Source organism: Zea mays, chromosome 1, assembly GCF_902167145.1.
Source record: "Zea mays cultivar B73 chromosome 1, Zm-B73-REFERENCE-NAM-5.0, whole genome shotgun sequence".
In the NCBI taxonomy this organism is placed as follows: Eukaryota; Viridiplantae; Streptophyta; class Magnoliopsida; order Poales; family Poaceae; genus Zea; species Zea mays.
The window spans coordinates 271424203-271495201 of NC_050096.1; the positions used below are offsets into that span (position 1 = coordinate 271424203).

General features: G+C 45.2%; 4 protein-coding genes across 6 annotated transcripts in view; all 4 read right to left on the reverse strand.

Moving 5' to 3' along the window:
- Nucleotides 1-22140: 22140 nt before the first annotated feature.
- On the reverse strand, nt 22141-25546 carry LOC103643865 (beta-glucosidase 7). The gene is made up of 11 exons (XM_008667041.4): nt 25120-25546; nt 24951-25009; nt 24747-24822; nt 24562-24633; nt 24381-24468; nt 23853-24096; nt 23345-23460; nt 23037-23254; nt 22926-22957; nt 22716-22818; nt 22141-22623 (listed from the first exon to the last, which is right to left on the reverse strand). The coding sequence occupies exons 1-11, from the start codon at nt 25349-25351 to the stop codon at nt 22343-22345; spliced, it is 1521 nt and encodes a 506-aa protein (XP_008665263.1). The 5' UTR covers nt 25352-25546; the 3' UTR covers nt 22141-22342.
- A 1257-nt stretch (nt 25547-26803) lies between these two features.
- Nucleotides 26804-35703, reverse strand: LOC100284659 (uncharacterized). Its single transcript, NM_001157554.2, has 11 exons — nt 35315-35703; nt 34901-34959; nt 30361-30436; nt 30186-30257; nt 30010-30097; nt 28966-29209; nt 28272-28387; nt 27965-28182; nt 27833-27864; nt 27612-27714; nt 26804-27503 (listed from the first exon to the last, which is right to left on the reverse strand). Exons 1-11 carry the CDS (start codon nt 35580-35582, stop codon nt 27085-27087), a joined length of 1695 nt encoding a protein of 564 aa, NP_001151026.1. The 5' UTR covers nt 35583-35703; the 3' UTR covers nt 26804-27084.
- A 667-nt stretch (nt 35704-36370) lies between these two features.
- On the reverse strand, nt 36371-42021 carry LOC100501217 (putative LRR receptor-like serine/threonine-protein kinase). Of its 3 annotated transcripts, none has more exons than XM_008648665.4 (12): nt 41713-42021; nt 40758-40874; nt 40511-40643; nt 40103-40174; nt 39730-39873; nt 39580-39651; nt 39425-39490; nt 39265-39335; nt 38998-39138; nt 38280-38621; nt 37151-37545; nt 36371-36985 (listed from the first exon to the last, which is right to left on the reverse strand). In XM_008648665.4, the coding sequence occupies exons 2-12, from the start codon at nt 40822-40824 to the stop codon at nt 36671-36673; spliced, it is 1818 nt and encodes a 605-aa protein (XP_008646887.1). In that variant the 5' UTR covers nt 40825-40874; nt 41713-42021; the 3' UTR covers nt 36371-36670. The 3 variants fall into 3 exon arrangements, with proteins under 3 accessions (XP_008646887.1, XP_035815809.1, NP_001182927.1); XM_035959916.1 differs by lacking the exon at nt 41713-42021 and adding an exon at nt 41479-41697; NM_001195998.1 differs by having other exon boundaries at nt 36545-36985; nt 41732-41886.
- A 13717-nt stretch (nt 42022-55738) lies between these two features.
- Nucleotides 55739-70999, reverse strand: part of LOC109942229 (uncharacterized) — a 21253-nt gene continuing 5992 nt past the window's right edge. Inside the window, 1 exon segment of the mRNA XM_035962065.1 lies at nt 55739-55858. Within this exon segment, the coding sequence (XP_035817958.1) occupies nt 55739-55858 (120 nt within the window).

Consider the following 70999-nt stretch of genomic DNA (forward strand, 5'->3'; position numbering starts at 1 on the left):
GTAAGTGCTTTAAGAATTTGAATTTCTTACTTAGCACTCTATTCATTTAAGAACATGAGATAATACTCTTTATGTCTAGGTCATGGAAATAATACGATAATTAATTTGAAATATGCCACAAGATACATACAATCAATTTAAAGCATGTAGATTGTCACAATATAAAAATATGAACTTGCAATCTACCATATAATTAGATCCTTTCCAAAGCAAGGTAAAATCTTTTAAGTTCATTCTCAAGTGCTTCATTTTTCCTATGTGGCTACAAAAGACACAAAGGAATATACCAATTAAAAGCAATGTGCACTTAAGAATTAATTGTTACCATCCTTTGGATATCACTTGGTTGTAGGCCTTTTGCTTGATTCCCACAAAGGTTAATCCTTATTCCCTACAACACAAGTTCTTGCTAGAGATGAATATGAAGTTAGTGATATAACAACTCAATTCATCTTTGGGTCAATCTTAAAGGATATACAATGTAAGATTGATAGCTTGAGATAAGAATTGAGTTAAACCGCTCAAGCACCCCAAAGCTTCATATCATCTGTGGGTACCTGCAAAACTTTTTAAGTACATTTTGGTACCCATTTTTGGATGGGTCCACCAAGGTTAGCTAGCAAGTACTTAGGCACCCAAATGGCCTTTGTGCTAGTTTTAGGTGAACTAATTACCTTTCTAGCACAAATGTCATTTTTGGGTCTCCTAAGCGAATATGAATGAATTGACATGGTAGGCTTAGGATACTTACTCATGGGACAATCCTTGCATAGGTGTCCCTTTCTTCGGTAAGTGTAGCAAATCTGATTTTTAATTTTGCAAGACTCCTTCTTGCCTTGCTTCTTGTTTGCTACATGGTTAGTGAGCCTCTTTCTTTCTAAAGTTAAGCCACTATCTTTTATGTAGGGACATGACTTAATCTCATGTCCATTCTCATGACATTGATAACACTTTCTAGTGCATCTTCTCTTATTTGGAAGAGTGGCTTGTTTGTTACCTTGTGTGGAGCATGTGGAGACGTGGTTGAGGCACTTGTCATGAGCTTTGGATTTCTTATCTTGATGTTTGCTCATGACTTTCTTGGAAAGCTTGGTATTCTTTTGAAGGGGTTTTGTGCATGCTACGGTTGTCCCCTTCTCAAGCTTTTTCACCATATTATCACGGTTATCTTGAGAAGGTTGAGCATGACACTTTCCCTTCAAAAGAGTTAAGCTCCTTCTTTGCCTTCCAACTTCTTCCTTGAGCTCTTTATTTTCTTGTGTGATAGAAATATCACTAGTTCCTGAAATTTCTAGCTCAATGGAAGATTGGCTTTCTTGAGAGCAACATTTGTTAGCACATGATAATATAGTTTCTACTTGAGTACATGTGCATATGTGAGGTTGGTATGATTTCAAATTAGGTAACACAACCTCATGAGCCATTTCTAACATGATATGTGAATTCATAAATTTATTATGAGAGCACACAAGCATATCATGTTTTTCTTGCAAAGCTAGATTTTCAATATTTAGCCTTTCTATCGTGTTCTTGAACATAGCATTTTTATTTTCTAATTGAGCAATATATGATGAATGATTAACAACTTTAATTTGCTCAATTGAAATGTCTTCATACCTTTGGACCAAATCATCATGAGAGCACTTTAGCTTCTCATGCTCTTTGGTCAACTTCTCTAAGTCTTCGATTTTTCTGATGAGGAAGTCTTCTTGCTTATGAAGCATTTCTTTTTGTTCTTCCACTCTTTTCATGAGTTTGAGCAAGCTCATCCGATGTTTCTTGCTTAGCTGAGCGAAGAATTGTTGAAGATCATCCTCATCTTCACTATCACTTTCTTGCTCCTCCTCATCCTCACTTTCGCTTTCACTGTCACTCTCATTAGCAATAAAGCACATATGAGAAGTGGATTTGAAAGACGAACCTTGTGAAGAGGTGGATTCGTCGTTTGGTCTCCATCGATCATTTTCTTCTTCAATTTTGTTCTTCGCCTCATCTTCCTTCATTTTGAGGAACATCCTTTCGGCGATTCTCATGGCAAGGTCTATTGCCCTAGGATCAACATCTGCACCAAAAGATGAAGTCGAGGCAACCTCAACTTTTTCAAGCTTAGAAGCACTTTTGTTTCTTAGTCCCCTCGACATGATCTTTCCTCACGCGGTTAAGCGTTAGAACGAGGATTAGGCTCTGATACCAATTGAAAGTTGCCTAGAGGGGGGTGAATAGGCAAGTTAAAACTTTTTCAACAAAAACTAGAAGCAAACTGGGTAAAACTGAATTGATCTCGAAATTCACCCAGTTAACTTTGGAAATGAGATGTTCTAAATGATCCACAGGGTTCAAAGTAGTAGATCTGAGAAGGGCACTTCTCAAAATCCACACACCAAAAAGATATAAACAATTTTTTCGCGGGATGGTGAGAGAACGAAGAACATGAATAAGCACAATGAACAAGAACACAAGAGACACAAGATTTATCCCGAGGTTCGGTCACACCACCAAGGTGCCCTACTTCCTCGTTGAGGCGCCCACAAAGAGTCGGGTCTCTTTCAACCCTAATCCTCCCTTTGCCGACCACAAAGGTCAAGCTCACACACTAATCTTTGCTCAAACGAGCGGGTAATACAAACTTTCTTGTGGTCTTCCACAAGATTTGGAGACTCACAAGAGACACCTAGTCGTCTAGGAGCTAGAAGCTCCAAGAGTAATGAATCCACAAAGAACTCAATGTAGTACCAAAGCTCGAATCAAGAAGAAGAGCAAGAGAGATTTAGAGATGAAGCACAAAACCGCAACTCTCAAGCTCACTCAAAGATTTCTCTCCAAAGATTTGAAATGGGAGAGGCAAGAGATGTGTGAGAGAGAGAGGGAGGTGTTTCTTGGGTTAAAAATGGAGTTCAAATCATGCTCACTGCTGTGGGGTGAGAGGTAGGAGGGAGTATATATAGGTGGAGTTCAAAACTAGCCGTTTGGGCAGATTTTTCTGCCTGAGACCGGTTGAACCGCCCCCTAGGGCGGTTGAACCGCCCCTGGCAGGCCTGGCAGCCTGTCTGCCAGTCTGACTGGCAGACTGACGCGCAGACTGACCGCAGACTGGTCAAAGTTGACCAACACCGGTTGAACCGCCCAGGGGGGGCGGTTGAACCGCCCCTGACACTTCTGGCGACCTGTTTGCCAGTGTGACTGGCAGACTGTTGGTCAGAGGTCAGAGGGGTCAGAGACGAGCTGAACTACCCCTCAGGACCAGTTCAACCGGTCTTGACCAGTGAGTTTAGGAGAGAAAACCCCAGCTCAACTGCCCGGAGGCAAGTTCAGCTGGTGTATGGTCAAAGAGGTTCACAGCTGAAGTTGAGTTCAACTGAAGTTGAGAAAGCTCAACTTAGCTGAAGTTCAGCTCAACTGAAAAGCTCAGCTGCAGCTGAAAAAGCTCAACTCAGCTGAAGTTCAGCTCAGCTGCAGCTGAAAAAGCTCAACTCAGCTGAAGTCAAGTTCAGCTGAGAAGCTCAGCTGCAGTTGAAGAAGTTCAGCTGCTTTTCAACAAGAACACTCTAGGTTTCTCAAACCTAACCATGGTCAACCAAAGAATGTTAAAGAGATTTTTGCTTTTCAAAAATAGCTTTTGAATAGAGAGGTTTGAGCTTTGGCAAACACCATCCTTCTTTTTGGATCCCCCTTTATAGTACGACGATTCCTATACTCAAGTTAAATAAAATATAATGAAGTAAACTCCTTGAGAAATTGGTGTCTCATGTGTGATTTCTCCATGGCATTGCTTCATAAGGATCACAAACATCTTTGTCTCACCTTTTGAAGCAAACTCAAATCAAACCCTGTGACTTGTACCATATCACCATATGTGAGTTCAAATCATGGCTTCAAGTCACCGTACTGATGCATCAACATGTTGTAACTCTTCATAGCTGATTAGTCCATCGACTTAGTGCAAGTACTCTCTTCTTCACCTTAGCCATGGTACCTCGGTCTACAAGCCGTCGCTTGGCCTTCACCTTCGCTTAGTTCCTCGAAGCCCTTTCCTTGCTATCTTCACCCTATCAAGCCATTCTTGAGTCACATCATATTGACCATCCATTGAGAGAATCATTTCTTTAATATTGTGAACCTTGCTTGAATGTCTTCTAGATATAACCGTTAAGATCAATCAAGCTCTAGTTTGATTCTCATAGAAGCATATATGGACTGATAGTAATATGGTCAAGCCAATTCACGATTCCTCATATCTTATTCACTTTGGTTTGACCAAACCTCTTAATCACTTCATCCTCTATTCTGATCATATGTATGTAGTGATTTCTCAGGACTTGTCCATATATTCAAACCAATATAGAGACCATATTATATCCATTCGCATTGTCTCACTGGTTATTTGACCTTGTGTTGAACCTTGTTCACTGATCATTATACACTATTCAAGTATGTTCATCATACTGAATTTCCTGTTCAACACTTAGCAAACTTGTTAGACCTTTAAATGTGTTGTTATCCAAATCACCAAAACTCACAAAAGGGATAAATGCACTTTCACTTAATCGCTAAGACTAGCATGGGCTGGCTGTGGCATCGCCGTCTAGCACATGTGGGGATGAAGAACCTTCACAAGCTTCTAAAGGGAGAACATGTGTTAGGTCTAACAAATGTAACTTTCGAAAAAGATAGACCTTGTGCAGCTTGTCAAGCAGGAAAACAAGTGGGAAGTGCTCATCACATCAAGAATGTGATGACTACATCAAGACCTCTGGAGCTATTGCATATGGACCTCTTCGAACCCGTCGCCTACCTTAGCATCGGGGGAAGTAAGTATGGTCTTGTTGTTGTTGTTGATTTTTCCCGCTTCACTTGGGTATTCTTTTTGCAGGATAAATTGGAAACCCAAGAGACCCTCAAGCGCTTTTGAAAGTTGCCTAGAGGGGGGGTGAATAGGCAAGTTAAAACTTTTTCAACAAAAACTAGAAGCAAACTGGGTAAAACTGAATTGATCTTGAAATTCACCCAGTTAACTTTGGAAATGAGATGTCTAAATGATCCACAGGGTTCAAAGTAGTAGATCTGAGAAGGGCACTTCTCAAAATCCACACACCAAAAAGATATAAACAATCTTTCACGAAATGGTGAGAGAAGGAAGAACACAAACAAACACAATGAGCAAGAACACAAGAGACACAAGATTTATCCCGAGGTTCGGTCACACCACCAAGGTGCCCTACTTCCTCGTTGAGGCGCCCACAAAGAGTCGGGTCTCTTTCAACCCAAATCCTCCCTTTGCCGACCACAAAGGTCAAGCCCACACAATAATCTTTGCTCAAGCGAGCGGGTAATACAAACTTTCTTGTGGTCTTCCACAAGATTTGGAGACTCACAAGAGACACCTAGTCGTCTAGGAGCTAGAAGCTCCAAGAGTAATGAATCCACAAAGAACTCGATGTAGTACCAAAGCTCGAATCAAGAAGAGCAAGAAGGATTTAGAGATGAAGCACCAAAATCGCAGCTCTTCAATCTCACTCAAAGATTTCTCTCCAAAGATTTGAAATGGGAGAGGCAAGAGGTGTGTGAGAGAGAGTGGGAGGTGTTTCTCAGGTTAGAAATGGAGTCCAAGTCGTGCTCTTATGTGGGGAAGAGTGTGGGAGGTGTATATAAAGGTGCCCCCAAAAGCTAGTGGCCGTTGGGGAAATCTGACTGAAATTCGGTTGAACTGGATTCCACCAGTCGGTTTTCGGTTCACTGGCGGACTCAGTCCGAGACTAGACCGGACTCAAATTCGGTTCAACCGGTTTCAAATTCGGTTGAACCGGATTCAAAATTTGGTTGAACCGTTTTCCAAAAATCTGCACATGACTTTTTCTGACAGGACTGACTGGCAGAGACAGAGGGGAACAGTGCAGAAACCGATTGAACCGGTTTTAGGTCCGGTTGAACCGGTTTTTTAACTGTTGCACAGATTTTGAGAAAACCGAAGTGAAACCAGGGTAAAATGGAAGTTTTAGATCAAGGATTTTGAGCTTTAGTACCACACCAACCTTCTTTTTGGACCCCCCTTGATAGTACGATGATTCCTATACTCAAGTTAAATAAAATATAGTTAAGTAAACTCCTTGAGAAATTGGTGTCTCATGTGTGATTTCTCCATGGCGTTGCTTCATAAGGGTCACAAACATCTTTGTCTCACCTTTTGAAGTAACCACAAATCGAGCCTGTGACTTGTGCCATTTCACCATATATGAGTTCAAATCATGGCTTCAAGTCACCTTACTGATGCATCAACATGTTGTAACTCTTCATAGCTAATTAGTTCATCGACTTAGTGCAAGTACTCTCTTCTTCACCTTAGCCATGGTACCTCGGTCTACAAGCCGTCGCTTGGCCTTCACCTTCGCTTAGTTCCTCGAAGCCCTTTCCTTGCTATCTTCACCCTATCAAGCCATTCTTGAGTCACATCCTATTGAGCATCCATTGAGAGAATCATTTCTTCAATATTGTGAACCTTGCTTGAATGTTATCTAGATATAACTGCTAAGATCAATCAAGCTCTAGTTTGATTCTCATATATTCATATATGGACTAATAGTAATATGGTCAAGCCAATTCACGATTCCTCATATCTTATTCACTTTGGCTTGACCAATCCTCTTAATCACTTCAACCTCTATTATGATCATATTTATGCATAGTGATTTCTCAGGTCTTGTCCATATATTCAAACCAATATAGAGACCATATTATATCCATTTGCATTGTCTCACTGGTTATTTGACCTTGTGTTGAACCTTGTTCACTGATCATTATACACTATTCAAGTATGTTCATCATACTGAATTTCCTGTTCAACACTTAGCAAACTTGTTAGACCTTTAAATGTGTTGTTATCCAAATCACCAAAACTCACAAAAGGGATGAATGCACTTTTAGCTTTCTAAGGCGAGCTCAAAACGAGTTTGAGCTCAAGGTGAAAAAGATAAGCGACAATGGGTCCGAGTTCAAGAACCTGCAAGTGGAGGAGTTTCTTGAGGAGGAAGGAATCAAGCACGAGTTCTCCGCTCCCTACACACCACAGCAAAATGGTGTTGTAGAGAGGAAGAACAGGACACTTATAACATGGCGAGGACGAAGCTTAGAGAATTCAAGACGCCCGAGCGGTTTTGGTCGGAAGCTGTGAACACGGCTTGCCACGCCATAAACCGGGTCTACCTTCATCACCTCCTCAAGAAGACATCATACGAGCTACTAACCGGTAACAAACCCAACGTTTCGTATTTTCGAGTTTTTGGGAGTAAATGCTACATTCTGGTAAAGAAAGGTAGAAATTCAAAATTTGCTCCCAAAGTTGTAGAAGGGTTTTTGTTAGGTTATGACTCAAATACAAAGGCGTATAGAGTCTTCAACAAATCATCGGGTTTGGTTGAAGTCTCTAGCGACGTTGTATTTGATGAGACTAATGGCTCTCCAAGAGAGCAAGTTGATCTTGATGATGTAGATGAGGATGATGTTCCAACGGACGCAATTCGTACCATGGCAATTGGAGACGTGCGACCATAGGAACACAAGGAGCAAGATCAACCTTCTTCCTCAACGATGGTGCACCCCCAACTCAAGATGACGAACAGGTCCCTCAAGAAGAGGCGTGTGATCCCAGGGAGCAAAGGATGTCGAAGATGAGGAGGAAGAAGTACCACATGCCCCTACAACTCAAGTTCGAGCGATGATTCAAAGGAATCATCCCGTCGACCAGATTTTGGGTGACATTAGCAAGGTAGTAACCACTCGCTCTAGATTAGCTGATTTCTGTGAGCATTACTCTTTTGTCTCTTCTATTGAGCCTTTCAGGGTAGAAGAGGCCTTGCTAGATCCGGACTGGGTGTTGGCCATGTAGGAAGAGCTCAACAACTTCAAGTGTAATGAAGTTTGGACACTGGTGCCACATCCCAAGCAAAACGTTGTGGGAACCAAGTGGGTGTTCCGCAACAAACAGGACGAGCACGGGGTGGTGACAAGGAACAAGGCTCGACTTGTGGCAAAAGGTTATGCCCAAGTCGCAGGTTTGGACTTTGAGGAGACTTTCGCTCCTGTGGCTAGGCTAGAGTCGATTCGTATTTTGTTAGCCTATGTCGCTCACCATTCTTTCAGGTTGTTCCAAATGGACGTGAATCGCGCTTTCCTCGACGGGCCAATCAAGGAGGAGGTGTACGTGGAGCAACCCCCTGGCTTTGAGGATGAACGGTACCCAGACCACGTGTGTAAGCTCTCTAAGGCGCTCTATGGACTTAAGCAAGCCCCAAGAGCATGGTATGAATGCCTTAGAGACTTTTTAATTGCTAATGCTTTCAAGGCTGGGAAAGCCGATCCAACTCTTTTCACTAAGACTTATGACGGTGATCTATTTGTGTGCCAAATTTATGTCGATGACATAATATTTGGTTCTACTAACCAAAAGTCTTGTGAAGAGTTTAGCAAGGTGATGACTCAAAAAATCGAGATGTCGATGATGGGCGAGTTGAACTACTTCCTTGGGTTCCAAGTGAAGCAACTCAAGGATGACACCTTCATCTCTCAAACGAAGTATACACAAGATTTGCTCAAGCGGTTTGGGATGAAGGACGCCAAGCCCGCAAAGACGCCAATGGGAACCGATGGACATGTCGACCTCAACAAAGGAGGTAAGTCCGTTGATCAAAAGGCATACCGGTCTATGATAGGGTCTTTACTTTATTTATGTGCTAGTAGACCGGATATTATGCTTAGCGTATGCATGTGTGCTAGATTTCAATCCGACCCAAGGGAGTGTCACCTTGTGGCTGTTAAGCGAATTCTTAGATATTTAGTTGCTACGCCTTGCTTCAGAATCTGGTATCCAAAGGGGTCTACCTTTGACTTAATTGGATATTCAGACTCCGATTATGCTGGATGTAAGGTCGATAGGAAGAGTACATCAGGGACTTGCCAATTCCTAGGAAGGTCCCTGGTGTCGTGGAGTTCTAAGAAACAAACTTCCGTTGCCCTATCCACCGTTGAGGCCGAGTACGTTGCTGAAAGGGAAATGTGCCCTTGGGCCATTTCTAAGTATTTTGGTGATTGAGTGCCAACGCAAGTGCTTTTGTGTTGATCTATGCAATATGGTGAACAAAGTGCAAATCAAGTCAAAAGGTATGTTTCTAGACTTAGTACATTGTTTTATGGACTAATGTATTGCATCTAAGTGCTGGAAACAGGAAAAATTGAATTGGAAATGAGATGACTTTGTTCAGCCAAAGTCTGCTCAGTCTGGGTGCACCGGACTGTCCGGTGGTGCACCGGACAGTGTCCGGTGCGCCAGGCTGGCTCTGGCGAACAGGCTGCTCTCGGGACTTCGACGGCGGTGTACGACTAAAATTCACCGGTCCGTCCGGTGGTGCACCAGACTGTCCGGTGAGTCGTTCACAAGCGAACTCGTCGCTCTCGGGAGATGATTAACGGCGTACGGCTAAAATTCACCGGTCTGTCCGGTGGTGCACCGGACTGTCCGGTGAGTCAACGGTCAGCCGGGGCAACGGTCGGCCGAGGATTCCGCGCGTGACGCGTGGCCGAGCCAACGGTCACATTGGTGCACCGGACTGTCCGGTGTGCACCGGACAGTGTCCGGTGCGCCAACGACTCTCAGACTCCAACGGTCGGCTTCGCCAAATAAGGAAGGATATCTGCACCGGACAGTGTCCGGTGGTGAACCGGACTGTCCGGTGCGCCAGTCGACAGAAGGCAAGATCTGCCTTCCAGAATTGCTCTCAACGGCTCCTAGCTGCCTTGGGGCTATAAAAGGGACCCCTAGGCGCATGGAGGAGTATACCAAGCATTCCTTGAGCAATCTTGATCACTCACACTTCATTCTTGCGCACTTGTTCGACATTCTAGTGATTTGAGCTCTGTTCTAGTGTGCTAGTCTTTCGAGCTTAAGTCTGGGTCTTGTGTGTGCGTATTTGCTGTGATCTTAGTGTCTTGTGTGAGTTGCTAATCCCTCCCTTGCTCCGTGCTTCTTTGTGAACTTCAAGTGTAAGGGCGAGAGGCTCCAAGTTGTGGAGATTTCTCGCGAACGGGATTAAGAAAAGCAAGCAAAACACTGTGGTATTCAAGTGGGTCTTTGGACCGCTTGAGAGGGGTTGATTGCAACCCTCGTCCGTTGGGACGCCACAACGTGGAGTAGGCAAGCGTTGGTCTTGGCCGAACCACGGGATAACCACTTTGCCATCTCTGTGATTGATCTCTTGTGGTTATTGTGTTTTTTGAGACTCCTCTCTAGCCACTTGGCAATTATTGTACTAACACTTAACCAAGTTTTTGTGGCTTAAGTTTCAAGTTCTACAGGATCACCTATTCACCCCCCCTCTAGGTGCTCTCAATTGGTATCGGAGCCGTTCTCTTCACAAAGGGACTAATCGCCCGAAGAGATGGATCCTAAGGGGAAGGGAATCGTGATCAACGATAAAGAGAAGGAGTCCTTCGTCAACGAGCTGAAGGATGACAAGCCTATCGACTCGGGCTCGGGCCATAGACGCAAAGATGGGAAGAAGAAGAAGACAAGACGCATCAAGGAGATCGTCTATTACGACGACAGCGATGAGTCTACTTCTTCCCAAAAGGACAATGACGACAACGACTACGACAAACGAAAGACAGTTAACTCAAACCCTTCTTTCGATTATTCGCGTATTCCTCAAAGTTCAAATTCACATTTGCTCTCCATTCCTCTCGGCAAGCCTCCACACTTTGATGGGGAGGACTACGGATTTTGGAGTCACAAAATGCGTAGTCACCTATTCTCTCTCCATCCAAGCATATGGGAGATTGTCGAAAATGGAATGAAATTTGATAGCTCGGATAGTCCCATTTTTATTAATGAACAGATCCATAGAAATGCACAAGCTACTACTGTGTTGTTAGCCTCCTTGTGCAGGGACGAGTACTATAAAGTGAGCGGCTTGGACAATGTCAAGCAGATCTGGGACACCCTCAAGATCTCTCATGAGGGGAACGACGTCACCTTGCTCACCAAGATGGAGTTGGTGGAGGGCGAGCTTGGACGATTCGCAATGATAAGGGGCGAGGAGCCAACCCAAACATACAACCGGCTCAAGACCCTTATCAACAAAATAAGGAGCTATGGAAGCACGCGATGGACGGACCACGACGTCGTCCGACTAATGCTAAGGTCCTTTACCGTTCTTGATCCACATTTGGTGAACAATATTCGTGAGAATCCCAGGTACACCAAAATGTCGCCCGAAGAAGTCCTTGGAAAATTTGTCAGCGGGCAAATGATGATCAAGGAGGCGAGGTACGTGGACGACGCACTGAATGGTCCAATCAATGAGCCTCAACCCGTTGCTCTCAAGGCAACGAGAAGCAAGGAAGCGTTACCTAGCAAGGTGGCGCAAGTTGAGGCTACAGGGCTAAATGATGAAGAGATGGCCCTCATCATCAAGCGCTTCAAGACGGCGCTTAAAGGTCGCAAGGGACAACCAAGCAAGACCAAGTCAAAGGGGAAGCGCTCATGCTTCAAATGTGGTAAGCTTGGTCATTTTATTGCTAACTGTCCCGATAATGATAATGATCAGGAAAAAGAAAACAAGAGGGAAAAGAAGAAGAATTACAAGAAGGCCAAGGGCGAGGCACATATCGGAAAGGAGTGGGATTCGGATTGCTCCTCCTCCGACTCCGACAATGAAGGACTCGCCGCCACTGCCTTCAACAAGTCATCCCTCTTCCCCAACGAGCATCACACATGCCTCATGGCGAAGGAGAAGAAGGTATGTACTCGGGATACCACTTATGCTTCTTCAAGTGATGATTCTAGTGATGACGATGAGATAGACTATTCTAGTTTATTTAAAGGTTTGGATAGAATTAAAATTGGCAAAATTAATGAGTTAATTGATGCCTTGAATGAAAAGGATAGACTTTTAGAAAAGCAAGAGGATTTGTTGTATGAAGAACATGACAAATTTGTAGAGGCACAAAAAGGTCATGCTTTAGAAGTTAAAAGAAATGAAATGCTTTCTTATGAACTATCTACTTGTCATGAAACCATTGCTACTTTAAAAGGTGTTAATGATGATTTGAATGCTAAACTAGAAGTAGCTAGCAAATCTAACTCTTGTGTAGAACATGTTTGCACTAGGTGTAAAGATCTTAATGTTGATACTTGTAGTAAACACCTAGAGTGCATTTCTAAACTAAATGATGAAGTAGCTAGTCTTAATGCTCAACTTAAGACTAGCAAGAGTGAATTTAACAAATTAAAATTTGCAAGGGATGCCTACACGATTGGTAGACACCCCTCAATTAAGGATGGTCTTGGCTTCAAGAGAGAAGCCAAGAACTTAACAAGCCATAAGGCTCCCATCTCTGCCAAGAAGAAAGGGAAGGCCCCTATGGCTAATAGTGTGCAAAAGAACCATGCTTTTATGTACCATGACAGGAGACAATCTAGAAATGCTTATAGGAGTTATAATGCATATGATGCTTTCGATTCTCATGTCATGTTTGCCTCTAGTTCTTCCTATGTGCATGATAGAAATGTTGGTAGGAGAAATGTTGTTCATAATATGCCTAGGAGAAATGTTGTTAATGTTCCTAGGAAAGTTAATGAACCTTCTACAATATATCATGCTTGCAATGCTTCTTTTGCCATTTATAGAAAGAATAAGAAAGTGATTGCTAGGAAGTTAGGGGCCAAATGTAAGGGAGATAAAACTTGCATTTGGGTCCCTAAGACAATTGTGACTAACCTTGTAGGACCCAACAAGAGTTGGGTACCTAAGACCCAAGCCTAAATTTGCCTTGCAGGTTTATGCATCCGGGGGTTCAAGCTGGATTATCGACAGCGGATGCACAAACCACATGACGGGGGAAAAGAGGATGTTCTCTTCCTACGTCAAGAACAAGGATCCCCAATATTCAATAATATTCGGTGATGGGAACCAAGGCAAGGTAAAAGGGTTAGGTAAAATTGCTATTTCATCTGAGCACTCTTTCTAATGTGTTTTTAGTTGAGTCGCTTGGATATAATTTGTTATCTGTTAGTCAATTATGCAAAATGGGATATAATTGCCTTTTCACAAATGTAGATGTGTCTGTCTTTAGAAGATGTGATGGTTCACTAGCTTTTAAGGGTGTACTAAACGACAAACTTTATGTGGTTGATTTTGCAAAAGAAGAAGCCGGTCTAGATGCATGCTTAATTGCTAAGACTTGCATGGGTTGGCTGTGGCATCACCGCTTAGCACATGTGGGGATGAAGAACCTCCACAAGCTTCTAAAGGGAGAACACGTGATAGGTCTAACTAATGTACATTTCGAAAAAGATAGACCTTGTGCAGCTTGTCAAGCAGGGAAACAGGTGGGAGGCTCTCATCACACCAAAAATGTGATGACCACATCAAGGCCCTTGGAGATGCTTCATATGGACCTCTTCGGACCCGTCGCCTATCTAAGTATAGGAGGAAGTAAGTATGGTCTTGTTATAGTTGATGATTTTTCCCTCTTCACTTGGGTATTCTTTTTGCAGGATAAATCTGAAACCCAAGGGACCCTCAAGCGCTTCCTCAGGAGAGCTCAAAATGAGTTTGAGCTCAAGGTGAAGAAGGTAAGGAGCGACAACGGGTCCGAATTCAAGAATCTTCAAGTGGAGGAGTTCCTTGAGGAGGAGGGGATCAAGCACGAGTTCTCCGCTCCCTACACACCTCAGCAAAATGGTGTGGTAGAGAGGAAGAACAGGACGCTCATCGATATGGCGAGGACTATGCTTGGAGAGTTCAAGACCCCCGAGCGTTTTTGGTCGGAAGCCGTGAACACGGCTTGCCACGCCATCAATAGGGTGTATCTTCACCGCCTCCTCAAGAAGACTTCATATAAGCTGCTAACTGGTAACAAACCCAATGTGTCTTATTTTCGTGTATTTGGGAGCAAGTGTTATATTCTTGTGAAGAAAGGTAGAACCTCTAAATTTGCTCCCAAAGCTGTAGAAGGGTTTTTATTAGGTTATGATTCAAATACAAAGGCGTATAGGGTCTTCAACAAATCATCGGGTTTGGTTGAAGTCTCTAGCGACGTTGTATTTGATGAGACTAATGGCTCTCCAAGAGAGCAAGTTGTTGATCTTGATGATGTAGATGAAGAAGACGTTCCAACGGCCGCAATGCGCACCATGGCGATTGGAGATGTGAGGCCACTGGAACAAAAGGAGCAAGATCAACCTTCTTCCTCAACTATGGTGCATCCCCCAACCCAAGATGACGAACAGGTACCTCAAGTGGAGGCGCATGAGCAAGGGGGAGCACAGGATGTTCAAGTTGAAGAGGAAGAAGCACCTCAAGCACCTCCAACCCAAGTTCGAGCGACGATTCAAAGGGATCATTCCGTCGACCAAATTTTGGGTGATATTAGCAAGGGAGTAACTACTCGTTCAAGATTAGTTAATTTTTGTGAACATTACTCCTTTGTCTCTTCTATTGAGCCTTTCAGGGTAGAAGAGGCCTTGCTAGATCCGGACTGGGTATTGGCCATGCAGGAGGAACTCAACAACTTCAAACGCAATGAAGTTTGGACACTGGTGCCTCGTCCCAAGCAAAATGTTGTGGGAACCAAATGGGTGTTCCGCAACAAACAGGACGAGCACGGGGTGGTGACGAGGAACAAGGCTCGACTTGTGGCAAAAGGTTATGCCCAAGTCGCAGGTTTGGACTTTGAGGAGACTTTTGCTCCTGTGGCTAGGCTAGAATCAATTCGTATATTTCTAGCATATGCCGCTCACCATTCTTTCAGGTTGTACCAAATGGATGTGAAGAGCGCTTTCCTCAACGGGCCGATCAAGGAGGAGGTGTACGTGGAGCAACCCCCTGGCTTCGAGGATGAACGGTACCCCGACCACGTGTGTAAGCTCTCTAAGGCGCTCTATGGACTTAAGCAAGCCCCAAGAGCATGGTATGAATGCCTTAGAGACTTTTTAATTGCTAATGCTTTCAAGGTTGGGAAAGCCGATCCAACACTTTTCACTAAGACTTGCGATGGTGATCTTTTTGTGTGCCAAATTTATGTCGATGACATAATATTTGGTTCTACTAACCAAAAGTCTTGTGAAGAGTTTAGCAGGGTGATGACGCAGAAATTCGAGATGTCGATGATGGGCGAGTTGAACTACTTCCTTGGGTTCCAAGTGAAGCAACTCAAGGACGGCACTTTCATCTCCCAAACGAAGTACACGCAAGACTTGCTAAAGCGGTTTGGGATGAAGGACGCCAAGCCCGCAAAGACTCTGATGGGAACCGACGGACACACCGACCTCAACAAAGGAGGTAAGTCCGTTGATCAAAAGGCATACCGGTCTATGATAGGGTCTTTACTTTATTTGTGTGCTAGTAGACCAGATATTATGATTAGCGTATGCATGTGTGCTAGATTTCAATCTGATCCTAAGGAGTGTCACTTAGTGGCTGTGAAGCGAATTCTTAGATATTTAGTCGCTACGCCTTGCTTCGGGATCTGGTATCCAAAGGGATCTAACTTTGACTTGATTGGATATTCAGATTCCGACTATGCTGGATGTAAGGTCGATAGGAAGAGTACATCGGGGACGTGCCAATTCTTAGGAAGGTCCCTGGTGTCGTGGAACTCTAAGAAACAAACTTCCGTTGCCCTATCCACCGCTGAGGCCGAGTATGTTGCCGCAGGACAGTGTTGCGCGCAACTACTTTGGATGAGGCAAACCCTCCGGGACTTTGGCTACAATCTGAGCAAAGTCCCACTCCTATGTGACAATGAGAGTGCTATCCGTATAGCGGAAAATCCTGTTGAGCACAGCCGCACAAAGCACATTGACATCCGGCATCACTTTTTGAGAGACCACCAACAAAAGGGAGATATCGAAGTGTTTCATGTTAGCACCGAGAACCAGCTAGCCAATATCTTCACTAAGCCTTTAGATGAAAAGACCTTTTGCAGGCTGCGTAGTGAGCTAAATGTCCTAGATTCGCGGAACTTGGATTGATTTAGAGCATACATGTATTTATGCCTTTGATCATGTTCCTTATGCATTTTGTTGCTTACTGTGGTGCTCAAGTTGTATAATCACTCCCCGGACCTCACAAGTCCTTTTGCAAGTGATGCACATATTTAGGGGGAGTTGTGCTACAACTTGACCCTTTGAGACTAACCGTGTGCTTGAGTTTGCTTGTTTAGTCTCAAAGGAGGTTTGAAAGGGAAAAGGTGGACTTGGACCATAAAAGACTTCCACTGCACTCCGATGAGAGGGTAACTTATTCCAAGTTCATATCATTGCCTTTGTATTCTTATTTGAAGATTTTGGTGAGGCAATGGGGTTAAAGGGCCAAGATTGATCCCATTTTGGTGCTTGATGCCAAAGGGGGAGAAAATAAAGGCCAAAGCAATAGATGGATCAGCTACCACTTGAGAAATTTTGAAAATAGTAGATTAGAGCTTTTGGTTTGTCAAAACACTTTTATTGTCTCGTTTGTCAAAAGTTGGCCTCTTGTGGGGAGAAGTGTTGATTGTGGGAAAAAGGGGGAGTTTTTAAAATCCTTGATCAATTTCCTTTGGAATACCTCTCTTTATGTCTCTACAAGTGGATTTGACTTAGAGATAGGAATTTGAGTTTAATTTGCAAAAACAAACCAAGTGGTGGCAAAGAGTGATCCATATATGCCAAAATTGATTCAAAACAACTTTTGGTTTTCATTTGCATTGATATTGCACTTGTTCTAGTTGCTTTATGTTGTGTTGGCATAAATCACCAAAAAGGGGGAGATTGAAAGGGAAATGTGCCCTTGGGCCATTTCTAAGTATTTTGGTGATTGAGTGCCAACGCAAGTGCTTTTGTGTTGATCTATGCAATATGGTGAACAAAGTGCAAATCAAGTCAAAAGGTATGTTTCTAGACTCAGTACATTGTTTTATGGACTAATGTATTGCATCTAAGTGCTGGAAACAGGAAAAATTGAATTGGAAATGAGATGGCTTTGTTCAGCCAAAGTCTGCTCAGTCTGGGTGCACCGGACTGTCCGGTGGTGCACCGGACAGTGTCCGGTGCGCCAGGCTGGCTCTGGCGAACAGGCTGCTCTCGGGACTTCGACGGCGGTGTACGGCTAAAATTCACCGGTCCGTCCGGTGGTGCACCAGACTGTCCGGTGAGCCGTTCACAGGCGAACTCGTCGCTCTCGGGAGATGATTAACGGCGTACGGCTAAAATTCACTGGTCTGTCCGGTGGTGTACCGGACTGTCCGGTGAGTCAACGGTCAGCCGGGGCAACGGTCGGCCGAGGATTCCGCGCGTGACGCGTGGCCGAGCCAACGGTCACATTGGTGCACCGGACTGTTCGGTGTGCACCGGACAGTGTCCGGTGCGCCAACGGCTCTCAGACTCCAACGGTCGGCTTCGCCAAATAAGGAAGGATATCTGCACCGGACAGTGTCCGGTGGTGCACCGGACTGTCCGGTGGTGCACCGGACTGTCCGGTGCGCCACTCGACAGAAGGCAAGATCTGCCTTCCAGAATTGCTCTCAACGGCTCCTAGCTGCCTTGGGCTATAAAAGGGACCCCTAGGCGCATGGAGGAGTATACCAAGCATTCCTTGAGCAATCTTGATCACTCACACTTCATTCTTGCGCACTTGTTCGACATTCTAGTGATTTGAGCTCCGTTCTAGTGTGCTAGTCTTTCGAGCTTAAGTCTGGGTCTTGTGTGTGCGTATTTGCTGTGATCTTAGTGTCTTGTGTGAGTTGCTAATCCCTCCCTTGCTCCGTGCTTCTTTGTGAACTTCAAGTGTAAGGGCGAGAGGCTCCAAGTTGTGGAGATTCCTCGCGAACGGGATTAAGAAAAGCAAGCAAAACACTGTGGTATTCAAGTGGGTCTTTGGACCGCTTGAGAGGGGTTGATTGCAACCCTCGTCCGTTGGGACGCCACAACGTGGAGTAGGCAAGCGTTGGTCTTGGCCGAACCACGGGATAACCACCGTGCCATCTCTATGATTGATCTCTTGTGGTTATTGTGTTTTGTTGAGACTCCTCTCTAGCCACTTGGCAATTATTGTACTAACACTTAACCAAGTTTTTGTGGCTTAAGTTTCAAGTTCTACAGAATCACCTATTCACCCCCCTCTAGGTTCTCTCAGTTGCCGCAGGACAGTGTTGCGCGCAACTACTTTGGATGAGGCAAACCCTTCGGGGCTTTGGCTACAATCTGAGCAAAGTCCCACTCCTATGTGACAATGAGAGTGCAATCCGCATAGCGGACAATCCTGTTGAACACAGCCGCACAAAGCACATAGACATCCGGCATCACTTTTTGAGAGACCACCAGCAAAAGGGAGATATCGAAGTGTTTTATGTTAGCACCGAGAACCAGCTAGTCGATATCTTTACCAAGCCTTTAGATGAGAAGACCTTTTGCAGGCTGCGTAGTGAGCTAAATGTCTTAGATTCGCGTAACTTGGATTGATATAGAGCATACATGTGTTTTATGCCTTTGATCATGTTCCTTTATGCATATTATTTATTTGTGGTGCTCAAGTTGTACTCATGATCCCCGGACCTCACAAGTCAATTTGCAAGTGATACACTTATTTAGGGGGAGGCATGCTACAACTTGACCCTTTAAGACTAATCGTGTGCTTGAGTTTGCTTGATTTAGTCTCAAAGGTAGATTGAAAGGGAAAGATGGACTTGGACCATGAAAGACTTCCACTGCACTCCGATGAGAGGGTAACTCACTCCAAGTTCATCTCCGTGCTCTTATTGCCTTTTTACTCTTAATTGAAGATTTTGGTGAGGCAATGGGGTTTAAGGGCCACAAATGATCCCGTTTTGGTGCTTGATGCCAAAGGGGGAGAAATTAAGGCCAAAGCAAGAAATGGATCAGCTATCACTTCAAGAATTTTGAAAATAGTAGAGTTAGAGCTTTTGTTTTGTCAAAATACTTTTATTGCCTCTTATTGTCAAAAGTTGGTCTCTTGTGGGGATAATGTTTGATTATGGGAAAAGGGGGAGTTTTTGAATCTTTCTCTTGGAATACCTCTCTCTATGCCTCAACAAGTGAATTTGACTTTGAGATAGGAAATTGAGTTTAAACAAACCAAGTGGTGGCAAAGAATGATCCAAATATGCCAAAATTGATCAAAAACAAATTCTTGTTCTCATTTGCATTGATGTTGCACTTCTTCTAGTTGCTTTTGTTGTATTGGCATAAATCACCAAAAAGGGGGAGATTGAAAGGGAAATGTGCCCTTGGGCCATTTCTATAAGATTTTGGTGATTAAGTGCTCCACACAAATGCTTTGAGTTATATTTGTGCCAAAGACTCAAGAAGTGCAAATCAAGATTAAAGGTATGTTTCTAGTCTTAGTCCATTGTTTTGAAGACTAATGTGTTGTGTCTAAGTGCTAGAAACAGGAGAAATCACTTTGGAGATTAGTTGGCTGTGTTCAGCCAAAGGCTGCTCGGTCTGGGTGCACCGGACTGTCCGGTGGTGCACCAGACAGTGTCCGGTGGTGCACCGGATAGTGTCCGGTGTGCCAGGACCAGACCAGATGAACAGCCTGCTCTCGGGTCTTGACGGCGGCGTACGACTATAAATCACCGGACTGTCTGGTGATGCACCGGACTGTCCGGTGAGTTGTCTGCGGCGAAGTCGCCGCTCTCGGGAACCAAGTCAGCAGCGTACGGCTAAAATTCACCGGACTCTCCGGTGAGACACCGGACTGTCCGGTGAGCCAACGGTCGAGCGCGCATTCCGCGCGTGACGCGTGGCCGAGCCAACGGTCGGATGGGGGCACCGGACTGTCCGGTGTGCACCAGACAGTGTCCGGTGTGCACCGGACAGTGTCCGGTGCGCCAACGGCTCCAAATCTTCAACGGTCGGCTGCGCCAAATTAAGAAAGCAATCTGCACCGGACTGTGAACAGTGCCTGTCCGGTGGTGCACCGGACTGTCCGGTGCGCCACCCGACAGGAGGCAAGATTTGCCTTCCTAGATTGCTTCCAACGGCTCTTAGCTGCCTTGGGGCTATAAAAGGGATCCCTAGGCGCATGGAGGAGTATACCAAACATTCTTTGATCAACTCTAAGCACCAAGACTCCATTTCCGCGCATTTGATTCTTTGTGATAGCAACTAGAGCTCCATTTGAGTAGAGAACTCTTCGAGTTGTGTTGCGAGCTCAAGTTGTGACTTGTGTGCGTGTTTGTGCTCTGATTTTGTGTCTTGTGTGCGTTGCTTTTCCCACCCTTACTTCCGTGCTTCTTTGTGATCATCAAATTGTAAGGGCGAGAGGCTCCAAGTTGTGGAGATTCCTCGCAAGTGGGATATAGTGAAACAAAGAGAAACACTGTGGTATTCAAGTGGCTCTTTGGACCGCTTGAAAGGGGTTGAGTGCAACCCTCGTCCGTTGGGACGCCACAACGTGGAGTAGGCAAGTGTTGGACTTGGCCGAACCACAGGATAAACCATTGTGTCTCTCTGTGTTGATTTCTTTGTGGTTATCGTGTTTAGCAAGAACTCCTCTCAAGCCACATGGCGTTATTGCTCTAACACTTAATCAAGTTTGTGGATTTAAGTTTCAAGTTTTTACAGGATCACCTATTCACCCCCTCTAGGTGCTCTCAGTCTTCTACAGAATACAGATGTGGCAAAAATATCATATAACTTGAAACAATAACTAAACCATAACTAATACATAAATATAAGCCATCACATCTACAATAACAATACCAAATTATATTTACAGTAGTAGTAAATAATATTATGAGTTACATATACTATAACTAAAACAGAGCTAAGCAATAAATATTAAAAATCCATGAACGGAATCTAACAATAACAGTTATTAACACAAACATGAATGAAATCTGAAAACCTAAACATTAAAAATCCAAATCTAGGCACTAAATATCTAAAATAGAGCTAAATCTTAGTACCATAACCGGTTTACCGGTGGTAAAACGTGATTTACCTCTTCCCGTGGGTGGTTTACCACCGGTTTTGCGATGGAAACCGTCGCCGAGGGGATCTGGGATGGTGCTGGGGGGCAGCGGCGAAGCGGGCAGTAAACCGCTGGTAAACCGCTCCTGGCCGGCGGTTTGCCGCGCTTAGCCGCTGGTAAAAGGCGCGGAGGCGGCGACTTTTGCGTGTGCGGCGGCGACAGCTCTCAGGTAAGTGAAGGGGAAAGGAGGGGAGCTCGAGGAGGTCTCGGAGGAGAGGCCCGATAGGGATGTTTAGATTTTTTTTTGTTAACGGGTCCATACTTTATTCTATTTTTTGTTGGCTAAACTGATTTAAATTTAAATATCTTCTATACTAAATTACTCAGTAAAACATGTAGTTTTTTATATCATATATTGTTTTATAAAAATTTTCAAATTTTTAAATTTGGACTGAATTAAAAAAACCGCTGGTAAACTGTTATCGCCCCTGATGGTTTCGGTAAACCGAGCGGTTTACCGCCGGTTTTCGACGGTTTTGCAATCATTACTATCTCCTGTCCCACAGTCTATCTGACTCTTTATTTCAATATACTTTGTAGTTGTAGACAGCCTTAGCTGCTATTCTTTTCTACTCCGTGTATATTTTTTACTCCGTGTATATTTGGTGGCAAAGTTTAACCCGTATCATATCGAATGTTTGAATTTCTATTATAAATAATAAATTTAGTTTAATTATAAAATTAATCACACAACTAACTAAACAAAAATACAAAAAAATGATCCTAACTAATACAAATATTTACTCGAATAATGTACTAATTATACTTAAAAAACATGTCCCATCGTTTAGTCTTTTATCTATCTATGTAATTAGACTATATTTTAATACGTCATTCAAACGTCCGACGTGATGATGCTAAAATTTAGCCTCTCCCATCCAAAACAGTTGGATAGAGATACCATCGTTTAAAAAAAGCTATGATTTTTCAAAGTTTGTTTCTTTCTTCAGACACAATCCGATTTGTCATACCCATGCCATCGAGAATAACGGGTCAGAGAAACAACCGTTGGGCATGGAGGATTGCGGGTCGGGTAAACGTCCGTTTGGGACTTGAATGAAACCCGCTACAACTTTAGTGAGCTAAAAATATATAGTATTTTGGAACTTCGAGGATCTAGATGACAACTCGCTAGATAATTTTCAAGACCGATGGTAAAATGCAATTAGCATGGAACATACAAATTCATTGCCCGTTTATAATTTTTGATACCCTTGCACTGTGCTAGCTTACAACTTTTGCTACAATAATATGGCCACTAGCTTAGGCAACGCTGAAGAAATTTAATGGTACCTATTTCAGGCTTGGTTGTTAGACGCTCATAAGTGTTTCTGGAGCATGTCTCTGAACCAGTAGGCTGACGCCTTGGGGTGTCGTTCGAGCTTGGGCGTGCTGAAGTCGACGTAGACGATTCCAAACTTGGACGTGTAACCTGACTGCCACTCGAAGTTGTCGAGGAGAGACCAAGCGAAGTAGCCAGCCACGTCGGCGCCGTCATCGATGGCTTTCCTCAGCTCAGCGAGGTAGCCTTTGTAGAATTGCACCCTTGTGGTGTCGTGCAGGTACTGGCCACGAGTCAAGTTTCCTGGCTGATCCATTCCTGGTAGCATAGAAACAAGATTGGCATATGTATCCCCTGATATGCCACGCGTTTTTTTTTATGTGAGATGTGTAGTAGAGAGACATGAGTACCGTTCTCGGTTATGAAAACTGTTGGATTTCCATACTTGTGCTTCAGATAGTTCACACAACCGTACATCCCTTCTGGGACGATGTAAAGCCACTTTGAATTCGCCTGATATTGTGAAGCCAAAGCCATTTCTCAATCCACCAGCACTGATCCACTGATGGGTAATATGTATTGGATGATATCTGCAAATGCTGAAGTGAAGAACTACATACCTGTGGTCCGATCGGTTTGCCGTTCCGTTCTACTGCATAATTTAGGGGACAAATGATCAGGCAAGAAGTATCTAAACTCAGGTAAAGCTTGAGTCTAAGGCAAGAACTCACAAACATATTGAACCTGCCAATCAGCTGAGTAGCTAGTAGGCTTCTGCTGGAGCAGTTTCTGGCCCTTCACGTAGCTAGCGGTGTATTGATTGATCCCAATGTAATCCGCTGAGCCCTTGACCAACTTAGCTTGCTCCGGAGTAAACTTGGGCAGCCTCTCTTTCACAATATCTTGCATTATCTGTGGATAATGTCCATTTATTAATGGATCAGCAAACCTGCATCAAAGACAATTATTGATGATATTATAACTTGTATTTTCCTTGCATGAAAACCCAGGTTTTGATCAAGGAACTTGCATAGCTTACCAACCAACATGGAAATCCCTTGCTCTTTGAGCCGCTGCTTGGTCTTCGGTTGAGTTTGTGAGAGCTTCATACCAATTGAAGTCCAGAACTATTCCAACCTTTCCTTTCTGAGCAGCCTACATTTTGAAAAAAAAAATCATCAGAAATTTAAACAATAATATGTTAATTGTCAAGTTGTACATATATCTAGCAAATTGGACAGGCTGGCTATTGCATCTTTTGCGGTTTACATGACCAATCAGTTATGAAAGGAATCTGTTGCGCTTATTGAGTCGGGAATAGAATTGAAACATTATAAATTATGTTGAGCATCGTTCCAAAGCATATATATATATAGACGCTGCAACAATTCACTTCTTAAAATGTATTTTTGGACAGCACAGTTGATGTAGTAAAATAAGACCAGATTTTGTACTGCATTCCAGATTACTGATACCGATATTGCACTTCAATAATACTATGATATTTTTGTCCAGGGGAATTATATGAGATATTAAGTAGAACATACCTGATACTTGTTACGGTATCTTGACACAGCAGCAGCATGTGACAAGAGAAAATTATGAGCAACGATATAAGGTTCCGTTGCTGAATTCCCACCAGCAGAGCATTTGGTACACCTTTGAGGAGGAATCGACCCAGCGTCATAACCAAGTAGTGCTACTATCCTTGGCTCATTGAATGTAAACCAATGCTTTACACGGTCGCCAAAAGTCTTAAAACAGAAGTCGGCATAGTCTGTGAACAGTTTCCTACAAAACATCGTATAGAGATAGATATAAATAAGATATGGTAAAGATTGGCGTTCCTACAAAACATCCTTCCAAAGCATATATATAGACACTGCAACAATTCACTTCTTAAAATGCTTTACACGGGTGCACTATACATTGTGCAGTCTTCTTTTGGGAAAAATAAATACATAAAAACTTTCATATTCATAATTTATCTATTTGCAAGGATTAGGAGTAAGACTCCGAAACGAATTTCAGCACACGAACATCCATAAATATTAATTAATTTTAGACTGACTTACGCCATCTTGGCATTTAACCACCCTCCATACTTGTTCTGAAGCGCAAGAGGGAGATCGGAATGGTAAAGATTGGCGTACGGTGTAATGCCTGTTCAGTTTACAAAGAGACATTCAGACATGAGCAAATGTCGGTTCCAACCGAAGCCTCAGATGTCGAAATTGCTCCCACTTGAGCTCATACCTTTCCGAAGCAGGTAGTTTATCAGATTGTTGTAATAGGCAACACCTTCTGGATTGACTCTTCCCTCGCCATCTACAGAAACCAAAGTTGCATGTGTCACCGCACTGGTACTTAAACCTAAAAGAACTTGTGCTCCTAGACTGCCATGTTAAGTATTGTGTACAACTTAACTCAGGTTTATGTACCTGGGAAGATCCTGGACCATGAGATTGAAAACCGGTAGGCATCAAAATTCAAACTTTTCATGAGGTCGACATCTTCCTGAAAATGTTGCATGACAAAAGGACCAAGTACAAGTCTAACAGACTTTCTTTTACTTCAAAAGTTTTTCACCAGCATAAAACCTAGATAGATGGACTCTAGCATTGTCATATAATAAGGAGCAGTACCCTGTAGCGATGATATTGATCCACTGCGACATCTGCCGTCTGATTGTATACAATGTTTCCTGTTGGTGGCAGCACAAAACGGAGAATGTCATGATTGAGCATCCAGGCTCTTGCGGCAGCACACTACACTAGTCGAAGTGTCGAAGCTAGCGCAGGGACGGATTACTACCTGGGGTGTGCACGAACGCGTCCCAGGTGGAGGGGCCTCGGCCGTTGGTGGACGCGGCGCCCTCGACCTGGTACGCCGACGTCGCGGTCCCGAACACGAAGTCCTTGGGGAACGCCGCCCGGCTCAGCCCGCCCAGCCAGTTAGGTCCTTCCCCCGCCGCTGCACCTGCAGCAGCGCTGCCGCACGCCACCACCAGCGCGACCAGCAGCGCCGCCCATCGAACAGCAATCATCTCTCTTCTCCGCTGCCGCAGCGCAAGCAACTCTCAGTCTGTTGCCCAGCAGCAATCTACAGTTCCTGCTGGCTGCTATTGCTAGCTAAGGTCGTCGCTACTCCCTATAGCCAGAGTCCCCGGCGCGGCATCACCCGTTTTCAACGTTGTTGGCTGTATCCGGCAGATCAGGTCGTATAAGACCATCTTCAACCATTTATCCATATTTCTTCCCTTATCTACAATTTCTATCATAGATTACTATATCACCTTAAAAAATACTTCCTCCATCTTTAAAATGGCTCCAACTATTTACAAGCAGTCATTCTGTACCAGCGTGCAAGCAAACTGTCTGATCAATTAGATCGTGATACAACCGTAAGTCACATTTAACACTTAAACCTTTCCACCACCAGCTTAATAATCTTTATAAAAAAACACCTAACAAACCATGGTTATATCTATGGTTAGATCGTAATCTAATGGATCAGATGTTTTGCTTGCACGCTTACACAGAAGCACTGCTTGCATAGCAGTCGTTGCCCCAACTATTTACACTATTTAGCTCTCCATATATACTACAATTCAGTTATTTAATATTTTATTCATTGATTTTTAAAGTTATAAAAATCATAAACTTTTTATATTACCATAATACACATTATTTTTAGGCTACAGTAATTAAATATGATTAATATAAAAATGGATTAATTAAAGAATAGAGAGATTGAAACTTACCCTATATATGGGAGAGTTTCTTCTCTCCCGTCGTATATGGTGAGGTATGGGGAGAGTTGTTGGAGGGGCATTTCACCTTATAATCTATTGAGACCTTATTCGGTTATTACCATTACATCTGGATTAGATGTGACTGAAAAAAATTAAAAAGAAGTTTAACTTGCTTGGAATTGAAACCCACACAATCTCAATCAATTCATATGGGTTGAGAGCTAACCGAACAAGTCCGAATGTGAGGTGTGAGAGAGGTGCAGGTAAGTAGGAGATGATTTCAAACTCTATGTACTATAGAGTGTATTGTTTATAGTGTGAAATTTAAAATAGGAGGTGAGATGAGAGATAGAATGGATAGGCTACTGTATTATGGAGTGTATTGTTTATAGTGTGAAATTTAAAATAGGAGATGAAATGAGAGATATGATAGATAAACTCTTGTAGACATAGCCGATACTCTATATTGTTTATAGTGTGAAATTTAAAATAGGAGGTAAGATGAGAGATAGAATGGATAGTCTATTGTATTATGGAGTGTATTATTTATAGTGCGAAATTTAAAATAGGAGATAAAAGGAGAGATATGATAAATAAACTCTTGTAGACATAGCCGACAGGGCGGATGCGCGTAGCGATTAAATTATCCGAGCGCATGGCTCGTGCGCCTCTACTTTTACTTGGAGGCTTGGATTATGGGGTCGCCCTGTGTCGATTTCGCCGGGTGGCGCGATCCTCTTCCTCCTTTCTCACCGGCGGCGGGTTGCAGAGAAGAGAACACCTCCACTAAACCGGTAGGTGCCCAGATACACCAAAAAACGCAAGCTATCCATGAATACACGTTCAAATCTGTATCTGAAAATCCGCAAACAAAACAAAACAAAACTGGCTCTGAACAATAAGCCCTGAATCATGGTCTCATTCCTACAACAGGTCCCGCATCGATGCAACATGTCCTGATTCTTAAAAGGAACATGTTGTCATCCACACAACTACAAATCCGTACTATGAAAATACATTTCTAATTAGACCGAGGAAACCATGAAGATGGATGGAAGCAGAACACCCAAGGAGACCAAAAGGGAGACCAGCAAGGCAGGTCCGTTCGAGGTGGCTGAAGCCGAACCAGCCGGCCGGCCGCCTGAACCAGTCTGCGGGGTAGCAGCCTTGGAGCCCGTCCCCGAAAGCATGTCTCTGAACCAGTACGCCGAGTCCTTGGGGTACCGCTTCAGCGTCGCGAAGTCGACGTAGACGATGCCGAACTTGGACGTGTAGCCCGACAGCCACTCGAAGTTGTCCAGGAGAGACCACGCGAAGTAGCCGATCACGTTCGCGCCGCCGTCGATCCCTCTCTTTAGCTCCGTCAGGTAGTTCTTGTAGAAGTCGATCCTCACGGCGTCGTGCACGTACTCCTCGCGCGTGAGGTTTCCAGGCTGATCCATTCCTGATATTTATTATATTCATGGAGCCATGATTCGTTGATGCGGTTCAAGGAGCACCATGGAAGGGAGTGCAAGCATTTCAGACGAAGGAAACAGGTTATTTCAGGTACCGTTTTCCGATATGATGATGATTGGATTATGGTACTTTTCCTTTAGGTAGTTCACGACTCCATACATGCCCGATGGGACGATGTAAAGCCAAATTGAGTGCGCCTGCAAAGCACAGGTACATTGATCATCAGAATCTTCATGCTACTTTTGCACTTATCAATCTTCTAGCACCAATAGAATAAAGTATGGTTCAAAGTCAGTAACCCGGAGAAGCCTATACCATCTGTCCAATTTGCACGCCATTCCTTTGAACTGCAAAGTTCAACATGGAAGGAAGTGATGATCTTCAGAAACTGCAGCGACACACACAGATAGGACCACATGGAACCAGAATCACAAGCCGGTAACTCACAGTAATATTGGACGCCCCAGTCGGACGAGTAGCTCGGTGGTCCCTGCGGAGGAGTTTGTTGATCTGCAATGTAGTATGTAGTATATTGATTGATCCCGAAATAGTCTGATGAGCCCTTGACTAGCTTGGCCTGTTCAGGTGTGAAACTTGGTAGCCGGTCTTTCACAATGTCTTGCATTATCTTTGGATATTGCCCATTTATTAATGGATCAAGAAACCTGAATCATGACCATTTGGCACGGTTAATACTGGTAACTGAGTTCAATAAGATATCGAAGTTTATCACATATTGCTGTCAAGATCTTACCAACCAATATGGAAGTCCCTGGCCCTTTGCGCTGCTTTTTGATCTTCAGTTGAGTTTGTAAAAGGTTCATACCAGTTGAAGTCAAGAACTATCCCGACCTTGCCTTTCTGAGTTGCCTATTGAGAAGAGAAATAAAACTAACCTGTTCTGGATCATTTCCTCACAAAAGGCTCAAGATTTTTCCCCCCTTTTTTGTTTGCGTGGGAGAGGGTTAGGGGGGGGTAAATATATTAATGATAAAAAAATGCAGAATATGCTTTACATATTACATTTTTGCCACTATATTGGTTAGGCAAAAGAGGGCAAAAAAATAGATTTTTTTGGTAGGATGCAATTTAGTACAGTAAGGGCAATTTGTTTTCAGTTTACAGGGAAAGTAGGGAAAAAAACTAATTTGAGAAACCCCAAATGTATGCATTTGTCAACAGCTAATCTCATGTGTTGCCATGCTGCTATCAACTGATGTAGTTTTTCAAAAAAGGGCCATTGCAGCAGGTAAGCATTAAGAACACCCAATAATTAACACTTACGGGTTCAGGTTACTTGCTGTATATATGCAAATTATACTACTATTGCACTTTCAGTGCCAGTGCACCAGTTTGTACATTTAGTCACAGACATGCATCCTGGTACTAATACTCAAGTATTTGCAATAGTTCCTATTTGTTTATTCTTCCATTTCATTGAAAAATACCTGGTATTTATTGCGGTATCTTGCAACTGCAGTAGCATGAGATAGGAGAATGTTATGAACAACAATGTAAGGTTCTGTCGATGAGTTCCCACCGGCAGTGCATTGTGTGCACCGGTTAGGGGGGTTAAGCCCTTTATCATAACCAAGGAATGCTACTATCCTTGGCTCATTTAATGTGAACCAGTTCTTGACTCGATTGCCAAAAGTCTTGAAACAAAAATCAGCATAGTCAGCAAATATGTCCCTGCAGAACATAATATCCAGAAAAGGCCTATCCTCAGTACAGATTATGATAAGAACAAATGAAATGTATTATCTAAAAAGAACAATATCACTTCACAGTTCATACTTGTCCATGTGGGTGAAAATACTAAGTCATGAGTCATCATTGAATTGGCCTAGATATTGATGCAAAATCAAACCACTATCCCACCTAATAACTGCTACAGGATAGGTGCCAATTTTTCCAGTATTAAGTTCATACTTTCAATGGACAATGAAGCCTTGAGTCTCAACTATAAAGAAACTTGACTGGTTGGGGCAAGACCGCCCCCACAGCTTTGCACTAAGAAACTGTTAAATAGGACTCTATTTTCCCATTGTAACTCTATTTCCCTATTGTATATAGATAGGATCTCTATGTTGTACCTGTGTATATATATTGACCTTATGACCTCATATTGAATAAGCTTCTTCATAACAAAAACCTCAGTGGAACTGGGCAAAAAATCCCCGTACCCAGCCACATCTTACAGGGCCACACCATAACCTGGGCCAGCAACCACTACTACTACCCCAGGTAGGATTGCACTGTTACCCTAAGCTGGCGCTCTGCCACTACTTTTTGTGAGAGGCACCACGAGTTTTTTTTGGGTGCAAGTTGGGCCGGCTGGCTGGTACCAATACTTGGTAACAACACACTACTAGTGTGTTTGCTTCAGTCTCAACTATGTGTGTATAGAATGTATCAAGTTCATATAGTACAAGACTCTTCACATATTTCAACATGAAGCAACAAAGACAAGAAGTCTGTTTCTCCCTTACACAATTTTTGGGCCTAACCAGCCTTGGTACTTCTTCTGAAGCGCAAGCGGAAGATCATAGTGGTTAAGGTTGGCGTAAGGAGTAAGGCCTGCTCAGTTTTGAAGGGAACATTCATAGAGTGACATAATGTTTCTGCAAAATCTTCGAAGACTGAACTTTCATGTCTGAATCATTACCTTGCTTAATCATGTAGTCTATAAGATTGTTGTAATACTGTACTCCTTCTTCATTAATTTTCCCTTCGCCATCTAGATAGACCAAGACACAATCGATGGATCCAATAAGCAACTGGTGACTCATACAACTCAACAGTTAGTATATATGGTGTTAGTAGAGTCAGATTTTATGCACCTGGGAAGATCCTGGACCAGGAGATTGAAAACCGGTATGCATCAAAATTTAGGCTTTTCATGAGATCAACATCTTCCTGTACAAGGGATAAAGAAGCCAAATTCAGACTAAAAGAAATAGTTACTAATTTCTAAATGAATTATTAATTCTCAGCGTGAGATGTTTTGTTCGTTTCAGCATTCTACTTGTATGCTCTGAAGAAATAGCTGACATGTATCTGTTGTCACACACTAGTGTTATGCTCTTTTTTTCATGTGTACATGCTGGTGGTCCACTGGTCTGGTCCAGATACAGGATGTTTCTGGAAGCGTCCGGACTGGTGTCATGTTCTGAAGAAGCATTGTGTTGAGTACAGAAAACGACCGCGCAGACGGTCCGGCTCTGAGGCCGAACGGTCCGCGGTGGTGGCGCGGACGGTCCGCGCGTGCGCAGAGTCAGTTAGGGTTCCGAGTTTCTCGCGGGATTTGTTAGCTAAAACCGCGGGATTAGCTCGGGAAACAACTTGTAGCGGATCCAAACCTCCCCCTTTATATAGATGAAGGGCTACGGCCGATTGAACCCCCAACAATCGATCAAATCAAGTCTATTTCTCGTTTTACTTATGCATTAGGAGTAGTTCTAGTTTAGTTCTAGATTAGCCTTTCTCTACCCCAAATTTTTCGCTTCTCTTCGGCTCTACATCGATTAGAGGTGTCTAGGGTGGCCTGCCGACCCTAGATGAAGCCTAGGATCTCTCCTCCCCGACGGGGTCCCTCCCGGGAGCGAGATTCAGGCGTTGCCGGCGAACTCCGCCGCCCCTGCGCACGCGCGGACCGTCCGGGCCGTCAGGCGGGGAACCCGAGCCCAACGCCAGGTCGCGGACTGTCCGGCCCCTGGCCGCAGACCGTCCACGCCTGTGCAGAGAGCACCGCCGCAGGTTCTCAACGCAGTGATTGGTGCCCGAATCGGCGGCAACACACTTTTTGGCGACTCCGCTGGGGAAAGGTGTCTAGATCTACTAAAAATCAGGCCCTCAAATGGCAGGTTCTAATGATCACACCGATATCTCCCCGTACACACCACAACAGCAGTACGTTCCGCCCGCTACATATTTAAACCACAGCACGCCATACGATCACAGACCGATCAACATTATCGATCGGTCACGGCAAGAAGGTCGACATAACAATGCCCGACCGAATGAACCCCACAGCCTAGGGTTCGGTGGTCTGCCACCGGGCGCAATGGAAAAGATTAGGGAAGAGATGGCTGAACTATTTCGAGATAGGCTCGGAGTTAGTGTAACTAGAGTGGGGCAATCATATCAGAAGCCATATGATCACCGGTTTGACATTGTCTCATATCCACAAGGGGCAAGGATACCGGAGTTTTCTAAGTTTTCTGGTGAAAATGGAAGAAGCACACACGAACATATAGGCCAATTCCTAGCACACCTAGGCGAATTGGCCGATGGGGAAGCATTTCGTGTTCGTTTATTTTCTTTATCCCTTACTGGTACTGCTTTTGCATGGTACGCCGCCCTGACTCCTAATTCCATTAATTCCTGGAATGGTTTAGAGAGTAAATTTCATGAACATTTCTTTTCCGGGAAATATGAATTAGGGCTAGCTGATTTAGCTTCAGTCCGACAGGGACGCGAAGAATCGGTTAATGATTATATCCGGAGGTTCCGGGAACTAGAAACCGATGCTTTCGGATCCATGTCGCAGACAAAGAGCTAGCAGGGCTGGCTTTTAATGGGTTGCTATCCTACTTAAGAGACAAATTAGATGGGACCCAGTTCTTTTCAATAGCTCAGCTACATCAGCGGGCTTTAGCCTGTGAAAGCCGATTTAAAGAGACATCAAAATCAGTCGCTCGTACTATACATCTAGTAGAGAGTGATAATTCAGATGATGAATCCGCAGATGTATATACCGCTGAGTTTGTTTGGCCAACAAAGGCCAAATCTTCTGCATGTTCTTCCTTACAGCCGGTTCAAAAGAATCGGCAGGAAGAGATTAAATTTACCTTTAATGTTGTCAAATGCGATAGGATATTTGACGAACTACTAAAAATGGCAACATTAAATTAACTCATACTATTCCTCCGATCCTATAGATGAGTTAAAGAGACGTGTTTATTGTAAGTGGTACAATTCTTTTCCCCATGCCACCAATGATTGTAATATTTTTCGTCGACAGATACAATCGGCCATAAATGAGGGCCGGTTGGCTTTTCAGGAGATGTAAGTGGACACACAGCCATTTCCTATCAATACCATAGAACCCACATGCAAAGAGGTCTTGGTTCGGCCCGAACTGGCCGATAAAGGCCAAGACAAAACACCGTCATTGGTGATCCTTGCATGTCAAATATATTGCAAGAAGGGATTGCTCGGAAAGCTCCAGACAGAAAGACTAACAAGTTCGGAGGCACCGGGGGACAGGCTCAACCAAGCAGCCGAGCAAAACTCATTGACTCAAGCATCGCAGACTGTCCGACACTTGGGTGCGAACAGTCCGGTGCTCATGCGGACAGTCTGGCTGACTCAGCCGGACAGTCCGCCCATGGCCAGAGGCATCAGCCTCCACATAAAGCAAGGAAAGAAACGCAAGGGCAAAGCACACATGTTCGGCTGGTCAAAGCCGGCCCTACTTTTGGTCAGTTGCTCTCCAAATATGCTAGCAAGAAGGTCGTTCTATGTGATCGGCCAACAAAGAAACCCCGGCCACCCGATAAAACAAAACAGTCGAACAAAATGGCCCGAAAGGCGACACAACAAGCATCGCCTATTCATCCTGTGATGCCAGGATGCTTTCCACCCGCCTACTCATCGTTGATATATTGTCCTGTTCAAATATGGGATGGTACGACGATGAACCCATGGTGTACGCATAGTCCATTTGCCTATTCAGGCTGGGGGCACCTCCATTCTATTCCTTTTGATCCATTGATCAAATGATCATGGTCGAGAAAGATGCAATCCAAAACGGCCTTTATGCATTGGGGCTTGATTGAATGATCACCATATTGGATTGAAAAGCCGGTGACTTACATTAGGCTTTATTTATATGCTTTTGGTTCGTCAACCTCCACCAAAAGGCAGGGGGCATATGTTGAGTACATAAAACGACCGCGCGGACGGTCAACGTGCGCAGAGTCAGTTAGGGTTCCGAGTTTCTCGCGGGATTTGTTAGCTAAAACCGCGGGATTAGCTCGGGAAACAACTTGTAGCGGATCCAGACCTCCCCCTTTATATAGATGAAGGACTACGGCCGATTAAACCCCCAACAATCGATCAAATCAAGTCTATTTCTCGTTTTACTTATGCATTAGGAGTAGTTCTAGTTTAGCTCTAGATTAGCCTTTCCCTACCCCAAATTCTTCGCTTCTCTTCGGCTCTACGTCGATTAGAGGTGTCTAGGGTGGCCTGCCGACCCTAGACGAAGCCTAGGATCTCTCCTCCCCGACGGGTCCCTCCCGGGAGCGAGATTCAGGCGCCGTCGGCGAACTCCGCCGCCCCTGCGCACGCGTGGACCGTCCGGCCTCCAGGATATGATTGCCGACGGGAAGGAATCCGAGCCCTGCGCCAGGTCGCGGACCGTCCGACCCTTTGCCGCGGACCGTCCGCGCCTGTGCAGAGAGCACCGCCGTAGGTTCTCAACGCAGTGATTGGTTCCCGAATCGGCGCCAACACATTGCATTGGGGCTTTGGGAGATCATTGCAGCAGAGCAGGCAGGGTTGTCGTGTGCTTCCTTTGGACTGGAGGGTCATGGGTTCATGTAGCAGATAAACTGTTGAGGCCATATGGGTAGGGTTCCTGTAGACTGTAGTAGTAGTAGTGCTTTCAGGTAGGCAAGCAATGTTGGTGGTAAGCATGAATAATTAGTCCAACCATAGAAAAGGATCTTGACAGTTTTTTTTTACTCTTTTTTTTAGTAAAGAGTTGTTGCCAATATGCCATAGGCTGATAGGCCTGTGCTCACGCTGATTATTGTACTCATATACATTATATATAGAGTGACAACTTCCGATTGGTTGGAGTACTAAACTATGTAAAGAGACTAGCTACATGCATGAATCTCAAAAGAAACTAGCTACATGCATGAATCTAAAAACAATTGGGCATAAATAGACTTGCTGGCATACTGGTAGGGAGTAGGGAGATTAATCTGGCTACCTCAGAACATGATCACACATGATATCCAGAAAAAAAAAAATCTGCATATATGTCTGTCCACCAGCATAAATAAAAGTTTCTTTCTTGAACAAAGGGCACTACTAGCTGCATATAGTTACAAGCCTAGCTTATGCCGAATCAACTTTTAGCTTTGCTCAGAGGCCAACAATACCGTTAGATTGCTTGTTCCCAGATTTGAGGTCACTTGGGATACACTTTTGTTTTTCCACATTTGTTCATGTGGGAATAAAAGTGATTGCTAGTACATAAATGGAAGCATCCTCATGGCCAACTATCATGGTCTGAACCATCAATCAACTGAAAGATTAACCAATAAATTTAAAACAGAGGTGGGGTATTATTTGATTGCGACGCACCTTGTAGCGATGATATTCATCTGTTGTAACATCTGCGTTGGCGTCTTCAGCAATCTTTCCTGTTCATTACAAACGCACGTTAGGCGCGTCACCATCCATGAATTATTTTATAAGCTAAGCACAAGTCAGCGAGCGGATTCCATTTCCCATCACTCGACTTGAGATCTGAGCTCAAGTCTCAGCTCCTCTTGCATCCTCACTGCTCCCTGAGCGAAACGGTAATGCCCATATATATCTGACCTCGCCACCTCGGTAGCTAACTTTCTAGTCATGCGAAGTCATCGACTAGTGTGCGTTGCAAATATCAGGAGATGGTTACTTGGGAGTTGGGAATCACTGTGCTAAGCAGTCAAAGAAGGATCTGCCTCACTGCTAGTAAGTAGTAACAGTAGCTGCGACGGCGACGTGTGTTACCGGGGGTGTGGACGAAGGGATCCCAGATGCAGGGCCCGCGGCCGCCGGACGTCGCCGCGCCCTCGACCTGGTACGCGGACGTCGCCGTCCCGAAGACGAACCCCTTCGGGAACGCGTCCCGGCTCAGCCCTCCCGTGTCCGCCCCCGCGGCACGGACGCGAAGCCCACGGCTGCCAAGCGGCGCGACGGCCAGGGCGAGCAGCAGCAGCAGCTGGATGCAGCGGCGGCGATGCGTTGCCGGCGGAGCCGCAGGCCCCGAGGCGCCCATCCCGGCGGGCTAGATCAGCGCGGCAGTTTCTTCAGCTCAAGCGCGTGCGCCTCCTTCACACTCAACAGGGCAACAGGTCAATCTGGTCGGCGTCGGGTCATCTCACAGTCATATGTGCCGTGGGCAGTCGGACACGTGACCGGGAACTTGTTTTTGCCACCGGCCTAGCGGGTGGCGGGCTTGGCGCGCTGCTGATGATTGCAGCGGAGGCGTCAGGCGTGCCGCGGGCAGGTGCGATCTGGCCTGGTTGGCCGTGGGGCGGTGGTGGGCGTCGGCGTGGACCCGACACCAGCGTGGCAGTCGCGCACTTCGCGGCCCGCGGTTCACGGCTATGTCCTCGTGTAATGCACGGTAGCGTTGTTCTTTGCTGTGAGAACGTACGGCGGTGGATCTGTGCTGCTGCGCACACGGCGGTAAATTGTAATGTATCATGATCTAAATATATTTTATAATAAATTAGGACTCTTAAATATTTTAAATTTAAAATAAATAGAAATAGAGTTCGACTCTAGTTTAATTCCATCCTCAAATTTTATATTGAGCTCGTTACAATCCCTAGCAGTAGCTGGTAAACGACGCGACGAACTAAAAGAGGTGTTCGGTTCCTGAACATAAAGTTAGTCTATGTCACGTTAAATATTTGAATATTAATTAAGTGTATTAAATATAGAACTAATTAGTTTAATAAATTTATCTCGCTTTTAGTTTTATCTATGTAGTTAGTCACGTAGTTACTTCATCCCACAATAGAGTTCGTTTATCACTTACTTTTTATGTCGACAATAGAGTTCGTTAAATATTTGTCAAGCCAATTCTTGCAGCTTGCATGTGATGTGGTTTCAACCGGTCCCCACCCCCCTATATAGAGCTTTACAGGATGGGAGCCGGACAACCGGTAAACACCTGAACCCGTTTAAATCATCCTTCCTTATACACACAAATAATAAAATACAGGCACGTATCAACACTAAGTGAGTGTCACAGATTATATTTTGCTAACAAGCTTCGCAACAATGCCTTACATATACAGTTACATGTCGGCACTGCGACGTCGACGACGACAAGCTCCGTGTGACGACCCGACGTCGTCACCTGCCGGCGGACAGTTCGATCGCGTCCTGGTTGTAGATGGAGTCCTCGCCCCAGTCGAAGCGCTGCTGCATCCGCTCGTAGTCCTGCCTCCTCGTCACCTCCACCTGCTGCCACTCCTCCCACCTCTCGGCGAGGCCCTCGCCCTCCAGCATCCGGACCACCTCGGACATGGACGGGCGGTCCTCGGGCGACGCCTGCGTGCAGAGCAGCGCGATCTGGATCATCATCTCCACCTCCTGCCCGTTGTAACAGCTGTTCAAGTTGCGGTCAACGATGGCGTCGAGATGCCCTTCCCTCTGCAGCTTCTTGACCTGCAGATTTGCAGCAGGATCATCAGTGTATTGCCAAGAGAAATCTCATGCGATGTGTATATACTTGCATCGAAACACTAGAAGCTCCCCAACGTACACAGGACCGGCCGGTTCAGGCAACAGCTACGAGAGATCAAACTGTAGAAGCAAAAGGAACCTGCTTACATGGTCAAGTAACAACACGTCATCTTCTTCCTCCAGACGTGAAAAGTCGATGGCACGCTGACCAGTGACTAGCTCAAGAAGCATTATGCCATAGCCAAAAACATCGGTTCTCTCGGAGGACTTCCCAGTGGACAGGTATTCGGGGGCGATGTGACCCATGGTTCCACGGACCTGGGTAGTCACGGACGTCTTCTGCACGTCCACCAGCTTGGCCAGGCCGAAATCCCCAACCACCGGTTCAAAACCTTCATCAAGCAAGACATTGGCAGCCTTGACGTCACGATGTATAATCTTAGGATTGCAGTGCTCGTGCAAATACTCCAGTCCACGAGCTGTGCCTATAGCCACTCGCTTCCTTGCGGACCAGTCTAATATTGGCTCCCCAGGTTTAAATTCTGAACCGTTTGACATGATGAGCACGTATTAGATGACGTATTGCAACAAAACCATCAGTATGAAAGGGAAATTGTATAGAACTGGCGAAAGATATGTTTGTTAAAAGTAAAAGGTGGCATAGTTTTCCACTCACTGGATGCATATACAGTGAAATTTAAATTAATGCAACTAGCTATCCATACATGGTAACGAGGTGTAGCTATGATGTAATGTACTAGAAATAGTACATTATGACCTATTCAATCAGCAAAAATGGAACACTTCTGATACCGAAGAGATTCCTACTGAAAAAACACACTTTACTATCCTCAACAACAAAAAAACAAATATCTGCAAAGTGCTAACCCACCCTGTAGGTTAACTGGATGACAAATCTCAAGCATTACTAGGTGACATAAATTGCTGTACCTACTCTGTAGACCAGATCTCACCTATCTGGTAAATTTATATCATTTTTAACACTGTATTACAAACCAGTCGTCCAGAATTACATCTTACATATATTTTTTTTCAAAAAAAAAGAATTACATCTTACATAGAGCATATGAAACATGTACTTCAGCAAAGAGTTACCTAAAGGGGCAACGGAACTCACTATGCTAGGTTGTAAAGACATGAGTTGCATAATCTATAAGCCCACTCATGGTCTAAGTAACTTCAGAGAGTAGTAACAGTACAGAACTAAATTCAATGAAACAAGTGATTAGGTAGTTAAGACTTAAAAAGAGAGTACCTCGTAGACGGTAGGCCACACTAAGATTTTGCATGAAAGGATAAACAAGTAGGCGCTCTGTTTGTGTTGTACAGAAACCAATCAATCTTAAAAGATTCCGGTGAACTGCAACACTAATTAGCTCAACCTCACGCAAGAAAGCAGCCTCTCCACCTGGACTTTCGTAATCAGTTAACCGTTTTACAGCAATCTTAGTGCCATCTGGAAGTGCTCCTTTATATACTTTCCCAAAACCCCCTTGTCCAAGAACATTTTTCTCACTGAAATTATCAGTTGCAAGTTGCAATTCTCGCCATGCAAATCTTTTCAACTGGCCAAATGCAATTCTACGATCATCCTCACCTGCAGGGGAGCATAAATTATCAGATCAGTTAGTTCAATGCAAAACTTTTGAAATGCATAATTTGTAAGATTGGCACAGTATCATCACCAGTGTTAAACTGGTACAGTAAGCAGAATATGTCACTCCAAAGTACACTGGCATACATATGCCAGTTCTGGAAACAATGGGTTTAATCAATCATTATACCTAATTCTACTTGAGGTTTTTTTTCTTTAAAGAAAACTTAGTTTAAACACTCTACGTTATATTCTTTAACTTATTACTTCATTCCTTTGTTTTATACGTGATGAAATTATGCAGATAGCTACATTTTTTAGCTAATTTATATATTTAGTTGTAGAAAGGTGATAAAATAAAATGCAGCAGATTCACTACCTGATACATCCACAAATATTTCACGTAGATGGCTTTTCCTCCTTCCATTGCAGATAATGAATACAGCCCATATGATTAGAAGCCCCATAAGACCTCCAACTGTCCCAAGCACAATGCCTATTGTCGAACCACGGGAAGAACCTATCAAAAAGTGACAATATTATCAGACGCCTCTAATTATTTGACAAACATCCAATATGGAGTCTGTTCACTGTGCTATTTGACAAATGTACAATAAAGAACAGAAAAAAATGTATGGCTTGTTACCTTGGTAAGACATATTTGAGGCACATGGATGGAGGAAGTTTGCTCCACATGTCAAGTTATTACCTGAAAAACTGTGAAGTAAATGAACCTTTGTTAGCCCTCAAAATCATCACGCATGGATTTCACATAAATTTTATAGTGATAACTTATTCCACAGTACTTGTAACGTGCAACTTGAAACAACTGGGAAGGTATTTGACCAGTGAGTTTATTGTAAGCCAGCCGACTGCAATAATTTGAAAAAAAAGTTAGTAAGTATAAGACAAGAATTTAAGTCTGTGTGCAAAACTCAATCATTTGAGTGCTAAACCTTACATGTCTGTCAAGCTTAAAATGCTTGCTAGTGTATCAGGAATAGAGCCATTGAGATTGTTTTGACTTAGTATCCTTGTTAAGAAACAGAAAACAGGAATGTCAAGCCATTGAATATCCATAAAACAAATGAATAAGGATTCTAGTACGTACAGAAGCTGGAGCTTTGAAAGCCTGCCAAGTGAAGCTGGTATTGGCCCAACCAACAGGTTGTCTTCCAAATCTAAGCTTGTCAATCGAGAGAGGTTGCCAAATTCTTCTGGTATGCCACCAGAGATGTTGTTACCAGGCAAGGACCTACGGTATCATACATTACAGCGATCAACAAAATAAGGAATTCATGGTGACATGATATAATATCAAAGCCATTACCTCATCTAGCAAGCAAAAACACACACACACACTAATACTTAGTTACTTCTACATGCTAATCAGTTTGCAAAGAATCATAAGCACAGTAGCAATTACATCACAGCCACTACCTAAAATATTTAGGTGCATCATTAATCTTGAAGAGTGCACTTACAGAACATTTAAATACTCCAGATCTCCGATTCTTGGTGACAGAACTCCAGTAAACCCCATAGAAGCCAATGTTCTGCAGGAGGGCATCAGGAAGGTAAACTCAGAAAGACTGGTGTTCTTATCATATCACTCAATGATGAGTTTAGCACACCAACATAATGCAGATTAAGCCGCAAGCGCATCAAACTCAATAATTACATGCTAAAGCGAATGCCTCCCAACTCAATAATTACATGCTAAAGCAAATGCCTCCCAACTGATATTTGGAGCTGTTAGAGACCTTAAGAGCTTATCGTAATGAATGTAGGAAATGTAAAACTAAATAAATTTAGCTCCGAGCTAAGTGATCAATCCGTTAACTAATCGAGGTAAAAATAAGAATGTTGAGAAACAGAATGCTGCAACTTACACTTGCACAACATGGTTGTTGTTGTCACAAATAACAGAATTCCAGGTGCATGGGTTGACTTGATTTTGGTTCCAGTCAGAAAGCTGACTGCCAGTAGCATTTAGTTTCAGCTTCATATCGTACAAGGCATCACCTAAGTAAACAAAAGGTACTTCTTTGTTATTTGCCAGAGCTTGAAAACTACGCATTGGTAGAGAAAGTGAACTAAAACGAAGTGGAAAACACATATGATAGGCATGTGAATAACCTTGACCATCAGATGCTGCGAATGGGAGCAGAGATGCTATAACTAGAATGATGCTGAGCAGGTCCATCTTTCTTCTATTATTACTGTAGCATCAGAGGAGTTCCTTGGAAAGGTTGCCTGTCCAGAAAACATGCACAAACTGATCACGTTAGCGGTCCGTGCCTGACCTGGTTAACCAACAAAATCAGTTCATAGTGGAATGAATACAGAGCACACAACAAACAATACAGAGCACACAATAAACGAAGAAGGAAGACACAGACATGGCAAGTTGCCAAACACAAATGCCGTGCACTTGTTTGAACTGAAAGGAAATAAACATCCACAGATGAGTAGTAAGTAGTGCAGAAATGCAAGTTTTGCCCTGAACTCAGACCAGAGCATAGATTTGTCTAAGAAATTAGCCAAAACAGACTCTATAATGCAGTGAAGCAGTGGAACAAGCACAGTTTTATTTCTACAAATACTAGTACAGGACCCAAAAAAATGCATTCATGTAATCTAAAAAGAGAGAGTACTGAACAAGAGAAGCCCCCCCCCCCCCCCCCCCCCCCCCCCCCCTCAGGTTCTCAATTCTAACCCGACCAACCATCCAGGTAGCCTGAGGTGGTCCCAAAATCTCTGGACTCAACCCTGAATTCCCAATTTCCAACATATTAGAATTAGAACCCGAATTCTGGTGTCTACTAGTACAGTACAAGGCACGGGCATAGAAACATGCCGGAATGATATTGGAGAAGTCGATTCCATGAAATCGCCTGAAGAATTAATTAACCGGAACCGAGAATCCCAGCCAAAGCAAGCAAAGGCGCGCACAGAGAGGTAGCATCAATCCGGGGGAAACAAGGGGAGCTAGTTAAAAGCCGGCAGGAGATCCGATTGCGGTGTTATTTACTACCAGTGAATCGTTACAGAACTGAGAGCTTCGAGAACCAAGGAGCGAGAAAACACTCACGCGCAGAGAAGAGAGAGACCGGGGCTCGTTCGCCCGCGACGCCCGCTCCGCGACCGCGAGATTCGGTGGTTCACGCCACTTCCCTCATCACCCGCTCCACCGCCGCCGCCGCCGCCGCGCGTGTGAACTGTGAAGGCGTAGGTGGACGACTCGGCCGGTTGACTCCAGGCGTCGAAATTGACCGCTGGTGGTGCTGTTCCGGAACGGGAGCCCATTGCCTTTTTGGCAGGCGCGCGCGATTCGGCAGGTAGCAGTCAGGTCTGGTTGGCACTCCAGTAAAACACAGTGTCTGGTGGGTGGCAGGGTGGGTGGGTGGATCTTTCGAACCTTTCTTTCTGGCCCTTCGGATAAGGTGGAATTGGACTTTGCCGGATGCTGCTGCGATCGCTTTTTTCTTCCTTCGCTGACGGTGACGGGCTTGCTTTTCTGCGCGTGTTTGGCCGAACGGGCGAGACGAGGCGGGCTATAGTTTTCGTGTTCGGTTTCGGTTGGGCGCATACCTTTTTGTCTGGTCTGTATGTAATTGTAATCTCCCCGCGGGCGACGGATGACGAAGTTTTTTTAGTGGCATGTGGTAGCACTGTCATTTAAAAACGAGAGAGAGCGTTCTTCGCTTTCCATGAGGCTGTTACACACAATCATGAATAAAAGATACAGAAACACACAAAGTACAGAAAGGAAAAAAAAGGAGTAGCACTGTTTTCATTAGGGACGTGTTCGTCGGATCCGAAGCGAGAAGGACGGAGCCGCAAATCAAATCGTGGCTCCAAAGCGCTCTAGCTTCTTCTCGTCACGCGGAAGGCTCCTTTTGCATCGTCGTTTGTCGTGGCTTCGCTATCTAAACCTGCCGTGGAGCTGGAGCTAAAGCCATTAAAAGTTAGGTCTCGTTTGATATAGATTTTTTAAATTAGTAAGAGCGGTTTCAAAGGAGCCATAAATATAACTTTAAACAACAACTACTAAACCATTTAGGGTGTTTGAATACACTAGAGATAATAGTTAGTATCTAAAATTAGCTAGAAACATTCAAACACCCTAGCTAATAGTTCAGCTATTAGCTATTTTTAGTAAATTAGCTACTAGTTAGTTAATTATTTGTTAGCTAGCTAATTCTACTAGTATATTTTTAGCTAACTAACTATTAGCTCTAGTGCATTCAAACACCCCCTTAGTAAGGCTTCCTTACAAGGCTAGAGAAGAACCCTGTCAAACTCGTTAAAGAAGTAAAGACCTTCCCAAGAACCCTAACCGCAATGCATGCTATACCTTCGGTATTTGATGCACATTATCGATCTCTCTCATGTTCTTCTCTTCCTGTTCTTCTTTCCATGTTCTACCATCGACCTTCCCTTCACTTTCTCACGCTAATTTCATATCGGTTATATGTATAGCATTGGGCTCAATGTGGAATGATGGTTCCACGTGACGACCCCAAGACCGTTTTTGTAACGCAAGCGTGAAAGGGGCCCATAACCATTCCAGTTGTTCCGACTGATCAGGACGCGTGAAACTCAAATTTAGGACCTAGTCGGTTTTAGGATAGACTCCAAACCAACCGAGTCTCTGAGATCAACCCAACATTCTCCCCTTGATCTCATACTTTTTTGCTTATATTTAAAACTTACTTTATTAATTACTTAACTTCTTAACTTATAATTATCATTTCTCATTAGATCACTATACACACTTTTATATCTCAAAATAAAGAACTTAATACTCGAGGAAGATGGTTACATTTTATGATCCCTTATTCCAGGATCGCAGGTGCTCCATTAAACCTGGCTACATATTTTTCTAAACATGTTGGGTAGAAGCCCTTTGGTGGGCGAATCTGCAAGCATTTGCTCTATATGTATATGCTTACAATCTTTTGTTTGATCTTGGACTCTCTCATTTACAACATAATGCTTGATGTCAATGTGCTTGACAACAACACTTGTTATAGGAGTAGCATACTGCTAGATTATTATCACAATATAACTTTAGTTGTTTTGATATGTTGTCTACCATTTTTAGACTAGGTATAAATTTCTTAAGCCATGTATCCTGCCCCACTATCTCGTAACATGCAACAAACTCAACATGCAACGTGGATGATGTATAGTGAGTGTCTGATTTGAGCTTTTCCACGATATAGCTCTTCTTGCGAGTGTGAATAGATAACCTAACATGGACTTTCTACCTTCTTCACATCTCGCATAATCTGAATATGAGTAGCTTATAATTTTAAGGATATTTGACTTTCTATATGTTAACATAAGTCATTTTGTTTCTTAAGACCTTCTCAACAACTTTCTAGTGTTCTTCTGAAATCTATCAAGCATCTTAGTTATAAATGCCAAGTCAGGACTAGTGCATATTTGAGCATACATTATGCTTCCGACAGCTGAAGCATATAGAAGCGATTTCATTTGATTGATCTTATATTAGTTCCTAGGGCATTGATGACTCCTCCCCAACCTATCGCCCTTGATTACTAGAGCAAGTGTGTAGTTACACGAACACATACTAAACTTCTTAAGAACAATTTGTATGTATGCCATCTGCAATAAACATAACCCCCTTCCCTTCTATTTCGGTGAATCTCAATTAACAAGACATAAGATGCCTCTTCGAGATCTTTCATATCAAAAAGCGAGGACAGAAAATCTTAGTTTCTGACAGCAGATTCTTATCACTGCTTGCCAATAGAATATCATCCACGTATAAAATGAAAACTATGAATTTTTCATTCTTAAACTTTGCACAAAAATAATTGTCCTCTATATTTTCCTTAAACCCAAAATTTCTAATCGTCATACCAAACTTAAGATACCATTGTCTTTGATGGTTGCTCTAATCCATAAATGGATTTCTTTAGATGGCATCCTATGTTTTCTTTGCCCTATGTGACAAAACCTTTGGGTTGTGCTATAGCCATTCTCAACTAATTCACCATTAAAGAATGCAGTCTTTACATCTATCCGATGTAATTCTAAATCATAGTATGATACAAGCGCCATATTTATTTTAAAATAATTTTTTGACAAGACCGTCAAAAAAGGTTTAATTATAATTGAATCCTTCTCTCTAAGTAAAAACTTTGGCTATAAGATTTGCTTTAAATCTTTCAACATTTCCTTGGAAGTCAAGGAAATGTATAGTTTTCGTCTTATCACACAACTAGTACAATTTCTTTATTATATTGGCGATCCCAACCTTGGTTGCTCTACACATTACCAGCTGTAGTCAACTTGCTGCTGCAAAAAGGAGAGAAGAGATCAACATGTTGAAACAGAAATGATTAATTGATCATCCATTTATAGTGGAAAACACACCCTCCATTAGCTTGTCGTGACCAGGACGAACACATAAATCGTACATGACACTATTTACAAACTGTAATATGAAATAGGGGATAAGATGGAAAATGTTATAGAAAATCTGATATAGATAGTCTAAATCTGGACACTACGGTTTTGTAAGTCCCGAAAGTCCATTGGCTTTACCTAAATTTTCCAGTTGCTCGTCTGGCCCTTTTTTCTCTTTTGGTGCGTGTGACGCGTGCTCATCTTGGCCCTACCCCTGAATCTTTCTAATGCACATCAGCGTCTGATTCATGTGCCACTGTCTCACTCCCTCACCCAAATCCACATCAGAGTTATTAAAACCTGAAGATGTTTGGAGCGCTCCCCGCGTTTCGCGGTCGCATTTTTGCATAAAGGCCCTCTATCTTTTCGTGATTTAGCTCGTGGTCCTTGCTCGAACACCTGTCCGCGTGTGACACGTAGACCGGACCCGATTTTTTCTTCAATCAAGCTCTGAGCGTCCCCTCTCTTACCTGTTGTCCACTTCCTCTCATCCTCTCGACCTCGCCGCCTCCCTCCCACTGTGCCCTGCCTTTTCCTCACGACCTCGCCGCCACGCTCGCGTCTCGCCGCTGATTGCGGTCCCCCATGGAGTCGCCGCCCTCTCAATCCACACGCCACTCCATCGTCTTCCTGTATTTGTGCTGTTGATCTGTGTACTTGTGTTTCTCCAGGCGAAGGCGGCTGAGCACGCAGCCGAGATAGAGGCGCGCGGTGGCCGTCGCGGCTGTCGCAGAGGCCAAGGAGGAGGAGGCTGCCGCTGCTGCGGCTTCGACGCCGCAGCAGTCTGGGAGGAAATGGCCCCGCGCGATTGGGAGTGGGCGGTACCGCTCGGTGTCCAGAGATTTGGAGGAGGCCGCCCCTAAGAAACCGCTGCTGCCACCACCTAAGCCGGAGCTGGCACCATCATCGCAGGGTCTGGATTTAGGCGGCCTCCCTGTTCTCGATGTCTTTCAAGTTTACTCCTGCTTAAGGTCGTTTAGCAAGCAGTTGTTCCTCAGCCCCTTCTCACTGGAGACATTTGTGGCTGCGTTGCAAAGCACCTATGTCAACCCATTGATCGGCTGGGTGTATTTCATGCTGCTGCGGGCTCTCAAGGGTCATCTGGAGGACTCAGCCAATGAAGGAGACCCGTCAGCGGTACACTGCATTAGGTACCATGTCCTTTGATGTATACTAAGCTTTTAGACCTCTATGTGATTGAAAAACATGTTTTTAGTTACCCTACCCGCTATGTATTTTTTAGTTACCCTATTCACTATATTTTTGTAGGAATCTTAACTGGGAGCTGTTAGACCTAGCAACTTGGCCAATCTATCTTGTTGAATACTTGCTAACTAGGGGCTTAGAATTGAGGTATGGTATGAAGCTTACAGATTTATGTTTGCTGAGTACAGAGTACTATAGGCAGCCTGCAGGTGTAAAACTCGAGCTGCTGCGTTCACTCTCTGATGATGTTTTGGAGATCGGGGCTATACGGTCAAGGTTGTCAGAGTCAGATGGAAACGACGAGGGCTTTAGAAGCACTGGTGTAAGAAGAAAAAAGAGGGACAGGGGCTCTTCTGCTAAGGTGGCAGTGGGTTCTTCTTAATTTCCAGAAGGATCTGCTGAAGTGGATGATGGAAACAACGATGAATGTTATCTTTGTGGCATGGATGGCAACTTGTTATGTTGTGATGGCTGTCCAGCTGCATTTCATTCGAAATGTGTTGGGGTGGTGGAGGATCTTTTGCCTAAAGGTGATTGGTGTTGTCCTGAATGTTTGATACGGAAGGATGGATCTAAAAATATTGCAAATCCAATGAGAGGAGCAGAGATTCTAGGAACTGATCCACATGGTCGACTATACTTCTTCACTTGCGGCTATCTTTTGGTGTAAGTCACCTTGGACTCCTTACATGTGTATCTCTCTGAACGATCTTTTGAGCTCTGGTGTTTTTTTAGCGCCCTGTATTGCTGTAATCAAGGTTTGGAATATGAAAATATGCTGTGCCTGACATGCATATGTCCAACCTTCACTAGAACCTTATGGTTTCCATCTGTTTGTGTGTGTAGAACCTGTGACCTGACATCCTTGTTGTTGCCCAAGCCCAATGGCGAACATCATTCGCAAGTGTTGGGACCCGAACCTGGATAAGCGCCCTGACATGGATGAGGTACTACAGTTGTTGGAGGCCCTCGACAGAAGAAAGAGCGGTGGCATGACAACAGAAGGCCAGGCGGGCGGGTGCTGGTGTTTCTTCAGAATCCGTGGCCCTTAGAACCAATACTTTCCAGCAGCCCTCCTCTCCTTGCCTATACCATACTATAAAATTGGAGCCAGATCTAGGCCTTTGTTATGTTATTCATAGGATAGTGGGTAGCAATCTGTCGTAAGTGCCCTCCTCTCCACCTTTCTCTTTCTCAACGCCGTAAGTGCCCACCGTCCACCGTGCAAGCTCGATCCCTCTCACCTTCATCGCTTTCCGATCTGACTCAATCTTTTCTGCTCCTTTTCTGTGCAGGAAGCTGGCAAGTCGGTTGTGCTAAACAACCTCATGGGGAACCTTGTGGTGTGCTGTGCTGAAAGACGTAAATTTATTTGCAACTGAAGTATAATATTGCTCTGTCTTCTGTGCATGTTCTCTGGTTATGCACTTGGAAAGATCCTCTGCTATATGGGTTGTTCTTTGTGTTCAGTTGTCTGAATAGCACTAATTTTTTTCTAACTTCTCTAGCTTATGTTGCTTGTTACAGTGCAGTGGTTTTAGAGCATAAGTAAAGCATTTGAGCCTACTTATTTGTATGGCGTGGAGAAGGTGAAAGTCGCCTAGAGGGGGGGTGAATAGGCGGAATCTGAAATTTATAAACTTTAAGCACAACTACAAGCCGGGGTTAGCGTTAGAAATATAATCGAGTCCAAACGAGAGGGCAAAAACAAATCACAAGCAAATGAAGAGTGTGACACGGTGATTTGTTTTATTGAGGTTCGGTTCTTGCAAACCTACTCCCCGTTGAGGTGGTCACAAAGATCGAGTCTCTTTCAACCCTTTCCCTCTCTCAAACGGTCACCTAGACTGTGGGGGACAGATATCCCCCGGGTCCACTGGAAGGATAAAAGACCTCACGAAAGGCCCAAGGGCCCAATAAATCGTAAGGTCATCCCTTCGTGGGCCTGGGGAGTAACGACCAGTGAAGCAGATCGATATAAGGCTGGATCGAAGCAAGCCCAGATGGCCCAATGATCTCGAGCGAGTAATCACAACGGAGACCCGACCTTCCCGCGCTGGAGGCCCGTACAACGAACCGAGCGAAGATGGGTCGGCGGAACTATAGGAAGATAGACTCAATCGGTTTACTATTTCTCAGGTGCACGTGATTATCACATATGCATGTATTGCCCCACGATCGAATATATAAGGCCTAGGGGGCACCCCTTCAGGAGGAATCGAACTCACTACTTAGCCATCCACCCCAGCTTCCTACGCATTAGAGACTTACCTTGTAACTCACCATATACAACACTCTCGCCAGGACGTAGGGTGTTACGCACTTCAAAGCGGCCCGAACCTGTAAATCATTGTCTATCGTCTCTCGTGCAACTAGCACAAACCATTGAGCTACAGTTGATAACACCGTCCTACTCCTAAAAGCACCTTGAGGGGCAACCCCGGGTGTACGGTCGGACCCAAAACACCGACAGCTGGCGCGCCAGGTAGGGGGTCTGTCGTCGATCCAAGCTAGTTCAATGGCCGTCACCTTCCTGCACAAGATCGTCTTCCGCCCTGGGTCCACATTCCGCTTCAGAACCTTCTCGTCTGTAGCAGATGAGGAGGGAACTCTGCATCACATTGCGGATCCAACAGAGAGAAGATTTTCCTCAAAAGTCTCCAGGGAAATCGGAGCAAGGCAAGAAAAAGCGCAACCTCCAGCGCTCCGAAAAGAGATCGTCTTCAGCAAGCCAGGAGTCGAGAACCTGCTGACCCGGAGAACTCCGCTATCCACTTCTTCGACGAAAGAACGAACACGGATCACGAGGAAGAAAGAAGCAAAAGAGGCCGGGGAATGACGAGCTGTTCTTTCTGCGCCTTCGTCCTCAAGGGAGGACAGAAAGAAGATCGTCACGGCAGCTGCACCATTCTACCCCGACGTCCTCTTCATCGGGAGAGTGGAGTCGCCCCTCGTCTCCGACGATGAGCCGACTGCACCCGGAGAGGAACCTCCTCAGCGGGAATCCCGCCGACGAAGGAACTGACGCTGAAATATCCGGAGACATCACGAGGCCGGAGAGTGGGACCCGACGCAGCCTGTATCGCGAGATGAGGTCTCGGAGATAGGAGAAACGCCGGAGGAACGCGTCTTCAGGGAACGAAGGAATTCCCGATGGCGTGATCGCCGACGGGCTCAAGAACAAGCCGAGCAGGAGGCAAGGCAACACCGTGAAAATCTGCTCTTCGGGCGCAACCTAAACCCTGACTTCGCCCAAGCCATGAACACGCCGAGTGAAGTCGGAGGGGTGCTGGCTCGGATAGCTGATGGGCTCCCTCGGACTCCCGACGCCGAAGGCTTCCGACGACTGTTCACTCAAGCAGCCAACCATCTTCTACCTCTTGCACATCCGCCGAACGATCTGTGGCACGCCATCAACAGTCGGCGGGATGCACAGAGCTCCATCAACGCTTCGCGCGAACGACGACATGAGAGCGAGATCCGTCGCCGGGAAGAATACAACAGGGACCACGACATCCCAGCCCAGAGCCAGGCCACCAGGACTGAGTCGGCAACGGCTTCGACTGGCGGCACCACCCAGGGACGGTCGAGGCACCGCGACAACTACTCCCCTCCCCGGGACAGACATCATCCCCGACGACAGGAGGACACGTGTGGAGTGTCGACACTTACTCCACTCCTTAGAGCCATCCAATGGCCCCCTAACTTCAAGGTATCCCACGTCGACAAATATGAACCTAAGCAATATCTGGGAGGCTGGCTGGCCGTCTACACCATCGCTGCCCGAGCTGCAGGGGCAACCGAGGATGTGATGACCGCGTACTTGCCCATCGTCCTCGGGCAAGACGCACTGCAATGGCTGCGACACCTACCACGACACTGCATCGATGACTGGAGTGATTTCAGTCGACGCTTCATCGCCAACTTCCAGTCCCTCTCCGACAAGCCGGCGCAACCATGGGACCTAAAATCCATCAAGCGCCGGGGGGACGAAACTCTCAGGTCATACCTCAAAAGGTTCCAGACCATGAGAAATCATATCCCCGAGGTCGCGGAGGCAGCAGTAATCGAGGACTTCTACAGAGGCTCCGATGACGCGGCCTTCGTCCGCGCCATATTACAGAAGGCGCCAACTACCTCCGAGCAGCTATTCCGGGAAGCCAACCTCTACATCACCGCCGACGAACGGGCTCAGGACCTCATCGGAGGAGCGAAGCCAGCACCGGCAGCGCCACGACGCGACACGAACCAGCAGCCCGACAAGCGTTGGGAGAAAAGGCCTTGCGAAGAAGTTCACGTCGCCGGACCACCCGCCTCTCGTGCCCGAGGAGGACCTCGTGGAGGCAAACGCACGCTGGACGACATCCTCGACACCCAGTGCCCGTACCACAAGGACATGCACCACACCCTTCGGAACTGCAGAGACTTCAAGCACTCCGTTGGGCACGACCGACCTTTCTAGCCTCTACCTCCTCCTCCGCCGCGGGGAGGACCAGAACCGCGACAACCCCAGCAACAGGAGGAGGGAGGAGATGGAGCCTTCCCGCGCATCGACAGAGAGGTCAACGTTATCTTCGGCGGACATGGATCGCAGGAGAACAAGAGACAACAAAAGCTCAACGATCGCCAAATACTGGTAGCGACCACCGGTCCTCCCGCTCCGTACCGATGGTTGGAGCACCCGATCACTTTCACTCGGGCGGATCAGTGGCTCAACTTCGACCACCCGGGTAAATACCCGTTCCTCGTCGATCCGGTGATTCGAGAGAGCCGGGTGAAGAAGGTACTAGTGGACGGGGGGAGCAGCATCAACGTCACCTTCCCCCGGACGCTTCAAGGCTTGGGAGTTCACCTCAAAGAGCTCCACGAGTCCGATACTCCTTTCTTCGGCATCGTGCCGACCGAAGGAGAATACCCGCTGGGCCACATCTACATGCCGGTCACCTTCGGAACTCCGGAGAACTACAGAACCGAGTTCTTGAGGTTCGAGGTGGCGAACTTCGACTGCGGGTACAACGCCATCATCGGGAGGCCTGGATTGGCGAAATTCATGGCCATTCCACATTACACCTACATGATACTGAAGATGCCAGGGCCGCAGGGGATCATAACTATGCGCGCTGACTTCCAAGGCGCCGCAGAATGTTTCCTGGTGGCCATCCAGGCGGCCCTCACCACCAAACCGTCGGCGACTTCTTCTATGCAGGCAAACTCTAAGCCTGAGGAAGACCTCGCCATACCTGTAAATGAGGCTCAGGCCGCGACCTCTATGCGGGCGACTGAAGAAACTAAAAGGATTAACCTCGGGTTCGCTGATGAACGCAAGACTGCCATCATCAGCTCCGGCCTGGATGACAAATAGGAAAACGCGCTCGTCCGGTTCCTGCAAGATAACCGAGATGTATTCGCATGGCAACCTGCGGATATGCCGGGAGTCCCGAGAGAACTGGCCGAGCACAAACTAAAGGTCTACCCCCAGGCGAGGCCTATTCAGCAAAAGTTACGTCGTTTCACGCCCGACAAGAGAGAGGCCATTCGCGCTGAGCTGGCTTGCTTGGTCGCGGCTGGATTCATTAGAGAGGTGTTACATGCTGAATGGTTAGCCAACCCTGTTCTTGTACTCAAAAAGAATAAAGTGGATTGGCTCATGTGCGTCGACTATACCGATCTCAACAAACACTGTCCGAAGGATCCCTTTGGGCTCCCTAGGATAGATCAGGTGGTAGATTCCACTGCTGGATGTTCTGTGTTGTCCTTCTTGGATTGCTACTCTGGGTATCATCAGATTAGCCTGGCGAAAGAAGACGAGGAAAAAACAGCGTTCATCACTCCATTCGGTGCTTTCTGTTATACCTCCATGCCGTTTGGCCTCAAAAACGCTGGAGCGACTTATCAGAGAGCTATTCAAACATGCTTAGCCGATCATTGGGGCAAGCGTGTGGAAGCTTATGTGGATGATGTGGTAATCAAAACAGAAAATTCGGAAAATTTCATCAAAGATCTACAACTGGTTTTCAACAGTCTACGACGATATCGATGGAAGCTTAATCCTGAAAAATGTGTCTTCGGGGTACCAGCAGGAAAGTTACTCGGGTTCATTTCCAGCCACCGAGGAATCAAAGCCAACCCAGAAAAGATCGAGGCTATTATGAGGATGGAAGCACCACGGTCACAGAAGAAAGTGCAAAGACTCACCGGATGCATGACAGCTTTGAGCAGATTCATATCAAGGCTGGGAGAAAAAGGCTTACCATTCTATAAGTTGCTCAAGAAAGTGGACAAATTTCAATGGACTTCAGAGGCACAGGAGGCTCTAGAGGCACTGAAAAAATTCTTGACAACACCACCAGTGCTGAAACCGCCGCGTCGAGCCACGCCGACTCAACCAGCTGAAGATTTGCTGTTGTATATCTCTTGCACGACTCACGTGGTGAGCACCGCGTTAGTAGTCGAGCGAGCAGAAGAAGGACATGCCTACCCAGTGCAACATCCTGTTTATTTCATTAGTGAAGTTCTGGGTCCCTCGAAGAAAAAATACCCTCAAGTTCAGAAGCTATTATATGCAGTACTTCTAACTGCACGCAAGCTACGTCACTACTTCGATGACCACAAAGTCATAGTAGTCACTGGTTTTCCGATAGGGGATATCCTTCACAACCAAGAAGCCATTGGTAGAATAGCCAAGTGGGCCTGCGAGCTAGGATCTCATGACATTGAATTTCGACCTCGCACTGCCATCAAAACTCAAGCACTGGTTGACTTTGTATCAGAATGGACCGAACAACAAGTACCAGATAATCCAGAGACTGCAGAAGTATGGCGAATGTATTTTGATGGCTCGTTAAAACTGCAGGGAGCAGGCGCGGGGATCCTCTTCACCGCACCTGGAGGCGAGCACCTCAGATATGCCCTACAGTTGTTATTTCCAGCCTCTAACAATGCAGCAGAATATGAAGCTCTGATTCACGGACTGAACATTGCTATATCACTGGGCATCAAGAGATTGATGGTATACGAGGATTCTATGGTAGTCATAAGTCAGATAAACAAAGAATGAGATTGTTCGAACGATTCCATGGGAAAATACTGCACTGCCATCCGGAAACTAGAGGACAAATTTGAAGGTCTGGAATTTCACCATGTAGAGAGAGATCGAAACACGTCAGCTGATGTATTGTCCAAGCTAGGATCCAGTCGAACTCAGGTCCCACCTGGAGTCTTTGTTCTAGAAATACCACACCCAAGCATCTCACTGGATCAGGCAGAAGAATGTAACACCTTCAGCCAACCAGAGTCAGATTCTGACGACTGGAGGAAGCCGATCATCAGATATATAAAGAATGAAGAGGAACCAGATGACAAAAATGCAGCCGAGCGCATTGCTAGACAGTCAGCTCACTACACACTCGTTGGAGAAACGCTATACAGAAGAGGCGCATCAGGAGTCCTCATGAAATGCATCCTCTCATCCACTGGAAGGCAACTTCTGGATGAAGTCCATGCCGGGCAGTGTGGAATACACGCAACATCCAGAACTTTGGTAGGGAAGGTCTTCAGGTCGGGTTTCTATTGGCCAACAACAAAGAGTGATGCAGCTGAGTTAGTTCAGAGGTGCGAAGCCTGCCAGTACTTGTCGAAACAACAGCATCTAACAGCGCAGCAACTGCAGACCATACCAGTAACTTGGCCGTTCGCATGCTGGGGACTGGATATGATTGGACCTTTCAAGAAAGCTCAAGGAGGATACACACATATATTGGTAGCAATCGACAAATTCACTAAATGGATAGAGTTCAAACCCATTGCTTCTTTAACTTCAGCTAAGGCCGTGGAATTCATACAAGACATAATATTCAGGTTTGGAATATCGAATAGTATCATAACTGACCTGGGATCCAACTTCACAAGTTCAAAGTTCTTCGATTTCTATGAGCAAAAGAGCATTCAGATCAAATATGCTTCGGTGGCACACCCAAGAGCCAACGGGCAGGTTGAAAGAGCTAACGGGATGATATTGGAGGCACTCAGGAAAAAAAGTCTTTGATAAAAATGAAAAGTTCGCAGGAAAATGGATAAGGGAACTGCCCTACGTCGTTTGGAGCCTAAGAACTCAACCTAGTCGAGCTCTGCATGGAAATACTCCTTTCTTCATGGTCTACGGTTCGGAGGTAGTACTACCTGCTGATCTCAAGTTTGGGGCGCCAAGGTTGGTCTTTGAAAACATAGCAGAAGCCGAGGCTACTAGGCTGGAGGATGTTGATGTACTCGAAGAAGAACGGCTGAACACGGTAATTCAATCAGCACGGTACCAACAAACTCTGAGGCGCTATCACGATAAGACCATGCAACATCGATCCTTCGCAGTAGGAGATCTCGTCCTCCGTCGAATTCTAACGGGGGAAGGACGGCACAAGTTGTCACCGCTATGGGAAGGACCATTCATAGTAGCGGAAGTCACTCGGCCGGGATCATATCGCCTCACTCAGATGGACGACACGGAAATTGGGAACTCATGGAACATAGAACACCTCAGGAAGTTTTACCCCTAGCTGTATTTCAAAAGCTATTGGGACGACAATGGACTCTGTAAACTGGGAAATATATCATCAATAAAAAGACTTCAAGAGCGCTCGAATTATTCATTATCGACCTGCATTCTTACTTAACTCGGGGTGACCACTATACCCTACTAACGGAGCAATTGGCTTAAGTCGGCGATGAATTAAGACGGTGCAACATGCTCGCGCTTACTTAACTTGGGGTGACCACTATACCCTACTAACGGAGCAATCGGCTTAAGTCGGTGATGACTTAAGACGGTGCAACATGCTCGCACTTACTTAACTCAGGGTGACCACTATGCCCTGCTAACGGAGCAATCGGTTTAAGTCGGCAACGACTTAAGGCGGTGCAACATGCTCGCGCTTACTTAACTCAGGGTGACCACTATGCCCTGCTAACGGAGCAATCGGCTTAAGTCGGCGACGACTTAAGACAGTGCGACATGCTCACGCTTACTTAACTCACGGTGACCACTATGCCCTGCTAACGGAGCAATCGGCTTAAGTCGGTGCAACATGCTCGCGCTTACTTAACTCAGGGTGACCACTATGCCCTGCTAACGGAGCAATCGGCTTAAGTCGGCGACAACTTAAGGCGGTGCGACATGCTCACGCTTACTTAACTTGGGGTGACCACTATACCGCACCAACAGAGCAATCAGTTGGAAGCTGATACTAACTCAAATCGGCGCGACACACTCAGTGCGTATATGGTTACTCATCCAGGGGTGGCCTCTATGTCCCATGAAGAAATCTCGAAACCATCACGCTGCATTTTACTTCTACAAATATAGATACTGTTGAATTCTAAACAATATGAGAATGATAGTAGCATTCAATACTAAGAAGGTGTCCTCTAACAAAATATCCGAGCACGTTAAACGCGCGTTCAAAGCATACAATGTTTTTCTATTCTGCAAAATTCTTCTCAGGAGCAACCGACGAAGAAGGACGGCTGGAGGAATCAGGAGCAACGTTCACATCTGCCACTATGTCGTCTGGGACAATGAAAGGGAATTAGGCTTACACCTATTTCCTAACTGATTTTGGTGGTTGAATTGCCCAACACAAATAATTGGACTAACTAGTTTGCTCTAGTCTATAAGTTATACAGGTGCCAAAGGTTCACAAAAGGCCAATAAAAAGACCAAGAAAAGGGTTCAACAAAAAGAGCAAGGGGACAACCGAAGGCACCCTGGTCTGGCGCACCGGACTGTCCGGTGTGCCACCGGACAGTGTCCGGTGCACCAGGGAACTCGACGCTGAACTCGCTACCTTTGGGAAAACTCAGAGCCGCCGCGCTATAATTCACCGGACTGTCCGGTGTACACCGGACAGTGTTCGGTGCTCCAAGGAGAAGCGACTCTGAACTCGCCAGCTTCGGGAATCCGCTCCGCTATAATTCACCGGACATGTCCGGTGTACATCGGACTGTCCGGTGTACACCGAACTGTCCGGTGTAAGAGCAGAGCAATGGCTAGTCCGCGCCAACGGTCACCTGCTACAGCATTAAATGCGCGCCAGCGCGCGTAGAGGAGCAGAGCACGCGCGGGTGGCACACCGGACAGTCTACAGTATCTATCCGGTGCACCACCGGACAGCTAGGCGACCCCACCAGTCAGAGCTCCAACGGTCGAACCCTAACGGTCGGGTGACGTGGCTGGCGCACCGGACTGTTCGGTGCGCCATGTGACAGCAGCCTTCACCAAACGGCTAGTTTGGTGGTTGGGGCTATAAATACCCCCAACCACCCCACATTCAAGACATCCAAGTTTTCCACCTTCCAACTACTTACAAGAGCTAGGCATTCAATACAAGACACACCAAAGTGATCAAATCCTCTCCCAATTCCACACAAGGCTTTAGTGATTAGTAAGAGAGATTTGTTGTGTTCTTTTGAGCTCTTGCGCTTGGATTGCTTCTTTCTTTCTCATTCGTTCTTGTGATCAAGACTCAATTGTAACCGAGGCAAGAGACACCAATTGTGTGGTGGTCCTTGCGGGGAAGTTTTGTTCTCGGTTGATTTAAGAAGAGAAGCTCACTCGGTCCGAGGGACCGTTTGAGAGAGGGAAAGGGTTGAAAGAGACCTGGTCTTAGTGACCACCTCAACGGGGAGTAGGTTTGCAAGAACCGAACCTCGGTAAAACAAATCATCGTGCCTCACTCTTTATTTGCTCACGATTTGTTTTGCGCCCTCTCTCTCGGACTCGTTTTTATTTCTAACGCTAACCCGGCTTGTAGTTGTGATTAAGTTTATAAATTTCAGATTCGCCCTATTCACCCCTCCTCTAGGCGACTTTCAATTGGTATCAGAGCCTGGTGCTTCATTAGAGCCTAACCGCTTGAAGTGATGTCGGGAGATCACGCCAAGAAGGAGATGGAGACCGGCGACAAGCCCACTACAAGCCACGGGGAGACTTCATCGGAAGCGTCCCGCAACAAGAGGAAGGAGAAGAAAGACTCCTCCAACAAAGGGAAGGGGAAGGAGAAGAATTCCTCTTCCCACAAGTCGCATCGGAGAGGCGACAAGCACAAGAGGATGAGGAAAGTGGTCTACTACGAGACCGACTCTTCATCACCATCGACCTCCGGCTCCGACGAGCCGTCCGTCACTTCTAAGCGCCATGAGCGCAAGAAGTTTAGTAAGATCCCCTACGCTACCCTCGCATTCTTAAACATACACCTTTACTTTCCGTCCCATTAGGCAAACCACCAACGTTTGATGGTGAAGATTATGCTAGGTGGAGTGATATGATGCGATATCACCTAACCTCACTCCACAAAAGTATATGGGATGTTGTTGAGTTTGGTGTACAGGTACCATCCATAGGGGATGAAGATTATGATGAGGACGAAGTGGCCCAAATTGAGCACTTCAACTCCCAAGCCACCACTATACTCCTCACCTCTCTAAGTCGAGAGGAGTATAATAAGGTGCAAGGGTTGAAGAGCGCCAAGGAGATTTGGGACGTGCTAAAGACCGCGCACGAAGGAGATGAGGTGACCAAGATCACCAAGAGGGAGACGATCGAGGGGGAGCTCGGTCGCTTCCATCTTCGCCAAGGGGAGGAGCCACAAGACATGTACAACCGGCTCAAAACCTTGGTGAACCAAGTGCGCAACCTCGGGAGCAAAAAATGGGATGACCACGAAGTGGTTAAGGTTATTCTTAGATCACTTGTTTTCCTTAACCCCACTCAAGTTCAATTAATTCGTGGTAATCCTAGATATACACTAATGACTCCCGAGGAAGTAATCGGGAATTTTGTGAGCTTTGAATTGATGATCAAAGGCTCAAAGAAGATCAACGAGCTTGACGGCCCCTCCACGTCCAAAGCACAACCGGTCGCATTCAAGGCGACGGAAGAAAAGAAGGAGGAATCTACTCCAAGTCGAACACCCATCGACGCCTCCAAGCTCGACAACGAGGAGATGGCGCTCATCATCAAGAGCTTCCGCCAAATCCTCAAGCAAAGGAGGGGGAAAGATTACAAGCCCCGCTCCAAGAAAGTTTGCTACAAATGTGGTAAGCCCGGTCACTTTATAGCAAAATGTCCTATTTCTAGTGACAGTGACAGGGGCGACGACAAGAAGGGAAGAAGAAGGGAGAAGAAGAAGTACTACAAGAAGAAGGGCGGCGATGCCCATGTTTGCCGGGAGTGGGACTCCGACGAGAGCTCCACCGACTCCTACTTCGACGAGGACACCGCCAACATCGCCATCACCAAGGGACTTCTCTTCCCCAACGTCGGCCACAAGTGCCTCATGGCAAAGGACGACAAAAAGAAGAAGGTAAAATCAAGATCCTCCACTAAATATGAAACCTCTAGTGATGAGGATGATGCTAGCAATGAGGAGGATAACTTGCGCATTCTTTTTGCCAACCTAAACATGCAACAAAAAGAAAAGTTAAATGAATTAATTAGTGCTATTCATGAGAAGGATGACCTCTTGGATTCTCAAGAGGACTTCCTAATTAAGGAAAACAAGAAGCATGTTAAGGTTAAAAAATGCTTATGCTCTAGAAGTTGAGAAATGTGAGAAATTAACTAGTGAGCTAAGCACATGCCATGATTTAATTGCCAACCTTAGAAATGAAAATGCTAGTTTAAATGCTAAGGTTGATTCTCATGTTCGTAATGTTTCAATTCCAAATCTTAGAAATGATAATGTTGATTTGCTTGCTAAGATTGAAGAATTGAATGATTCTCTTGCTAGCCTTAGAGTAGAAAATGAAAATTTGATTGCTAAGGCTAAAGATTTTGATGTTTGCAATGTTACTATTTCTAACCTTAGAAGTGAAAATGATATATTACATGCTAAGGTTGTAGAATTAAAATCTTGCAAACCCTCTACATCTACAATTGAGCATGTCACTATTTGCACTAGATGTAGAGATGTTGATGTTAATGCTATTCATGATCATATGGTCTTAATTAAACAACAAAATGATCATATAGCAAAATTAGATGCTAAAATTGCCGAGCATGACTTAGAAAATGAAAAATTTAAATTTGCTAGAAGCATGCTCTATAGTGGGAGACGCCCTGGCATTAAGGATGGGATTGGCTTCCAAAAGGGGGACAATGTCAAACTTAATGCCCCTCCTAAAAGATTGTCAAACTTTGTTAAGGGCAAGGCTCCCATGCCTCAGGATAACGAGGGTTACATTTTGTACCCTGCAGGTTATCCCGAGAGCAAAATTAGGAGAATTCATTCTAGGAAATCTCACTCTGGCCCTAATCATGCTCTTATGTATAAGGGTGAGACATCTAGCTCTAGGCAACCAACCCGTGCTAAGTTGCCTAAGAAGAAAACTCCTAATGCATCAAATGATCATGACATTTCATTTAAAACCTTTGATGCATCTTATGTTTTAACTAACAAATCCGGCAAGGTAGTTGCCAAGTTTGTTGGGGGCAAACACAAGGGGTCAAAGACTTGTGTTTGGGTACCCAAAGTTCTTGTTTCTAATGCCAAAGGACCCAAAACCGTTTGGGTACCTAAAATCAAGAACTAAAATTGTTTTGTAGGTTTATGCATTCGGGGGCTCAAGTTGGATCATCGATAGCGAGTGCACAAACCACATGACAGGGGAGAAGAAGATGTTCTCCTCATGTGAGAAAAACCAAGATCCCCAACGAGCTATCTGAAAGGGAAATGTGCCCTTGGGCCATTTCTAAGTGTTTTGGTGATTGAGTGCCAACTCAAGTGTTTTTGTGTTAATCTATGCAAAGTGGTGGACAAAGTGCAAATCATGTCAAAAGGTATGTTTCTAGACTTAGTACATTGTTTTATGGACTAATGTATTGTGTCTAAGTGCTGGAAACAGGAAAAATCGAGTTGGAAATGAGATAGCTTTGTTCAGCCAAAGTCTGCTCAGTCTGGGTGCACCGGACAGTGTCCGGTGCGCCAGGATGGCTCTGGCGAACAGGCTGCTCTCGGGACTTCGACGGCGGTGTACGGCTATAATTCACCGGTCTGTCTGGTGGTGCACCGGACTGTCCGGTGAGCCGTTCACAGGCGAACTCGTCGCTCTCGGGAGATGATTAACGGCGTACGGCTAAAATTCACCGGTCTGTCCGGTGGTGCACCGGACTGTCCGGTGAGTCAACAGTCAACCGGGGCAACGGTAGGCCGAGGATTCCGCGCGTGACGCGTGGCCAAGCCAACGGTCACATTGGTGCACCGGACTGTCCGGTGTGCATCGGACAGTGTCCGGTGCGCCAACGGCTCTCAGACTCCAACGGTCGGCTTTGCCAAATAAGGAAGGATATCTGCACCGGACAGTGTCCGGTGGTGCACCGGACTGTCCGGTGCGCTAGTCGACAGAAGGCAAGATCTGCCTTCCAGGATTGCTCTCAACGGCTCCTAGCTGCCTTGGGGCTATAAAAGGGACCCCTAGGCGCATGGAGGAACACACCAAGCATTCCTTGAGCACTCTTGATCACTCACACTTCATTCTTGTGCACTTGTTTGACATTCTAGTGATTTGAGCTCCGTTCTAGTGTGCTAGTCTTTTGAGCTTAAGTCTGGGTCTTGTGTGTGTGTATTTGCTGTGATCTTAGTGTCTTGTGTGAGTTGCTAATCCCTCCCTTACTCCGTGCTTCTTTGTGAACTTCAAGTGTAAGGGCGAGAGGCTCCAAGTTGTGGAGATTCCTCGCAAACGGGATTAAGAAAAGCAAGCAAAATACCGTGGTATTCAAGTAGGTCTTTGGACCGCTTGAGAGGGGTTGATTGCAACCCTCGTCCGTTGGGACGCCACAACGTGGAGTAGGCAAGCGTTGGTCTTGGCCGAACCACGGGATAACCACCGTGCCATCTCTGTGATCGATCTCTTGTGGTTATTGTGTTTTGTTGAGACTCCTCTTGGCGATTATTGTGCTAACGCTCAACCAAGTTTTTGTGGCTTAAGTTTCAAGTTGTACAGGATCACCTATTTACCCCCCCCTCTAGGTGCTCTCAATTGGTATCGGAGCCGTTCTCTTCATAAAGGGACTAATCGCCCGAAGAGATGGATCCTAAGGGGAAGGGAATCGTGATCAACGATAAAGAGAAGGAGTCCTTCGTCAACGAGCCTAAGGATGACAAGCCTACCGACTCGGGCTCGGGCCACAGACGCAAAGATGGAAGGAGGAAGAAGACGAGACGCATCAAGGAGATCGTCTACTACGACGACAGTGATGAGTCCACTTCTTCTCATAAGGACAACGACGACAACGACTACGACAAACGAAAGACGGTTAACTCAAACTTTTCTTTCGATTATTCGCGTATTCCTCAAAGTTCAAATTCACATTTGCTCTCCATTCCTCTTGGCAAGTCTCCACACTTTGATGGAGAGGACTACGGATTTTGGAGCCACAAAATGCGTAGTCACCTGTTCTCTCTCCATCCAAGCATATGGGAGATTGTTGAGAATGGAATGAAATTTGATAGCTCGGATAGTCCTATTTTTATTAATGAACAGATTCATAGAAATGCACAAGCTACTACTGTGTTGTTAGCCTCCTTGTGCAGGGACGAGTACCATAAGGTGAGCGGCTTGGACAATGCCAAGCAAATCTGGGACACCCTCAAGATCTCTCATGAGGGGAATGACGTCACCTTGCTCACCAAGATGGAGTTGGTAGAAGGCGAGCTCGGAAGATTTGTGATGATAAGGGGCGATGAGCCAACCCAAACATACAACCGGCTCAAGACCCTTATCAACAAAATAAGGAGCTACGGAAGCACGCAATGGACGGACCACGACGTCGTCCGACTAATGCTAAGGTCCTTTACCGTTCTTGATCCACATTTGGTGAATAATATTCGTGAGAATCCCAGGTACAGCAAAATGTCGCCCGAAGGAGTCCTTGGAAAATTTGTAAGCGGGCGAATGATGATCAAGGAGGCGAGGTACGTGGACGACGCACTGAATGGTCCAATCAATGAGCCTCAACCCGTTGCTCTCAAGGCAACGAGAAGCAAGGAGGCGTTACCTAGCAAGGTGGCGCAAGTTGAGGCGGCAGGGCTCAATGATGAAGAGATGGCCCTCATCATCAAGCGCTTCAAGACGGCGCTTAAGAGTCACAAGGGACAGCCAAGCAAGACCAAGTCAAAGGGGAAGCGCTCATGCTTCAAATGTGGTAAGCTTGGTCATTTTATTGCTAACTGTCCCGATAATGATAGTGACCAGGAAAAAGGAAACAAGAGGGAGAAGAAGAAGAATTACAAGAAGGCCAAGGGCGAGGCACATATCGGAAAGGAGTGGGATTCGGATTGCTCCTCCTCCGACTCCAACAATGAAGGACTTGCCGCCACTGCCTTCAACAAGTCATCCCTCTTCCCCAACGAGCATCACACATGCCTCATGGCGAAGGAGAAGAAGGTATGTACTCGGGATACCACTTATGCTTCTTCAAGTGATGATTCTAGTGATGACGATGAGATAGACTATTCTAGTTTATTTAAAGGTTTGGATAGAATTAAAATTGGCAAAATTAATGAGTTAATTGATGCCTTGAATGAAAAGGATAGACTTTTAGAAAAGCAAGAGGATTTGTTGTATGAAGAACATGATAAATTTGTAGAGGCACAAAAAGCTCATGCTTTAGAAGTTAAAAGAAATGAAATGCTTTCTTATGAACTATCTACTTGTCATGAAACCATTGCTACTTTAAAAGGTGTTAATGATGATTTAAATGCTAAACTAGAAGTAGCTAGTAAATCTAACTCTTGTGTAGAACATGTTTGCACTAGGTGTAAAGATCTTAATGTTGATACTTGTAGTGAACACCTAGAGTGCATTTCTAAATTAAATGATGAAGTAGCTAGTCTTAATGCCCAACTTAAGACTAGCAAGAGTGAATTTGACAAACTAAAATTTGCAAGGGATGCCTACACAATTGGTAGACACCCCTCAATTAAGGATGGTCTTGGCTTCAAGAGGGAAGTCAAGAACTTAACAAGCCATAAGGCTCCCATCTCCGCCAAGGAGAAAGGGAAGGCCCCTATGGCTAGTAGTGTGCAAAAGAACCATGCTTTTATGTACCATGATAGGAGACAATCTAGAAATACTTATAGGAGTAGTAATGCAAATGATGCTTTTGATTCTCATGCCATGTTTGCTTCTAGTTCTTCCTATGTACATGATAGAAATGTTGGTAAGAGAAATGTTGTTCATAATATGCCTAGGAGAAATGTTGTTAATGTTCCTAGGAAAGTTAGTGAACCTTCTACAATATATCATGCTTGCAATGCTTCTTTTGCCATTTATAGAAAGAATAAGAAGGTGATTGCTAGGAAGTTAAGGGCAAGATGCAAGGGAGATAAAACTTGCATTTGGGTCCCTAAGACATTTGTGACTAACCTTGTAGGACCCAACAAGAGTTGGGTACCTAAGACCCAAGCCTAAATTTGCCTTGCAGGTTTATGCATCCGGGGGTTCAAGCTGGATTATCGACAGCGGATGCACAAACCACATGACGGGGGAAAAGAGGATGTTCTCTTCCTACGTCAAGAACAAGGATCCCCAAGATTCAATAATATTCGGTGATGGGAACCAAGGCAAGGTAAAAGGGCTAGGTAAAATTGCTATTTCATCCGAGCACTCTATTTCTAATGTGTTTTTAGTTGAGTCGCTTGGATATAATTTGTTATCTGTTAGTCAATTATGCAATATGGGATATAATTGTCTATTCACAAATGTAGATGTGTCTGTCTTTAGAAGGTGTGATGGTTCACTAGCTTTTAAGGGTGTACTAGATGGCAAACTTTATTTGGTTGATTTTGCAAAAGAAGAGGCCGGTCTAGATGCATGCTTAATGGCTAAGACTTGCATGGGCTGGTTGTGGCATCACCGCTTAGCACATGTGGGGATGAAGAACCTCCACAAGCTTCTAAAGGGAGAACACGTGATAGGTCTAACTAATGTACATTTCGAAAAGATAGACCTTGTGCAGCTTGTCAAGCAGGGAAACAGGTGGGAGGCTCTCATCACACCAAAAATGTGATGACCACATCAAGACCCTTAGAGATGCTTCACATGGACCTCTTCGGACCCGTCGCCTATCTAAGTATAGGAGGAAGTAAGTATGGTCTTGTTATAGTTGATGATTTTTCCCGCTTCACTTCGGTATTCTTTTTGCAGGATAAATCTGAAACCCAGGGGACCCTCAAGCGCTTCCTCAGGAGAGCTCAAAATGAGTTTGAGCTCAAGGTGAAGAAGATAAGGAGCGACAACGGGTCTGAATTCAAGAATCTTCAAGTGGAGGAGTTCCTTGAGGAGGAAGGGATCAAGCACGAGTTCTCCGCTCCCTACACACCTCAGCAAAATGGTGTGGTAGAGAGGAAGAACAGGACGCTCATCGATATGGCGAGGACTATGCTTGGAGAGTTCAAGACCCCCGAGCGTTTTTGGTCGGAAGCCGTGAACACGGCTTGCCACGCCATCAACAGGGTCTATCTTCACCGCCTCCTCAAGAAGACTTCATATGAGCTGCTAACTGGTAACAAACCCAATGTGTCTTATTTTCGTGTATTTGGGAGCAAGTGTTATATTCTTGTGAAGAAATGTAGAACTTCTAAATTTGCTCCCAAAGCTGTAGAAGGGTTTTTATTAGGTTATGACTCAAATACAAAGGCGTATAGGGTCTTCAACAAATCATCGGGTTTGGTTGAAGTCTCTAGCGACGTTGTATTTGATGAGACTAATGGCTCTCCAAGAGAGCAAGTTGTTGATCTTGATGATGTAGATGAAGAAGACGTTCCAACGGCCGCGATACGCACCATGGCGATTGGAGATGTGCGGCCTCAGGAACAATTGGAGCAAGATCAACCTTCTTCCTCAACAATGGTGCATCCCCCAACCCAAGATGACGAACAGGTACCTCAAGTGGAGGCGCATGATCAAGGGGGAGCACAGGATGTTCAAAGTAAAGAGGAAGAAGCACAACCGGCACCTCCAACCCAAGTTCGAGCAACGATTCAAAGGGATCATCCCGTCGACCAAATATTGGGTGATATTAGCAAGGGAGTAACTACTCGTTCTAGATTAGTAAATTTTTGTGAGCATTACTCTTTTGTCTCTTCTATTGAGCCTTTCAGGGTAGAAGAGGCCTTGCGAGATCCGGACTGGGTGTTGGCCATGCAGGAGGAGCTAAACAACTTCAAGCGTAATGAAGTTTGGACACTGGTGCCTCGTCCCAAGCAAAACGTTGTGGGAACCAAGTGGGTATTCCGCAACAAACAGGACGAGCACGGGGTGGTGACGAGGAACAAGGCTCGACTTGTGGCAAAAGGTTATGCCCAAGTCGTAGGTTTGGACTTTGAGGAGATGTTCGCTCCTGTGGCTAGGCTAGAATCAATTCGTATTTTGCTAGCATATGCCGCTCACCATTCTTTCAGGTTGTACCAAATGGATGTGAAGAGCGCTTTCCTCAACGGGCCAATCAAGGAGGAGGTGTACGTGGAGCAACCCCCTGGCTTCGAGGATGAACGGTACCCCGACCACGTGTGTAAGCTCTCTAAGGCGCTCTATGGACTTCAGCAAGCCCCAAGAGCATGGTATGAATGCCTTAGAGACTTTTTAATTGCTAATGCTTTCAAGGTTGGGAAAGCCGATCCAACTCTTTTCACTAAGACTTGCGATGGTGATCTTTTTGTGTGCCAAATTTATGTCGATGACATAATATTTGGTTCTACTAACCAAAAGTCCTGTGAATAGTTTAGCAGGGTGATGACGCAAAAATTCAAGATGTCGATGATGGGCGAGTTGAACTACTTCCTTGGGTTCCAAGTGAAGCAACTCAAGGACGGCACTTTCATCTCCCAAACGAAGTACACGCAAGACTTGCTAAAGCGGTTTGGGATGAAGGACGCCAAGCCCGCAAAGACTCCGATGGGAATCGACGGACACACCGACCTCAACAAAGGAGGTAAGTCCGTTGATCAAAAGGCATATCGGTCTATGATAGGGTCTTTACTTTATTTGTGTGCTAGTAGACCGGATATTATGCTTAGCGTATGCATGTGTGCTAGATTTCAATCCAATCCTAAGGAGTGTCACTTAGTGGCTGTGAAGCGAATTCTTAGATATTTAGTCGCTACGCCCTGCTTCGGGATCTGGTATCCAAAGGGGTCTAACTTTGACTTGATTGGATATTCAGATTCCGACTATGCTGGATGTAAGGTCGATAGGAAGAGTACATCAGGGACGTGCCAATTCTTAGGAAGGTCCCTGGTGTCGTGGAACTCTAAGAAACAAACTTCCGTTGCCCTATCCACCGCTGAGGACGAGTACATTGCCACAGGACAGTGTTGCGCACAACTACTTTGGATGAGGCAAACCCTCCGGGACTTTGGCTACAATCTGAGCAAAGTCCCACTCCTATGTGACAATGAGAGTGCTATCCGAATAGCGGAAAATCCTGTTGAGCACAGCCGCACAAAGCACATTGACATCCGGCATCACTTTTTGAGAGACCACCAGCAAAAGGGAGATATCGAAGTGTTTCATGTTAGCACCGAGAACCAGCTAGCCGATATCTTCACTAAGCCTTTAGATGAAAAGACCTTTTGCAGGCTGCGTAGTGAGCTAAATATCCTAGATTCGTGGAACTTGGATTGATTTATAGCATACATGTGTTTATGCCTTTGATCATGTTCCTTATGCATTTTGTTGCTTACTATGGTGCTCAAGTTGTACAATCACTCCCCGGACCTCACAAGTCCTTGTGCAAGTGATGCACATATTTAGGGGGAGTTGTGCTACAACTTGACCCTTTGAGACTAACTGTTTGCTTGACTTTGCTTGATTTAGTCTCAAAGGAGGTTTGAAAGGGAAAAGGTGGACTTGGACCATAAAAGACTTCCATTGCACTCCGATGAGAGGGTAACTTATTCCAAGTTCATCTCATGTCCTCTTATTGCCTTTGTACTCTTATTTGAAGATCTTGGTGAGGCAATGGGGTTAAAGGGCCAAGATTGATCCCGTTTTGGTGCTTGATGCCAAAGGGGGAGAAAATAAAGGCCAAAGCAATAGATGGATCAGCTACCACTTGAGAAATTTTTGAAAATATTAGATTAGAGCTTTTGGTTTGTCAAAACTCTTTTATTGTCTCTTTTGTCAAAAGTTGGCCTCTTGTGGGGAGAAGTGTTGATTATGGGAAAAGGGGGAGTTTTTGAAATCCTTGATCAATTTCTGTTGGAATACCTCTCTTTATGTCTCTACATGTGGATTTGACTTAGAGATAGTAATTTGAGTTTGATTTGCAAAAACAAACCAAGTGGTGGCAAAGAGTGATCCATATATGTCAAAATTGAATCAAAACAATTTTGAGTGTTCATTTGCATTGATATTGCACTTGTCCTAGTTGCTTTATGTTGTGTTGGCATAAATCACCAAAAAGGGGGAGATTGAAAGGGAAATGTGCCCTTGGGCCATTTCTAAGTATTTTGGTGATTGAGTGCCAACACAAGTGTTTTTGTGTTAATCTATGCAAAGTGGTGGACAAAGTGCAAATCATGTCAAAAGGTATGTTTCTAGACTTAGTACATTGTTTTATGGACTAATGTATTGTGTCTAAGTGCTAGAAACAGGAAAAATCGAGTTGGAAATGAGATGGCTTTGTTCAGCCAAAGTCTGCTCAGTCTCGGTGCACCGGACTGTCCGGTGGTGCACCGGACAGTGTCTGGTGCGCCAGGCTGGCTCTAGCGAAAAGGCTGCTCTCGGGACTTCGACGGCGATGTACGACTATAATTCACCGGTCTGTCCGGTGGTGCACCGGACTATCCGGTGAGCCGTTCACAGGCGAACTCGTCGCTCTCGGGAGATGATTAACGGCGTACGGCTAAAATTCACCGGTCTGTCCGGTGGTGCACCGGACTGTCCGGTGAGTCAACAGTCAACCGGGGCAACGGTCGGCCGAGGATTCCGCGCGTGACGCGTGGCCAAGCCAACGGTCACATTGGTGCACCGGACTGCCCGGTGTGCACCGGACAGTGTCCGGTGCGCCAACGGCTCTCAGACTCCAACGGTCGGCTTTGCCAAATAAGGAAGGATATCTGCACCGGACAGTGTCCGGTGGTGCACCGGACTGTCCGGTGCGCCAGTCGACAGAAGGCAAGATCTGCCTTCCAGGATTGCTCTCAACGGCTCCTAGCTGCCTTGGGGCTATAAAAGGGACCCCTAGGCGCATGGAGGAACACACCAAGCATTCCTTGAGCACTCTTGATCACTCACACTTCATTCTTGCGCACTTGTTTGACATTCTAGTGATTTGAGCTCCGTTCTAGTGTGCTAGTCTTTTGAGCTTAAGTCTGGGTCTTGTGTGTGTATTTGCTGTGATCTTAGTGTCTTGTGTGAGTTGCTAATCCCTCCCTTACTCCGTGCTTCTTTGTGAACTTCAAGTGTAAGGGCGAGAGGCTCCAAGTTGTGGAGATTCCTCGCAAACGGGATTAAGAAAAGCAAGCAAAACACCGTGGTATTCAAGTAGGTCTTTGGACCGCTTGAGAGGGGTTGATTGCAACCCTCGTCAGTTGGGACGCCACAACGTGGAGTAGGCAAGCGTTGGTCTTGGCCGAACCACGGGATAACCACCGTGCCATCTCTGTGATTGATCTCTTGTGGTTATTGTGTTTTGTTGAGACTCCTCTTGGCGATTATTGTGCTAACGCTCAACCAAGTTTTTGTGGCTTAAGTTTCAAGTTTTACAGGATCACCTATTCACCCCCCTCTAGGTGCTCTCACTATCACATTCGGGGATGGAAACCAAGGTTTGGTCAAAGTTTTGGGCTAAAATAGCTATATCTCCTGACCATTCCATTTCCAATGTTTTCTTGTAGATTCTTTAGATTACAACTTGCTTTCTGTTTCCCAATTATGTCAAATGGGTTACAACTGTCTATTTACTGATGTAGGTGTCACTGTCTTTAGAAGAAGTGATGATTCAATATCATTTAAGGGAGTGTTAGAGGGTCAGCTATACTTGGTAGATTTTGATAGAGCTGAACTCGACACTTGCTTAATTGCTAAGAGTAACATGGGTTGGCTCTGGCACCGCCGACTAGCCCATGTTGGGATGAAGAATCTTCATAAGCTTCTAAAGGGAGAACACATTTTAGGACTAACAAATGTTCATTTTGAGAAAGACAGGATTTGTAGCGCCTACCAAGCAGGAAAGCAAGTTGGTGTTCATCATCCGCACAAGAATATCATGACGACTGACAGGCCACTGGAGCTCCTACACATGGACCTATTCGGCCCGATAGCTTACATAAGCATCGGCGGGAGTAAGTATTGTCTAGTTATTGTGGATGATTATTCTCGCTTCACTTGGGTGTTCTTTTGCAGGAAAAATCTCAAACCCAAGAGACCTTAAAGGGATTCTTGAGACGGGCTCAAAATGAGTTCGCCTTAAGGATCAAGAAAATAAGAAGCGACAACGGAACGGAGTTCAAGAACACTCAAATTGAAGGCTTCCTTGAGGAGGAGGGCATCAAGCATGAGTTCTCTTCTCCCTACACCCCACAACAAAATGGTGTAGTGGAGAGGAAGAATCGAACTCTACTGGACATGGCAAGAACCATGCTTGATGAGTACAAGACGCCGGATCGGTTTTGGGCCGAAGCGGTCAACACCGCCTGCTACGCCATCAACCGGTTATATCTACACCGAATCCTCAAGAAGACATCATATGAACTCCTAACCGGTAAAAAGCCCAACATTTCATATTTTAGAGTCTTTGGTAGCAAATGCTTTATTCTTGTTAAGAGAGGTAGAAAATCTAAATTTGCTCCTAAGACTGTAGAAGGCTTTTTACTAGGATGTGATTCAAACATAAGGGCATATAGAGTCTTTAACAAGTCCTCAGGACTAGTTGAAGTTTCTTGTGACGTTGTGTTTGATGAAACTAACGGCTCTCAAGTAGAGCAAGTTGATCTTGATGAGATAGGTGAAGAAGAGGCTCCATGCATCGGGCTAAGGAACATGTCCATTGGGGATGTGTGTCCTAAGGAATCCGAAGAGCCTCCAAATGCACAAGATCAACCATCCTCCTCCACGCAAGCATCTCCACCAACTCAAAATGAGGATGAGGCTCAAGTTGATAAAGGAGAAAATCAAAATGATGAACCACCTCAAGATGACGGCAATGATCAAGGGGGGATGCAAATGATCAAGACAAGGAGGATGAAGAACCAAGGCCGCCACACCCAAGAGTCCACCAAGCAATCCAACGAGATCACCCCGTCGACACCATCCTCGGCGATATTCATAAGGGGGTAACCACTAGATCTCGTGTTGCACATTTTTGTGAGCATTACTCTTTTGTTTCCTCTATTGAGCCACACAGGGTAGAGGAAGCACTCCAAGATTCGGATTGGGTGATGGCGATGCAAGAGGAGCTCAACAACTTCACTAGAAATGAGGTATGGCATTTAGTTCCATGTCCTAACCAAAATGTTGTAGGAACCAAGTGGGTCTTCCGCAACAAACAAGACGAGCATGGTGTGGTGACAAGGAACAAAGCTCGACTTGTGGCCAAGGGATACTCCCAAGTCGAAGGTTTGGATTTTGGTGAAACCTATGCACCCGTAGCTAGGCTTGAGTGAATTCGTATATTATTAGCCTATGCTACTTACCATGGCTTCAAGCTTTACCAAATGGACGTGAAGAGTGCCTTCCTC

Bases quoted from the DNA above. Each gene is read 5' to 3' on its own strand.
- LOC103643865 (XM_008667041.4), bottom strand. From the start codon at position 25,351: ATGATTGCTGTTCGATGGGCGGCGCTGCTGGTCGCGCTGGTGGTGGCG. The intron at 23,461-23,852 runs GTATGTTCTACT...TTCAAAATGTAG, and splicing joins GATACCGTAACAAGTATCAG to GCTGCTCAGAAAGGAAAGGT. The intron at 23,255-23,344 runs GTAAGCTATGCA...TCTTTGATGCAG, and splicing joins AGGGATTTCCATGTTGGTTG to GTTTGCTGATCCATTAATAA.
- LOC100284659 (NM_001157554.2), bottom strand. From the start codon at position 35,582: ATGGGCGCCTCGGGGCCTGCGGCTCCGCCGGCAACGCATCGCCGCCGC. The intron at 34,960-35,314 runs GTAACACACGTC...TGTAATGAACAG, and splicing joins TCCCTTCGTCCACACCCCCG to GAAAGATTGCTGAAGACGCC. The intron at 30,437-34,900 runs GTGCGTCGCAAT...TCCCTTGTACAG, and splicing joins ATGAATATCATCGCTACAAG to GAAGATGTTGATCTCATGAA.
- LOC100501217 (XM_008648665.4), bottom strand. From the start codon at position 40,824: ATGGACCTGCTCAGCATCATTCTAGTTATAGCATCTCTGCTCCCATTC. The intron at 39,874-40,102 runs GTAAGTGCACTC...ATGATACCGTAG, and splicing joins CTGGAGTATTTAAATGTTCT to GTCCTTGCCTGGTAACAACA. The intron at 39,652-39,729 runs GTACGTACTAGA...TTTCTTAACAAG, and splicing joins CTTTCAAAGCTCCAGCTTCT to GATACTAAGTCAAAACAATC.